We start from the raw sequence: 72,089 nt of genomic DNA on the forward strand, positions 1-72,089 counted from the left end.
CTTTTCCTTTTTCAAAACATCCAAATTTTTTTTTTCACAAAGTTTGTCTTTTTCTTTTCAAAACATCCAAACTGTTTTTCACCCTTTTCTAATCAACAATCTAGTCATGCATTTATTGTTTTGTCTTTTCTTTTTTTGCAAGGTGTCACAAAAGTGTCCATCACTTGCCACTTGTCTATGCATGATGACTCATTATTTCTTGTGGGCCCGCAGAGTGGGTCCACATGCTATGTCCAGTGGCAGCCTGGATTTTGGCGTTTTTACAAATTTCTGTCTTTGCGTAGAGCTCGTTGCCCTGGTCGTTCTGACAGTTCACTTGCTAAAATCGGAGTCCAGGTTTTAAAGATGTAAGCTTCGGAAGTTTGCTGCTTCTTTACACATGGTCTCGTTCTGCACTGGTTTTGTCCCTATGGAATCTTCGGCTCTAGTCAGGCTTTGTTGGGCTTCACTGGGCTGAGTGGGAAGACTTCAAGTATGCACAGTATTCTCATACTTTGATGCAGGTTTTATCATCATATTCACGTTAACTGCAAAAACCTGTAAAAGTGCGAAAATATAATTATTTCATGATTATTAAACACATAATTAACCAAAATACTATGTCTCTACGGGGTTTAGTATTACAGTTTTGGGTGTTTATCAATAAGCTAGATTAACTAGAGTTAGATGAACTTAGAGTGTTGATTACCAAGTTGATTCATAGTGTGTGAGCTATGATCCATAACTTGCCTCACACACTTGAACTTCCCAAGGCAATTAAAACTCTAATCCCTTGGTAAGTATATAACTTAAACCAAGTTTAACTCATGTTAGTTTATCCACGTAAATCAATCAAAAACCAACTTTTCCATATATTTTTTCATTTTTATTTTTATTTCTAATTATTACAAACAAGTTCCACTAATTTGTCCAACTCTATTACAAAATTCGGGCTCAGTGTTCAATTATTCATCAAAAACCAACTGAGCTACCAAAAAATTGGACCTTTGTGCCTGGAGGTGACTGGGCGGTCGCCCCCTAACTAGCTCGCGGTCGCCCGCTAGCTCCAGTGAAGTTTGGTCATCTTTCAGCTTTGTCTTCAGCTCCTCTACAGCTTGTTGGTCCCGAACCCTAATTGCAAGAAAGTAAATCAGTACTGAAAAACAACAAAATAAAATGATAAAAAATTAAAAAAAAATAGAAATAGAAAGATGAGAATGGTGCTTCCTCCTTAGATTCTCAACCAAACACTCTTACTCCTCCAATCCATGACGGCAGTGCCATTTGAAGTTTTAGTTAGTGGTGGTAACTTCAAAGAGTTTGTAAGAAGTGAGGTTCATCCTAAATTGTTTGGAGTTTAAGTGTGGGAGTTGTGAAGAAGAAAGGTAGACTCTTGGTATAGATTGTTTAGTTTAAGCTAATGAAAACATGAAAACTCAAGTTGTTAGTATTGAAATGACATAAAAACATTAAAATACGTATTTATTAAAGATTGAAATAAGAACAACAAGATAAGATTGAAGATTGAAATCAAACAAAGTAAAATAACAAGATATAAATAAAAGAAAATGAAGAACAATAAAGTAAATGACTTGAATTGAAAAACTAGACAAGAAATTAAAACAAACCAAATGGTTTGGACCTTAGAGCAATAGATACTTTCTCTCTCCCTAGCTTTTATATTACATACTCATACTTTTGCCTTTTACAGATTTGCCTTTCTCCATTACAAATGAGACACCTCACACTTCACTTTTGCTTTTGTTTTTTCTTTTGCTTTTTGATTTCTTCTTGACCAAGGTAGGTTTTGGGAGAATGTTATATTTTGAGATAAGGGCCTCCATCTCTGGTCTTCTGAGTTGAAGGCTTTGATATTTGACCTTGACTTTTGACTTTGACCATTGACTTTGACTTTTTTAACACTTTTCCATAGTAGTTTATTGTTTTCATAATAAGCGTGATTGAGGCTCGTTTTGGTGCTAAGACGTAGCTTTTATGATAAATGGTCTGAAATTGTCCATAACCTGAAAAAGGCAATAAAAGCTATGAGTTGTCATTTCGTTAAGCGTAAGACGGGTTATAATACAGTAATATAAGGGTAATAAAACACATATTTGGGAGTTGATTAATAAGTGATCAATATAATATTTATATATATCTCTTAGCTTTGTATAATTGCAACTATTTTTTACAATAATTTAATATTCATATCTCATAGGATGGGTTCGAAAGCTAATTATGTTACATGGATGAAGTATGAGTATACTGGGAGTGTTCAATAGATTGATGAGGTTCACCATATATTGTTTAGATATGGATTGGTGGGAGTTTATGAAGGTGGGAAGGTAGTAAATTACTTACAACTCATAACTTGTTTTTGAATGAAACAACTTGTATTGAAACTTGACTAACTTGAATGAAGAAAAAATTTATATTGAATGAACAAACTTGTGTTGAAGATTAAATGACAACTTGAATATGAACTTGTATTGAAATAACTTTGATTGAAGATTGAAGAACAAAAAGTAAATGAAAAAGAGTAGAATGTAAAATGACTTGAAAATAAAGATTACACTACTCCTACATGACACTAGATTAAGTCTAGGTGCCTTCTTTCCTCCTACTTTTTGGAATTTATACTACACCTTTTGCCAAAGACTGATTTGCTCTCTCCCTCTACAATCAAAACACCTCACTATGTTGCTTTATGCTTTTGCTTTTGCTTTTTCATATCTTCTTGAACAAGTTAGGTTTTTGAGCAAGTCTTCTCTTGTAGCAATGTCATCCATCTCTAGTCTTCTCGTTTAAGGACGTGACTTTCAGTTCTCTGGTTTTGAGTCATTAACCTTTGACCTTTGACTTTGATTTTTTCAGCACTTTTTCATAGCAGCTTTGAGCCTTCATATTAAGCGTTAATAAGACTCCTTTTGGTGCTAAAATACAGCTTTTATGATAAGTGATTTGAAATTCTCTGTCACCTGAAAAAGAAAATAAAAGCTATGAGTTGTCTTTTCAATATGCGTAAGAAGGGATGTAATGCAGTAATACATTAATGCAAGGGTAATAAAACGCACATTTGGGAGCTGATCAACCACCCCCAAATAGTATTTTTCTTGTCCTCAAGCAAAAATGAGAGAGAAAACTAAGATCACAAATGAGTGATTTATTATTTATTATATTAATCTTGTTTTACAGAGTGCGATTGCATTGACCATATGCAACAAGGTCTTAAACCACTAGGAATTCCCTAGTGGATGAGCTTAATCCCCACGAGAGTTCTAGAGAAGGTACTCACAAACTGCTTCTTCTATCTAGTACAAAGGGTCTTCTCTCCATATTTATTCTCAGAAGTCTATACATCTCATTTGCGGGGAATAAAATATTTACTACAAATTGCGAAAACCCACGCGCAGCAGTATAAGGGGTTCTCACGATTTGGTTTAGAATTATTACATGAAACCATAACGGTTCCTTCAATTGGTATCAGAGCATGTAGATCTGTTGGTAGATGTAAAACTGCTCTAACTTGGTTTTGCAGGCATCAAGACCAACTGTTATGGTCAGAATGATTTATGGAAAGAAAAGTGATCGATTTTGTTTTTATGAAAAGTGATCGGTTTTACAGTTTTTTTTATTGGTGGATGTAATTTAAATCACGGTATGTATCATGTTGTTTGTTTATTATCCATAATGTAATCTATTGTATGATCAAAGATCAAAAGATCAAAAGTTGGATTGGTCGAGATGCTCTTTTATTTTGGTAGAGCGCAGGTGGAGCGCAGGCAGCGCTTAAGCGCCTGGTAGTCGCCAAAGGCATGAGCACGGGTTGAGCGCGGTCTGCGCTTAAGCGTCTGGAAGTCATCAAAAGCATGAGCACGCCACGCGCCTTGTATAGGCATAAAAGGAGCGCGGGTTGCGCCCTCAACGACAGAAAGAGAGATTTTTTTTTTTCTCTACAAGGTGAAAATTGTTTGTTGTTCGGGGGTCTATGATGTGATTTCGTGAGGTTTCCAGTGAAGGAAATAGTCCACGATTTCTTAAAAAATAAAAATAAAAATAAAAATTGGGGCGCTGCCCCGAACCCCGCGACCTAACCGCCAGACTTTGCGAATGCAACTAAAAGAGTTCGGCAAACAGGATAGATCAATGAATATGGCCATAACAGTTGGGAATTTATTTTCCATTTTATTGTTCATATTTGCTTATTCTATATGCACGTTTTTATTTGTGGATGTTTGTGCTAAAAACTAAGCCCACATGAATAATAGATAACATGGACATAGGCCTGACCAGTAAACAGAAAGATCCTCAGTTCTAAATAACTAAGTGGGAGCGGGAATTTTGTTTGGTATAAATCCCACGGTCTCCATTACCGGTTTGTTGGTAATGTAATTATACTTGCGCGTCGGTTTTAGTGCCTTCCTCCATATCGGATGAGTCTAATTACGGATTACCAGAACAAACTTCTAAAGGACAACTATATGAAATTATTAATGAATGGATTCACTTCTCCATCTGAAGGGATTCATTACAAATAATGGACTTAGTGTTGAGTAATGGTATACACTTAGATGCAAGTAATGGTATCTTCCCCATCGGAATCACTGCTATTATTTGTAGGACCAAAGAAAGGTCAACATTTTAGTTTTACTTGTCTAGATGGCATGTGTCCACTCTAATAAGTGGTGTGTTGTTAAGTTGACGAGAAGTAGAACTAATAGGAAAAACCTCTCTACACGAATGTAGAATGGTAAACGTCCACACTATCGTGGCTTACTACTTCTCGGTGTGTAGGGTGCTGACGGGTTAATTAATTAATTTTTAAGTTAACTCCAAAAGTATTTCCATGAATGTAGAATGGCAAACGTTCACACTATCGTGGCTTACTACTTCTCGGTGTGTAGGGTGCTATGACGGGTTGAATAATTAATTAATTTTTGTTATTAACTCAAAAAAATTTTGCCCTACATAATAGTTAATTTTATGTGATTCTCAGGTTTTCAAAATGGTTACTTTCAACCCACTAGCAACTATTCTTAAGGAAAACAAACTCATTGTCCCTTATAACATAGACTGGAAGGGAGTTGGTCCTCTTCTCAAACCAGAGAATAATGGAGGTATGTCTCATGCACTAGTTGTTGAAACATGTTTAGCGGTGTTATCTACCAATACTTGGTGTGTAGATACAAGAGCCACTGACCATGTATGCATTTCGATGCAAGGGTTCCAGGAAACCAGAAAACTAAGTGCTGGAGAGATTACCATATCTTTGGGGGATGCTACGAAAGTAGTAGCTGTTGCAGTGGGAGATGTTTGTTTATCTTTTGGTAGAAATAAGACTATGGTGTTAAAGAATTGTCTTTATGTGCCTAATTTTAGAAAGAATTTAATTTCAGTTTCTATGGCAATTAAGGATGGATATTCTGTTTCTTTTAATGACAAGGTCGTCATTAAGAAAAGTAAACATTTTATCTGTTCTGGTGCATTAGAAGGCAATTTATATATCATTAATCATATTCCACCCACAATGCATCAAATGGAAATTAATAACACATCTTCTAATTCAAATAAGAGAAAGGAACCTTCTCAAATGAACCAAACACATATCTGGCATCTACGGTTAGGTCATATCAACTTGAGGAGGATTCAGAGATTGGTAGCCGATGGACATTTGGGTTCATTGAAAGTGGAAACTTTTCCTATCTATGAATCTTGCTTGGAAAGTAAGATGACAAAAAGGCCTTTCAAGGCCAAAGGGTATAGAGCCAAAGATGTGTTGGAACTGGTTCATTCTTATTTATGTGGACCCATGACTGTCCAGGCTAGAGGTGGTTTTGAATACTTTGTCACATTCATTGACGATTATTCAAGATATGGGTACATTTATTTGATGCTTCATAAGTCTGAGTGTTTTGAAAAATTCAAAATGTACAAGGCTGAGACGGAGAAACGTCATGGAAAATGTATCTAGTCACTACGATCAGATCGTGGTGGTGAATACCTCTTAGGAGAGTTTAGGGATTATTTATCAGAGGTTAGGATTACATCCCAAATGTCTGCACCTAGGACTCCCCAACAGAATGGTGTAGCAGAGAGGAGAAACAGGACTCTTATGGAAATGGTTAGATCGATGATGAGTTATTTGGATTTACCAATTTCGTTTTGGGGATATGCCTTGGAAACGGCAGCTTACATTCTGAACCTGGTACCTTCTAAATCAGTACCTAAGACTCTAACAGAATTGTGGACTGGGCGTGAGCCTAGTATAAAACACATTCGGATTAGGGGTACCCCGGCACATGTGTTGGGAGATGCTAATAAGTTGGGATCTCGTACAGAAGTACGCTTGTTTGTAGGCTATCCTAGAGGAACGAAGGGTGGTTTATTTTATAGTCCTAAGGATCAGAAGATCCTTGTTAGCACCAATGCTCGATTCTTAGAAGAAGACTATGTGATGAACCACAAGACCCCAAGTAGTATTATTCTAGAAGAATTAAAAGGAGAGACACCCACTACTTCAGTACCAATAGTACAAGAACAGGAACCACAACGTGTCACTAATGACGTACAAGAACAAGAGGTGCTTCATCATAGTGGGAGGGTTGTTAGACAACCTGATAGGTGGATTAGTTTGGGAATGTTTTCAGACATAACCACTGATAACCAAGATCCTGATCTCTGGACCTGCAATGAAGCACTCCAAGATAAAGATGTAGAATCTGGGCAAAAGGTAATGATTTCTGAGATAGAATCTATGGATTCTAATCAGGTCTGGGAGCATGTAGAGCCACCCAATGGTGTAAAAACCATTGAATGTAAGTGGGTCTATAAAAGAAAAAGAGGGGCAGACAGTAAGGTTGAAACCTTTAAAGCAAGGCTGGTGGCAAAGGGAATTACTCAGAGAGAGAGGGTATCGATTATGAGGATACCATTTCACCAGTAGCCATGCTTAAGTCTATCCAGATTCTTTTATCTATCGCAGCTCATTTCAATTATGAAATTTGGCAAATGGATGTCAAGACAGCTTTTCTTAATGGAAGTATTGAGGAAACCATCTATATGAAGCAACCAAAAGGATTCATTGAAAAGGGTCAAGAGCATCTTGTTTGTAAGCTTAAACGATCCATTTATGGACTTAAACAAGCTTCTAGATCTTGGAACATTTGTTTTGATGAGGTAATCCAATCTTATGTATTCGATCAAAGCCCAGACGAATCTTGTGTGTACAAGAAATTTGATTGAGACGTAGTGGTATTTCTTGTGCTTTATGTAGATGACATCTTACTCATTGAAAATAATGTGAAAGTGTTGTCGGACATAAGGGTATGGTTATCAAAGCAATTTGATATGAAGGACTTGGGAGAAACGGGTCACATCCTTGGGATCAAAATTATAAGAGATCGCAAGAAAAGGATGTTGTGCTTATCTCAGGCTACCTATATTGATATTGTGTTGACTCGTTTTAGAATGCAAAACTCCAAGAAAGGTTTCTTGCCTTTCAGGCATGGAGTTCCTCTATCAAAGGATATGTGTCCCAAGATACCAAAAGAGACAGAGGACATGAAAGCGGTTCTTTATGCTTCGGTTGTAGAAAACTTAATATACGCCATGCTATGCACGAGGCCAGACATCTGCTTTGCCGTTGGCATGGTTAGCAGATATCAGAAGAACCCAAGACAAGGGCACTGGACTGCGGTAAAACATATTCTGAAGTACTTGAAAAGAATTATGGATTATATGTTAGTATACCATGCAGATATTTTGGTTCCCTTAGGGTATACAGATTCTGATTTTCAGTCAGATAAGGACAAGAGTAAATCCACCTCAGGTTGTGTGTTTACCTTGTGAGGTGGAGCCATAGTATGGAGGAGTGTCAAGCAGAAATGCATGTCTGACTCCACTATGGAAGCTAAATATGTGGCTGCGACTAAGACAGTTTGGCTCCGGAACTTATTATTGGACTTGACAGTGGTACCTGGTTTACCTATGAGTATCACACTTTATTGTGATAACACTGGTGCGATATCTAACTCGAAGGAACCACGAGCCCATATAGCAAGTAAACACATTGAGCGCAAGTACCACCTGATACGATCCATCGTAAAAAGAGGAGATGTTATTGTTACCAGGATAACATCGGAAGATAACCTAGCTGACCCCTTTACAAAGAGCTTAACGGCTAAGTCTTTTGACTGGCATGTTGAGGGGATGGGAATCAGATGCTTGGCAGCATAGCTTTAAGTATAAGTAGGAGATTTGTTAGTAGTATACTATAAAGCAATGCTTTGAGTATAAGTGGGAGATTGATAGGGTTATATACTAAAAGCATTACTTTTGTAATAACTCTAATTCTTTATATTTTGAATGAGAATCATATGGGCAAATGTTATGCATATTATATATGTTAAGTTATTAGTTATATGCATGTGTCTAATACTTTATGTTGTAGATGATATGGTGTGTGGTGACACACAGAAGATCATATCATCAGTACCTTATAAAGTATAAGTAAACGTTCACAACCAAGATGGATTTGGACAAAGCATTGGTACGGTTGTAGTATAATCTGGTATTAGTCTATCTTAACTACTGGATTACACTAGTACACTTTGTGTGTATTGAACAGGACCAAGTGAGATTGTTTCTCTTTATACAGACTATATAAGAGAACAAACACCTCTGTTATTATGGATGTTTGTCCTCTTAAATCGGATATAATAACGGGCACTTACATGCATTGTACATTGCTTTAAATCATCAATGAGTAAGATTCATTTGTGAATCAACAAACTCGATGGATTGGGTAATGACATTGTATGTAAGGTGTGTTGTTGATTATAGAAGAAATTCGTGACCCGCAGGAAGTCGGGTTGATAATGTCCCCTTGAGGAGCTCATAAGGATTGTTATGTAAACCCTACAGGTGAATTTAATCCGACATGACAATAAGGTTGAATGGTACTACTCAAGAACATAAGAAGTTGATTAATGTAGTTGTCAGTAACTTGACTTAATCAACGGGCATTCGATATCTTAAATACGGGGAGATCAACGAGAATATAATATAGGGCCCATAAACGTAACACATAATTTGGGATTAGGACGGTAGTGCAACAATGACCTTCAGTGGAATAAGTTATTTGTTGACGGACTTAGGTCGTGTGTTCTGGGCGAACATGAAAAGTCCAAGCCCGTCAGGAAACCTAACCCTGATTTCTCCTCATGGTCCCTGCTGTAGCCTATAAATAGAAACCCTCTTTCTCTAGCCGAAATACCAAGGTTTATATAATAAGGAATGGACATAAACATCAATAAAATACGGGGAAACTGAAATACAAATCCACTATTCTTAAGTAATTATTTAATGGCAACAACATGGAGAATCCCTCATTTTAAATTAAATAACATAACCAACAGACAAAAAAGTCTAACCATTGGAATAACAAAATACGTAATATTTACAGACCTAATTAGGGTTTAAATATTCAAAATAATCATTGACATGCAAATTAAACATTAGGGTTTAAATATTCAAAATAATCATTGACATGCAAATTAAACATGCAAAAGAAGGAGCATTGACAACGTACCTAACCAAGTTTGCTTCTTTTTTTTATATATAAAACTCCAACTCCAACTCCAACTCTTAACTAACCAAGTTTGCAAGTTTGTTTTTTTCTTTAATATATAAAACTCCAACTCCTAACTAACCAAGTTTGCAATTTTCCTTCGAAGATCCAAACTACGTCAATGAGAGACTGTTAACACTTTCATTCTCTCTGTGTGGAAAATGACAGAACAGAGAAATGAGAAGGGAGAAACAGAAATGAGAGAGAGTGAAGGAAGGAAGAGAAATGGCGTGAGTTAGTAAGTTTATTCCCGCCAATTTTATCGAGATCCATAGTTAGCACGTGTTTTGATAACAACGGCCAAGATCTAGAAGATCTTACCCGTTAAAAAGTGACCACGTGTCTCATCACATACCGTTGAATTGGCATCAAATTACAAAATTAGAGATAGTCAACTTGGTCAATATTGACCTCATAAGGGTATTGTAGATAATAACAAAATATGTGAGTTGGGCGGACGTCCATCGTTGGTCAAAGTGGTCAACTCAGAGTTAGGAGGACCAAAACCTAATAATCGGTCATTGGTGGACCAAAGCCTAATTACCCTATTATTAGGAGGACCAAAACCTAAAAACCCCAGGGAGAACGATATTAGCATGGGATACAAAATCCTGATATTAGCATGGGATACAAAATCCTAAACTGCTGAGTTTTTTCACGACTCACTGGAAGGAAACAAAACATGGCATTAATCATTGACGGAAAACACAAAAAAAATAAGATGTTAAATCCTTAACACAGAAGATCCATGTACACAATATGAACAAAAATATAAATAACTATAGAAACCCCAACTTCAACGATGAACCAAAACATAAGCTCCATGAAACTGAAAAGAAAACAAAAAAGATGAGATGCGTACCTTTGACTTCCTTGCCAAATTCAGTGAAAAGCCTTGACCTTTCACCACCACCATTGTGAATAATATTAGTTTCCCAAAACAAGTGAGTGAAGAGGAAGAGAGAAACAGTACCACGTACTACTAGTCTTACTACTAGCTAGTAGCTACTACTGCTGCTGGTGGTGGTTTTCCAGTGCCCACGTTTGGGTTTTTATACGTTTCGCCTCAAGTCTTGCGCACGTGAGATGCACATTTCTTTGAAGTTTGAGTTGTTTTGTTACTCACGGTGGTGTCTTCAGGTAGCACAATGGTTCTCGAGCTTGTAATATAAAGATCATCGTGCTGTTGGTAAAATAGTCCTGTAGGTAACTTTAAACATTTGCTTCATTGCCTGCAGAGTCAAAATTGACCTTGGTTGATTACAGGGGATAACGATGTAAACAACTTCACGCCCATTTTCCCTGCTGTATGCTACCATTAGGATCCGAGCAACTTATGACCATCCAGCTTTCTTCGCTTTTGATTTGAACCCAATTAGCCCTTGCTTGGAGTTAAATTCAAATCAGATGTTAAACCATGAACAATGGCATAACTCTCAGCTACACAATTGGTATGTACTCGAGACGACATAATTAGCAATAGTGCCATCAAATTAGAAAAATGAAGTAGAAGCTGGTTTCGGAAGCATTAAATGGTATCGATAATCTGACTAACAATGGCGGTAATAGAATAATTTTATGTCCTATATAGATATATACAGTTACGGTAGAAGGGACTACTAAACTTACATGATTATCATCACGATTTCTATTTGATAACATGAGAATAAAATGCTTTTCATTTACTGCTCTCATCATCAAGAAGACTCAACAAAAACCCACTTACAATCCGTCTCACAACAGTATTGGGAATGCAACGACATAGTCGTCCATCAAGATATGCAACTACACCTGAAAAGATAAACTTACGAACTCCCCACTTTATGTTAACTTTTATCCTCTGTTTTCCACTTGTGGTCACCGGGACAATCCCCTTCTCAGAATCACCTCCTGAATTCTTCTTCCATTTAGCATTAGCCATAAGCTTTGTCACTTGCTTTCTCAACATCCGGATAGAAAAACTCACAAATAGGTGTTCCCATAAAGTCAGCACTGTTGGACCAATCTTCCATTCCTGCAAGAATTCTCGGGTAAACAAGTATTTCTTCTGATAACTACATCGGTGTTGCATTTTTAATATACATAATATAATTTGCCTAGACAGAAGAAGGTGAATTTTGTGCTTCAGATCCTTCACCTGGTAAACGCCATATACTGGACATTCAACTACACTTAATCAGACTTGTGGAAATTCGACTCTACCGTTTTTGATTTCTCTAATTCACATTTGGAATTGGTGAAACATACAAGTTAATTTTTCGGGACACGATCTCCTAACACATATATAACCGGAAACATAAAACCAATGCATTTAGAAAATTTTAAATTCAATGCCAAGTAGTTTACAAGATTATGATATCCGCACATCAACTCTAGCAACAGATTTTATGGAATTGGGAATGCCAAAATGGGATGTTATATTGAGGAAGATCTACATGTATCTAGAACCTCCTTATGACCATATTACATTATTATAAACACTATTTCTATTCCAAGACAGGGAAATGGATCAATCATTTATGAAAATGCTTACTTTTTCTCCTCGAAGATGGCGTAAAGGACGAGAAGCTGTTGATGGTTCTCCTTGCAGTAGTCCCCTGCTTAGGAGAAAGCTCCTCACTCGATCCAAGATTTCGTTCATGAGGGAGCTGTTAGGAGGTAGGTTTTTGAGGATAACCTGTTACAAATATGAAGCATCACTAGATAGGTGTAGACGTTTAGTAGTACCAATGAAAATGGGAAAATGAAGCATCACTAGATAGGTTTTTGAGGATACCATTCATCATAATGGGTGTAGACGTTTAGTAGTACCAATGAAAATGGGAAAAAACATCCATAAGGAATGATGGCATGCATTACTAATAAAACTACTTCAGAACTCTAGTGTGTGACAATTAATCTGTGTGATTCTTACTAGTGCTTTCAGTGCTCGTCCCTTGATCAATAAATGTTTAACTGACAGTCCCCCCTGGAGTCTGTGTTAAGCTGTGCATCTTCGACTAGTAAGTTCCAGAAGAGGTAGGACGCCTTTTTATTTTTTTCCTTTAGAAGTATAGACCCAGTCTAATCTTTGGCTGAATCTATGTACTTCTTTCAATAGGAGAGGTATATGAGCAAATCCTGCAGACTCATTCATATTCACATTCTCATCTCTGACTATCATCTATCAGCTAAGTCATATTGACACGGATATGCATGTCAGTGGATACGGAGTGTCCACCACTGCAATGTATATGAAGCAGGTCACGGGGAATGACTAATTAAAAGGAAATCTATTACCATTCTTTAGTTACACAACTAATTTTTGAGCTCAAGACCTTACAAAGCGCCTCCTTGCAAACAAATAACTATGAAAAAGGCATATCAAGGAGTTGTAACTATGTTAATAGATTATTTTTCTTAGTTCTTTAGGGTATACGGGAAATCCTAGTTTGAAATCATATGCACAACGTGCCCGTATGTCCACGGATTGTTTTAAGAATATGAAGTATCAATGTTACTTTGTCTACTAGATAGCATAGCTGCTTTGGTTAGAAATGCCACACAAGCTTTTATTTATCTCTTTATTATTGTTATTATTATTTATGAAAATCAACAACCAGAATAGATCATCCTCATCAAAAATCATTCCTCACATACTCATATTAGGGGTATAAATTAGTGAACAAAAGGTTTTCTATAAAAGGGTCAAAGAAAATAATTCTTAATGCCAGTAAGTATGGAAGGTCAAGACTCAGGATCTTCAACAAGGCACTAAAGGATTACAAGTCCCGGGGATTTTGGTTTTTTGAAGACACAGATCTTAATTACCATTATTGTTATTATTTTGATTGGCAAGCCTGTTTTAAATAAGACCAGTAACTTTTTGATGCTGGCATGGTTTAAGCCCCAGACCTCTGGTATCATCACCCAAAGGTTTTACCAACTTTGCTAGTTGGCACCTGCATTACCATTATTAACTTTATGGTACTCCAAGAAGCAAATAGCTAGAGGTAAGTCAAGAATTGCAGTCCTCCATCATACCTTTAAGGACGTTTCTTTGCAGAAGGCTACAACACAAACAATGCATTTCAAATATAATATGATAATAGTACACATGAAATGAAAGTATCTAAATGATGACAATTCAAGCTTTCGAAGTAATCAAAACCAGCCTTTGAGTCAGATCAACTAAGAGAGCAACATCTATCATTCTCTCAATGCAAGCAGATTGCGAAACAATGTTTTAAAATAATATGCAGAAGTTGATACATAGGTCCCCGCACATGCAAGTAAAATATCTAGTGAATTCTGATATGTAATGACTTAAATTCTATTTACCTGATCATCAACGACTCTAACTCTGAGATATTCTTGTTTATAAATTGTATCCAACATAGCTTGCAGGTATCCTTCAATATATAACTGCAATTAAATTTCCATGTGAATATGCGGTTGGATCAGAGACAAGAGTATGTACATGATAATCACACATTCCTCTTTTAATAATTTTTTATGTTGAAGGAAATAGTCAAGAACAAATACTTCAGAAAGCCTCTGGACATAGTTACCTCATCAACCCCGGGATTCCGATCAAGTTTAATTTTCCTATCTGGGCCACCTTCCATAACAGCAGTCCCTAACAGAGATGGCTCCATTGCTAATTTCAGTATTCCATGGTGGAAACCATTGACCTAACCACAATTCCAATTAGACGATGCTATTGTTTCTGCTATAAGTTCTACCATGCACTTATTAGTGTGAAAACAAGTGGGGTTCACAAAGAGAACCAGGAGGATGCAATACCATTCCGTTAAAGCCATTTGCTTCTGCTCCTTTCAAAACACAATCTGATATTTCAGTGACAGCAGCAAAAGCTACATTTGATCCTGCTGTTTTGATCTGCAGAATATATCATACAACATAAATTCCTTGAAAGTGTTGCTGCACAACAACTCCTAGTTCTGCCACTGTGAACTTAAGGAACTTACAGATTTCCCTAGATCACCAAAATACCGCTTTGTCCCAGAAAACCCCTTTTTATCAATGCACTTACTGACAAATTTGAACATACCTGCACTCAACATAGAAAGTAACAATCAAAGGCTAGGATAGAAAGGAGCTTAACTATCTACATTTCCTCCCAAACAAAAGGATACAAAAGTAAAATTATGAAGATATGTATGAGAAAAAAAGTGGCACACACAAATGCATTGCACATGTTTGAGTCAAATTTTGCTCGCGCTCCCAAAAATATACAATGTTACCTCCACACTAAATTTGTCCCTTTAGTCTTTGTAGTTTCATGCTTGGCTCTATCGTAGAAAATAAAAAACAACAAAGTAAGGGAAAAAATCAAAGTTGCGTGACCAGATATATCATATATTCCTTGATGCAGAGATTGAATGCAAAACCTGTAATGCTGCACTATAAGACAGGCATCCAATAGCAATTTTAATTACTAAAAAAAACCCTTGAACAGACGAGGTTATGTATGAAATTCAAGTGTTTGTCTTGTCAGGTAATAGAGAATGTATCAACTATTATTAGGGTGACTTTCAGAGTCCGTACAGATATAAGTGCTTCTTTACTCTTTTTTTCGATAGAAAAGGTACTTATTTACTGGAATAACCTGGTTCAATAGTTTAAATATGGGGATAGTTAGGTTGTGGTCCCTGTTTTGTAAGGAAACAGGCTGTGGGAAGAAAATAATTGAGATATCAGGTTTTGGTCCCTTAACCATGTATTTTCCATTTGTGTGTGTGCCACTTGTTACTCATAAAAATTGGGACATCAGTTGACCATACAAATCGCGACCAAACCCTAATATCCCCCAAAGATGAGATAAATTTCTGAAGCTTCCTTTTCAAGTTTTATCATAAAGTGCGTCAACAAATCACTGCATTCTGTACATGGTAGAATTCTTAGATGATATACACACGCACAATTGATGAAAACGAAAAAAAAAATAAAAAATGGAGCAAGTGCTCTGAAATAGGGCATCCTCCAAACAAATGAAAAGAAAAAGCTACTATTAGCAATCCGCATGAAACCATTTTTTTTTCCCTTTTAGGAATGCTCATTATGTATCTTCTCATCTTTTTTTTTATCTGTTGCTTACAACACCATCAACTAGGTGGTGTTACACAAATGAATCCCCTTCCCCCACCCTCGGCACTGGTGTAAGTGGGAAATGAACGCAAGACCTCCTCAGACCACCATCAGGGCCTTGACCAACCGAGCTGCTGGCACTGATTCAGTGAGTCAATTTACTACCAACGGCATAAAAAGAATAAAGACTACATACCTAAGGTGATCCCTGGTAGATTGACTGAGCCAGTGGAAGGGTCAAAAAAGATATCAAGAGATGATGAAGCCGAGTCATCAAAAAGAGAAGCAAAAGCTGGGGGAAGAAGTGGGCTTCCTTTAGCAATGTAAACGGCTCTCATGGCATACCTAAATAGTAAATTTATTTTATAATCAACTGTAGCTCAAAAGCAAAGTGAAGAACAATAAAAATGAAAAATAAACAAGGCTTACCAGGAATAATGTTGTGCAGATTTAATAAACAACTCACGCACTGTAACTAGGGCATGTGTGAGCAGGATACCATTGAGCTCTACTTTCTTATTCTTTACAGCAGGGATCTACAAAAATGTAGACACGCAAGCACGCGCGTGAACACAGACACACAGAGAATAAAATGTGATACGACAATAATTTGGAGGATTATCGAAGGTATATTAGCTCAGCAGTATTATAATTAAAAATCATTTAATATTATCACCATGGCATTGACTGATACCTTTATTACACTGTGCAAAAAAGATCTCACAGTCTCTTGGGCTGAGCTATAACTTGACTCTGAGTTTCCTGGAAGAAAGCTTGCCACAACCTTTGACAAGCAAATTGATGGTAAACACAACGGAAATAACTGAGAAGTGAAGAACTCAAAACTTTAAAACAGGGTTTTAACCCAGAATCAAACAATCAAGAGACAACTTCATTAGTTAATTCCTTTAGAACTGTTTTTTCTATTACAAAATCATCTTTGTACAGACTTGATTTTTTTGCTACTCAACAGACCAAAAAATAGAAAAGAGTAGACCGTGATAAAAACAATGTATGCATACTCATTGATGAACATTGCCGCTCATAAAATTAAAACAAAATAAAGAGACGCCGAGACCTAATACTTAGATGCACTACATCACAAATGAAATTCCAAGTTATTGGGGACAAATTTTAGTAAATCACTAAGAACAGGAGAAACATCAAACAATGGATGAACAAATACCAACCTTAATCGGATGAATCTCAAAGTGTTCAAAATAAAATTGTTGGCTCCGAGCATACGGGTCACTGAGGGATGTTCTCCAAAAAGGAACGAGTCTTATTAGTGTCTCCTCATCAAGGTTCAACTGAATGGGCTGCAAAAAATGAGATGCTTTAGCAAATAAAGAGGTATATGTAAAGTCAATGGTGTGCCAAGAACTCTAAAATTCTATATACACATACCCATAAATTTCAGTTTACAAATTTTCTGTGTATTAATCTTTCTTTTTCAGATATCGTTACATCTTAGAAAGGTAAATGTTTATAAGATAGCACAAGATCCCCAGATAGAAACACCATAAACTACCTGCAAAAGAATGGAAGAGTGTTTAACTTTTATGACACCAGAATCTGTTGAAAGTAGAACGAATACAAGTTGCAGTATGTTCTCATTCGTGTCCGAGTAATCTGATTCATTTCTTCGGAGCAATGCTGCAAAGGGAGCTCCAACCCATTTTTCATCCACATTTATTGACTGCAGTATCAAATTAAATCACAATCTCATTATCATCGACTGATCAAGTTCTTTCCCGACTAACTCAAAAGCATACTATAAGCAAGCACTTGTAAATTTTCAGTGACCTTACAAAAGCAGTGAGCAGTTATTACCTGAACTTTGATCTCATTATATTTATTCTGGTCCGTAAACATTGAATCCAGAATTATGTTTCCGAACCTTGCAACTACAACAGGAGAATGACTCGATGGCTCACTCACATCTTCCTCCTTCAGATATAAAAAAATATATATGTTATATGGAGCAATGTAGTCGTAGCCTATAAAACATAGAAAAGTAAAGTCGTAAGGAAAAACACATGAACATGGCAAATGCATACAGAATATCAGATTTGGGGAGATGAGTTGGATAGATTCTGTAATATGTGTAGAACTGTAGACTATAAAACTGAAAGAAACTCGATTTCACAATTTCAGACTTTTCAATATCTTTCTCCTTTTCTTTTCCGTATTATATTTTTTTGGTGGTTCAACAGCTAAGTTGGTGGTGCAAGTAGTGGCCCGAAGAAGTTAGTGGCAAAAGCTGTTTGTGGGTGGTTAAAAGCGCTGTAGTAGACGTCAAATGGCTGCACTAGAATGGACATATTCTGGGGCAATGCGTGACTGGAGGTGCCCTCTTTTTACTAGATTTTCAGATTCGTCGCTAAGGGCAGTGATTGTTAACTGAGATATTGGTTGCGGCAGCGTCCAATGTCTTCGACTATGAAGTGATGGAGAAGGCAGAAGTGTGGTTCCAAAAGGACAGGTAAAATCTACAGTTCTTTTAGCAAATTTGATGAAGAAAAGGTAAGATTTTGGAACCTACTTCTAGAATCTGCCAATTCTGGGATTCAACCTTGTTCTTCAACATAGAACACATTTCTTCATACGAAAATATCGGATAAAACCTTTGTCTTACATTAATCAACTTTATTAACTCTTTCCCTATGGGCGAAGGCCTAAAAATTAATTTATATCCTTGTAAGGCATTAAAGGCTTACAATTTAAATAATAATTTTAAAAACAAAATTGGAAAACATATAATACTTAATATTTGTAAATAAAAGTAGGCCTAAAATAATGAGCTAAGAAATCTGAAAATAATATATAAAGTAATTCTAGAAATTCTATAACCATGAAACAATAGTTTGGGTCTAAATTATCTGATTAATAGTTACTCATTTGGCTATTCATACACACAAATTGGCAATTTTGTGCATTGTTTTTTCTTATGATATCAATGTCTGCATACTCGTGTATGATTAGGTGCTCCTAATACAGAACTTTTCGCTGATGACTACCATTTGGACATACATAACTGGCACTGGATCAACTTGAATATCAAACCAGTATAGTAAATTTTGATAGACAGAGAAAGACACTGTAAAGCCGATTACATTTCCTCAAACCATTATGAGGTGAGAAGAACGTGTAATAGCATTCACAAGTGATATAAATTATCTTAAAGTTCAGGTGGATATTTAACATGATATTGTCATTTGGTAGACAAAGATAGAATAAAAGCAGACATTACTTATAGCCAGGCAGACACCGTCGCAACGACACTCTAGTTACTACTCAAATATAGGCAACTCAGTACACGTGACAAAGGAAAGTATAATTAAAATGACACTAAAATTTGATGAATAATGTCAGCTGACCTTCTTTATATTCTCCAATAAGTGAATCGCAATGAGTGAGACTCTAAACTGAATCTTTGCACATAAATGAAACATAGCATCTTCCTTGCCACGACCAGGAAACTCAGAAATTCGTAAAACCCGTGTAGGACCATCTGCATATACTTCATAACCCACCTTTAGCATCTCTAGGCCATGTGACTCATCTTTACTTTTTTTCTGGTCCCTTGGCTTCTTATCCAAAGGTAAATCTAAAGCAAGTCCTCTCTGTTGCCGTACTTTAAAGAAAGGCTTCCATTTACGTACCTTGTCGATGTTAATCTCGCGTGAGATATTCAAATCTATAAAAGAAAAATAACAGCATTAGGATTTGATCTAAATGTGCTGTAAATAATACAAATTCTTTGGAGGAACCCAACTTGATGATACAAAGTCAATAGATTTACAAGAAACATGTGAACATGCTTGAAGAATTTGGAAAAAGAATAGAATTATTTATTCTGCTCTACTGAGGTCCAAATAAGTAATACAACAAGTGTGGCTTGTCTCAAACATCTGGTATACATGTGACGTAAATACACCACTCAGTAATATAGTAACTAAAGGGACGGTTTGACACTCCTTTACAAAATTTGCACTCTTAGATGGACGAGTTTAGAGCACAGAAAATGAAAGTGATTCTTATGAAACCCATTAGGTAGAAAGAGTCGAACTTAATATGGCTTTAAATCATGGGCAGCAGTAAATGCAGCCAAAATATTAGGTTTGGCACCCCTTTGTGAGTTTCGTAGAGGAGGTGGCTCTCCATTTATTCCTATTAAAGATGACCATCCAACTTACAACCAATTGGTAATAAGTGGAGAGGCCCCAAGGATTATATATTTTTATGCATGGCTTAACATATTCCAAGTAGGACTAAACATCTCAGCACACCCCCTCACATTATTACTTGAGCATAACACATGGACGAACATACTTGAGTTATGTGGAGTAAACAATAGGCCATTTGGGCCAAACATGATAGCCCTGATACCATATTAAAGACGAGCATCCAACTTAAAACTTAAGGCGCCCATTCTTGTGGCAAATTTTTCTGTGGATACTAGTTATCCCCTGCAAAAGATTCCTATGCTTTTTTATTTATTTATTTCATGGCAAAAGATTTTCATGATTTTTTTATTTTCACCATTTCATGGAACTTTGTTTGCATGACACTAAAAACATTTCTCTTCCTCCCCGTGGCAAAGGAGTTCCTTTGAAATGATTTTTCACAAAAACAAATTTCTACAGCTCGTAATTTTCACAAAATATTTTTTCCACGACACTCTCAGTGCCTTCCACCCATTTTCATTAGGGCACAAGTGGAATAACCATTATATACACTAGCTGTCCTAAATCATTACTGCTGTCCTAAATCATTTCCTCAAAACTTGAAGATAATCTCTCTCCCTCCCCATGGACTATAGTTTCTTATCTCTCCCACTATAGGATATATTTATAAATCTCTTTTTTTCATGAAGCTATTCTCCAAGAATAAAATGCATCAACAATCAAAAAATTTACGTATTTTTGTCATGGAGGTACAAGATTTTCCATCATCCATTGAAAGCAACAGTTGCTTTCTTTTGGAACTTTAAGTTCTTGTGATTTTACAGTTTTAGACTAACAATATTTGTTGTTAAGTAATTGTTGAGATTATTCACCCCAATTTCTAGGTGCATTTCACATTTGTTCTATCCCAATCTTCCTCTCACATTCATGGAATTTCCCCTCCCCACAAGTTTGAGCTTATGAAGAAATTGGTGATTTGATATTGGTATCAAAGCTCATGTTATAATTTGGTTAAAAGGGCGGAGATGATGATCCGAGAGTTTAATTTGGCCTTAATGGGAAAATAACTATGGAGGTTTGGGGAGAAGCGTGATATGTTTGGTGAGTGGTCAAATCTAGGTTTGGTGAGACTAATCTAGGATAGTACAGTGGTCAAAGTTCAGGTCTATACGGGTGTTGGGTGTGGAAGAGTATTCGGAAAGGTCTCAAGGGGTCTTAGAGAGAGAGAGATCAGGTATGGTCTTAGAGATGGGTATAGCATTAGATTTTAGAGGATAAATGGGCAGCAGAGACGGCCATCTTAATTTTCAAAAAAATCACCTTATTTGCGAATTTAGACAGTTAAATAATGGTAATCTTGGTTGGGATTTAGGTACTTATGTTGGCATGACAGATTACGATAATTTGGGCTATAGGCAAAAATGGTAGATTCTCAACCAAGTCCTTATATTCTTCCCTCGTTTCTTATCTTCCTATTAATCCTCGAGGTAAAATTATTCTTGATTTTCCTAGTTAATCATTAAAACTACCTAGCCATGTCTCTTTCTCCATATAGTGTGTAACTCACAGTAACATCTTGACATAGATAACCTAATTATGAGAAAGAAAATAATTGTCAACTTTTGCCCTTTGTGTACGGCTGATGGCGAGTCAGTTAGTCACACTCGCATCCATTGTCACTTCTCATGGGAGATCTGGAGTCACTTTGTGAGACAATTTGGGGTGTACTGGGTGGTTCCTCGGTCAATGAAATATTTGTTGGTCACTTGGGTTCTAAGGATCCACTCTCCTGAAGGGTGTCGACTGTATAGCATTTTATTCTTTGTTGTCATGTGGGGCATTGTGGCTAGAAAGGAATAGGAGACGCTTTGATGGTTCAGTGAGTAAGGCTGTCAACGGGTTTCGATAACCTGTCAACAGTTTGGGTTTTGGTAATTTGGTTTGCCCTCCACCGACCTGAAACCGAACCAAACCGATAAGATATTGGCTTGGTTTCGGGTTTGCCCTCCACTGAACCGATTAAATGGTATTTTAGTAATATTTATGATTAATTTTGTATATGTTTATCAACTGGGTAGCTGAAATTAATCGATTTAATTTTGGATTTAATTGATTTTATAGTTTTTGGTTCGAGTCGGTTCGGTTTTTGGTTTGTAATATATCTTATTGGTTCAGTTCGGTTTCGGGTTCCCAATTTTCTTATCGGTTCGGGTTCAGATTTTCCATTATCTGACCCAAACCGATCTATTGACAGTTGTAAGGTATGACAATATTTTAAAACGCAAAGTCGCGACGCGTAGGCCTCAAGAGCGCACTACTTTTCTAAATTCCAAAAAAATTAAAGTACACAAGTACAAAGTTCTACATCCTACAAAATTAAGATTAAACAAGGAATATCAATGAAATCATGTAAAGTATGTGATACACAATTAGACGTAAATATTTATTGACAATACTTTGATATCTATTATCTAACTATCTATATGACTATATGCACATTCTCACAAACAAATTGACATGTCATTACTCATTAATAAGTGTTAACTAAACATTTTAGAGGTTTACATCTAATGAACCAAACTCCAGATGTGTTACAGTTCAAAAAAAGAAGAAGAAAAGGAAATATAGAGCGAGGCATAACCCAGAACTCATTCACCAAAGCTTGCAATCAAACTTCCAAAAGTAGAATCAGTCTAAAGTCTCCAAGACTTCATTAACATCACCACTAAAAGAAGTAGAAGCTCCCGTGACTTAAATGAGGGCTTAGAATGGTACATCGATACAACTTAAGGTGTTGATGTTTGCTTTATAATTAAAAAATGCTTTCAAGTATTATTATAATGTCGCAACAAAGGCTTATATGCCTCGATAGTGAAGGCCTCCAGTAAGCCTCAACACCTCGGACCTTGAAGCTCACGCTTCCATTACCCAACGCTTTATGAGAGTTTTAGGTATGCCTCGCCTCGAACACCTTTTAAAACACTAGCGTATGGAAAAGGTTATTATATCAATCAAAGGGTTCATTTCCTTTGGTCAAACTTTTGGGTGAAGTGGAGAGACACACAATTCGGAGACTTTATTTTCAGATAGGATTCCTTGCTCGGCCAAGCATGATAGAAGCTCCTAACTAGTTGTTTTATTGGATTACCATTTGTGTTTCTTTTATTTCATAGTTCCTCTTGTTGTCATTCCGAGGGGTATGTCATCTTACTATATTGATATTATGATTATATATATTTACCCACTTTACCGATAAAAAAACTAAGAATGAGCTCAACTTAAAAAAGGTTCCGGGTTTGGAGCTCTCCAAGTGCAGTTGCACAAAAAAAATATTGAAGCGCATACTTGTGTTTATTTCTAGCATTCCCCTTTGGGGGGGGTGTTGAGATTATTCCACTCAAATTTCTAGGTGTGCCCCACCTATGGTCTATCCCCGACCCCAAGCCTCCTCTCATATACATAGAATTTGCCCTTTCCACAAGTTCAAGCTTAAGAAGAAACTGGCAATTTGACAGTAATTATTATATCAAGATTTACTCCATAAAACTATTTTCACCTAGGTCGTAGTACATCAAAGATCATACTCCTTATCCTTTCCTTCTTCTTTTTTCACTCTATATTATAAGTAGTTATATCCTAATATCCCATTTAGATGTAAACCAAGGTAGAATCTAAAATATTTTCAACTTACCAAGCACAAATGAACAATGAATTAATAACTCATTATTACTATTACCACAAAAAATAAATAAAAAATAACTCGATATTACTGGGGTCGGACAACAATACGAATGTGGCTGTTGTCGCTCATTATATTTCTTCTGAGAGTAATACATAACACAGCATGTCTAACCGAAGGACGTGATTAATCCATAACAATCAAATTTTCTTTAACCAACATGGTATCACCTCTATAAGGGTTGTCAATACTACTTTTAACTTTTAGATTTCCTAGTCCAATGACCTCTAAGGAAGTGTTCAATCAAAACCTGGAAACCAAAAAGTGTCAACGTAGCAGCATTTACCAGTAATTTGGACAACCAGTTGATGCGGCAAGGTCAAATCATCCCAGACATAACTAACAGAACTTCCAGATCGCAGCACTTCTGGATCAACTGAATCCTGCCAGAAATTTAAAAAGAAAATAATGGTCAATATTGTCTTGTTTATTTCCCTAATCATACGCATCAAAATCGCCAAAAGAAGATGAGGCAACAAAGATTTACTGATGCAACCTTTTGATAGAATGTGATAGATGCATTCGGCAATGTATTTTCAATCCGATAAGGTAGCCTCAAATTAGTCGGTCTCTCAAAGCGCATAACCAGAGCAGAACCCTCTTCTACAACATGTACTACTGCAAACTCTGTTAATCTGCTTTCTGGCTCATTTGTTGGACTTGATTGATGCCCAAGAGAGTCTGATTGCCTCCTAAATTTCAAGAAAAAGCGCCCAAGTGAAGCAACACATATTGGCCCAGACCAACTCCATCTTACATCGTGTAGACGAAATTGCACGTATATCAAATAATCCTCACTGGCAATTCTATGTTTTCTGAACAAAGAATCGAAAAGGCTAGTTTCTCTTCTACTACTGCTCACAGTCTTCATTTGCAAAGCTTCTTTCCGTTTACCATCAACAGCAACAGTGTCATCTATATCACCCTTTTCAAAAACAAACAGAACAAATAAAATGTAATGACACCTAGAAAAGGTTAATGAGAATAAGTGTCAAGTATGCCGGGGTAAAAAGTAGATGATAAAGATGATTAAAAAGGATAACGAGCTTACCTCCAAGTAACATTGACGGACAAAGATGGTGTGTTCTGTTTCATTCAAAATCACATATCTTGGAACTATTATCACCATTTGTGATGGAATAGACATTTCAAAGTGCCATGGCTTTAGTGAAACCCCAAACTTTAATATGTGTGCCACCCCATCTTCCACATGCTTTTCCAAGCATACCTCTGTAAAGCCTGATAAGACATCCAAATCTAGCAGTGCTACAGAGGCCTTCTCTTCCAATAATTTAAGGCTTATCCTATTCGATCTGAGGACAAAATTTCTAAGAATTTCAGAGCATGATAAATGTAGATTCAGAACGTTAACAGATTTGAAAAGTCTGCATGAGTATAAAATCGTGTCCGATCAATCTCTTAAGACAAGTCCCCTCGATTTCCATTTTACATGAAATTTATACAATATATGGGCGACCTCATAAAAAATGAGGCCTGCATATATTAGTCTCATCATATGTATGTGTTAATGTAATTATGTGTGTTTTCTTTGTCAGCTTTAGAAGCCATGACTAATACGACAAACAACTCTCAGAAAGCATCAGCACCTAACTTAACTGACAAGCTTAATTGAAATTGTTTTTGCATGGTCTTTTCTAGACCATATGTAAGGAGAAGAAGTCAAGATTTGTAGCAGAAGTCAAATAAAATTGTGATATTGGGGTTGGGCATCACATGATATTAGGGTAAGAGAACACCAATTTGAAGACCTTATGTGTTGGGTGGTGTTGGAAAGTATAAGAGTATTAGAATAAATGTCATTATATTAGGGTTAAGTCTAAGTAGTTAAGCTTGATTAGGAGTTAAGTGGTCTATTTATCAGTCGTTTATATATACATAGATGTAACTCTTGTTAGGGAGCAACAATGCATTATGATAACAAACTCTAGTTTCTGGTTCCTCTACATTATTAACTTCTCCTCTTGAATAGTTAATAGTATGTGTTTCTCTAGATTTAATAGGTGGAAAACTGTAGTTTGCAATATTTGTGATTTCATGCGGTCAAATAATGGGTTACTTGGTTGGGATTTGGGAATTCATGTAGCCATAGCAGACAGGGATATTGCATGTGCTGCTGCCCTTTTGTCAAGGTTGGAATCCATCCCTTTTGTGAGACTAGGTAGAGATAATCGCCTTCGGTCAATTGACAAGAATGGAAGCTTCTCTTCCAGGTATTTCTATTTTGCCATGTGTTCACACTTTCCCATCACCCAGCGTGCTTGTCCCATTCCTAGTTTTCCTTCTAAGAGCATTCCCAATGCAAGCAACAACTTGTTACCTCTACATAAGACTATTTCCCCTCATAGCTACCTTGCTGGTGAAAAACAACCAGGGGTTGCGCAATGCAAAGGTGACTATAAACTTCGGACGGAATGTAAAAAACGGAAAAATATAATAAAAAACGCGCCAGACAGAATGAAACATCCCGTCCGAAAAAAAAAATGAAAAAACACGAGACGGAATAAAATGTTCCGTCCGAAGTTCACAACTCAATAACAATCTCGGTAGCAAGTGTTACCCTCATTGTTACCTAGTAAAGAGCTACCTCCATAGTCACCCTTGCATTGGGCTATTGTTTTTGGCTCATAAGGGTGACAAGTTGTTATTTCCCCTCAAAGTCACCTGCATTGGGAATGCTCTAATTTTATTTGGATATCTAAAGCTCCATCTCAAGTCTCTCTTTTCATGTGGTATGCAACCTTGAACAAAATCCTGACTATTGACAATCTTCATAAGAGGAAAAATATAATTGTCAATTGTTGTTTTATTGTTGTTTACTTTGCTTGTCCAACAGGGAGTCGGTCAATCACCTTCGCACTCACTGTGATTACTCTTGGAAAGTATGGTGTTACTTTGTCCATCAATCTAGAGTTAATTGGGTTGCTCCCCGGTCGGTGAAAGATCTCTTAGCGTATTGGGTTTTGAGGGCACATTTTTCAAAGGGGTGCAAATTATGGAACATACTACGCTTTGCGATTATGTGGGGTGTGGCTGGAGAGGGATAGAAGACAATTTGAGGATAAAGCCTTAACTATGGAGCAGATAGTCACTTAGATCAAAGGTTTGGTGGCTCACCAGGCTTTGATTTGGGAGGAGTGGAGGGATACTCCTTTTGGTAGTTTTGTGCTTAGATGGACTCTCTTTTGGGGTATTGTCAAGTGGAAACTTGATGTGTCTTGATCCTTTTTATGTTGTTTGTTTTTGTTTTTCTCTCTTCGCCTGCTGTAATTATAACAATTCATTTTGTTAATGAAGAGAGAGACACACAGTGATTTTTGGGCAATTTCTTTCAGGCTTAATTAATTTAAATAACTACAAAATGACAAAATCTTACTTCCCAAACCATGATCTTTTCGATTTTGGTGGCAAGAGCAAACCAAGATCGGGAGAAAGGCATGAGCCAAATTTATCAGTTTCCAACCTGCAGAAATTTAGAAGCAATCGTCTAAGTTGAAATCAGAAGATCCATAATATGGATTGAACTTGATGAATCAATTACCTAGACGGAGGCTTCTGATCGGATGCATAGCAAAGGAGGGCAAGGTCACTGTCATTCTGCAATATATATGATGTAGATATTGCAGCCTGCATTTGTTAAACAATCAGTCATCAAACATTTGACACCAATCATAATTACTAAAGAATGATGTTTGGCAAATGTGTCCCAACGAATAAGCGCACTTCTTATTGCATAGGTGTAAAAGTGTGTAAGAAAGATGGAATGAAAAACAAAAAGCAACCTCCAAAATGCCTCTTTCACCGCGTGACAATCTTAAGGAGGCAAAGTACTTCCCACCACCAAAATCCAAATGTATATCCAAATAGTTAACGCTTCCCTTCTTCTGCAACTTCTTGACCCAATCACCACTATTCACAGCTTTGCAACTTGAATGAAATTCAGTTAATGTAACAGTGAAGTATATCATAGCAGGATTTGCATACAAAAAAACACTTGATCCACATGCAATAGTTGCCTCCTTGCCAATGTTAGAACAGCCATCTGCAATGGATAGATCTGCAGAAAAAACAAGGTTATAAGCAAAACAGTATTTCACAAGTACAGTTCCAAAACAGTTACTACCATCACCTGGACGAGTTTCAGTCAGAAGCACATGTATCTCTGATTGCAAATGATTAGAGACCTGAACAGTAGGAAGGAAAAAGATTTCTCTTTGCTCTTGCAATGCAACTGGTGTTGTCCGAGTTTCAGGTGAACCTCTGAAATCATCTGATGGTACAACAGGAACATCTTTTCCAATGCTCTGAACTAGAAAATGTAAATCGGTATAATGTGCACCTTCAACATTTAGGGGGCAGTGTACGGTGCTGAAGGAATATTTCACAGATTCAACACTTAAAGCTCGCCTGAATCTGTAACTCAATTTATCAAATATTCCAGAGAGACAAACTGCTTTTCCACCTTTAAGATCTTCTGACCACTGTGCTGAAATTGGTTCTCCTAAGTTTCCAGAGTACTCTGTAATTTGTGGTCTACAAGACAATAAAAAATTACCTGCAAAAGGATGTCCAACCACAATAAACCATCAGAGCAACATAACAGAACGACCAGAACAATGAAAGTCTATTATTTCCACCATAACAAGAAGCACATGGCGCACATAAATGAGTGCCAGACTAAGTTTTAAATTTCATACTAAAGAAGCATCTCTAACAACTGAAAAACAAAGGGAAAAGTGTGATTCAATAGACAAAGTCAAAGAAATCACAAAGCAAGTGCTTGGATAAGTTTGTTTTAGAAGTGAAAGACATATAATAGGGCTACATTAAAATATATATATATATATATCTTACTAAAGAAGCAAAGTATTGCTAAATGAATCACAAAGCGGAGGCATGTAATGATCACGTAGATATCATCCCCACTTAGCCACCCAAGCCCAAAGTTTTAGGGGTGTGGTGGTTTCTCAAAAGGCATATACACAAGTGGTGGATAGTTTATATATATCCAGGAATTTATCAGCTTCCAATCCGATGTGGGAACAAACTCCCATGGTCCGTCACCACAATTGGAGCACGCCCTCCTCTACTCTGATACCAAACTTACCACATACTACCACGCCGATATTGTCCGCAGTAAGCCATCCAAAGAACCAGGCCTAAAGGTTGGTCTATCCATGCGTGCAGCTTTTTTCTCAAAAGGCCTCAACAGAAATAAGTGGTAGATAATCATTATTTATTTAGGACCCAAGCCTACTACCTATCCCGTAGTAAGACTAAACCTCCATAGGCTATCACAGCACTCCTACAAATTGGGATATCTGTAAGAGACTTGTAGACACAGTTTTCTTTCATAATGATAAAGCCTTTATAAATTTTAAAGCAATCTCAAAATTTTAAACATTCGTATTTGAATTCTTGCTCTAATAATATTAAAATCTCAAGTTTCAATCCTTAAGGGGTTATACCAACACTAGTATATGTACATCAAACAGCAAGAAGTAAAAACTAAAAATCATTATATGAGTTTAATTGAACTATACCCTTCACGCTACTTTTATTGATATCATTATTTTTGTTATTATCATTATTATTAGTATTGTTATTACAATTTAATTTTATTATTTATCAGTACCCTCCACGTAATATGGAACTCACACACGCTCACAAACATCCAAATCCATCCATTTCCTTTTTAAGGATTCTAGATTTCTTGATAAGAACACCATAAAACCACAAGCTTAATTGAGTAATTCTGTTCAGGACTTGAAACATAAAAGGTTGAAGCTTTTCATGTGCTTTGCGAGTATGGTCAAAGACAAGCTTCTTATGTCAAAGTTATCTTCGAAAATAATTTAACAGGTTTGGACGAGTTCCAGGCAGAATTGAGGGTTCCTGCCCGGTTGTGGTCCACCGTGGAACAAGCATCACCATAAAACATATCATGAGTCAGGCGCTAAAAAACGGTACTGTAAGATGCTTCCCCCGTGTGAAAAAGTTCAAGTAGAGACCAATCCGAGGTGCCACACGGGAGGGGAGAAATATTTTACAAGTCTAAATTCTCTTCAAAGGGATCACCTGTTTTTCCAATTAGAAACTGCCCATCAAGAAGATGATCACACATATTACAACATGTCTAAACTAGGCCCACATAAAAATTGGGGACGATAAACAAAAGTTACTCCTTGATGAGCCAACTGGTCCTACTCAAGTCTTAACCTAGGAAAGTGCAAGGTCAGAAGTAATGATGACCATAAGCAATAACAACCTAAAAGGCAAATAGTCAAGCTGGAGACTTAAAACAATTCAGTGTTTCATGCGTAAACTCTATCTCAATAAATATATATTAAAGTCTGAGATAGCATATTTTGGGGAATGGCATAGGCAGTAAACCCTAAGCATTTAGTATGAAAAGTATGGAGAAAAAATCAAATCAAACCCATCTAAGATTGACACTTACCAAGAATAAAAGACATCAATGCCTTCTTTGATCCTCCATATAAATTTATAGCATCCAGTGCTGCCATAGAATCATCAATTGTATCCCCACTCCTCAGCAAAACCGAAGCAGATTCAGCTTCCTTTCGTTGAGGGCGCCAAAAACGTATCTCCATAGAGAATCCAGTCTCATTGTGTATCCTCAACAAAGGAGAAACTACAACTGACAAACCATCCTACAATATACCAAATGAAGTATGTCAATAGTAGAAGCATCTGACAGGCATAAAAGGAGAGGGGCATTTGTTTTTTTGGATACCTCAGTTTTTCTTGACACATCAACCACAACAAATGGCCCAGGGGAGGTTCGTGAATCTGGTCAAGGATGATAAAGTAAATATAAGACTCGCTGAAAATCTAGTACCAAAGATCAACTTATCACGATGATCTTCTCCTTGCAACTTGACTACACTTAATTGGCAAAGCTAAGAATGCTACAAAATAGGATAAAAGTGTAGGAAAGCACATAAAACGGGGTGTGTGCAAAAAACCGAATGAGCCAACTAAACAATATAGCTCTCTTCAGTTCGGTTCTCGGTTTTTAAAATTTTAAACTGCTGTAATCTGAACCAGTATTAAGTTAAGTTTTTTTTATAATCTTTAATAATAACCATGGATTTCAAGATCTAATTCGATCTACAGAAAACAAAATAAACCCTACACTATGAGTTAAGTTTCCCACTCTCCTCTCATCTGGCCGTTTTCTCCTCTCTCCATCTCTATTCAACACTAGTATATTACTGACAATCCTTTTTCTCTCTATTTCTTCTATCCCTTTTCTTTTTTCTATCTCACATTCTCTCTGTTTTTATTCGGAATATGGAAAATGGAACGTGGGAAGGTTGAAAGGAGAAAGTCAAATTGTAGAGATCTATATCTCTTCTTCAGAAATCAGTAGTAAAATTTGATCTTTTTGCAAATTCCTTTGATGGATATACCTATCTTCTTGAAATCAATTTAAAATTCTACTATTTGCTGTTAATTCTTTTGATTTATATATACAATTGCATGGAACCGAAAACCGACACAACCAACCCGAAATATCAATTCACTGCTATGGTCTCGGTTTGGTTCGGTTCTTCGTTCTCTAAAACCGATTGCTTCCAATACAAACCATAATTTTGACCACCCAAATTAGGTTAGTGTTCCCCTACTTTTCCTTGGTTACCACTCCAATTTTGCAACCTCAAAAAGCAAAAGGCGAGAAATTTGATTCATGGCATCAATCATTCAATTATCAGAACTAGGTGTATGAACAAAGGAAAATTATGCAGTATCACTATGAATGGTGGTTCAACAAATCATTTAGTTGCCCAAGAGATGGTCGACAAATTGCAATTGACAACTAATCCGCATCCTAACCCGTTTACCATTCAATGGTTTAAATCTGGAAATCTAATACAGACAGATAGACAGTGTTAGGTGCCGTTTGATATAGGTCCTCATCATAAGGACAAAGTTTGGTGTGCCATCGTTGCAACCTATTTTGGCTTCTTATTCTGGTGTTTCCCACGAACCAGAAGATGGTGGTCTTCCTCCTCTCAAACATATTCAACACTCCATTAATTTCATTCATGGAGCTTCCATAACAAATCTCCCTCATTATAGAACGATCCCTAACATGCAAAGTTACAGTGTCAGGTTTCTAAGTTAAGTCAGAAAGGTTTGTTCCCCTTGTGCAGTCCCTGCATTGTTGACACCAAAGAATGATGGGTTTTGGCGAATGTGTGTAGAAAGTAGAGCATAAATAAGTTTACTATTAAGTATCGCTTTCCTATTCCGCGGTTAGAAGACTTATTGGATTCTTTACAGGTTCGACCTCAAGAGCGGGTATTATCAGGTAAGGATGTGGCAATGCTGTGAGTGGAAGATGGCAAACTAAAGATGGGTTGTACAGAATGGTTAGTGATGCCCTTTGATCTGTCTAATGCTCCCTTTACTTAATGCTCCCTTTACTTTAAGGTAATTCATAATTGATATCCTTCGTCCGTATCTTGGTAAGTTTGTTGTTGTCTATTTTGATGACATACTTATTTACAGTAATACAAATGAGCATTTGCAGCATATTCAGACTATTATGGAGGTTCTCCAAGTGCATAAATTATACTTGCAGTTAAAAAAATGTTCTCTCATGGTTTTGTCTGTTGATTTTCTTGGCTATGTTGTTTCTGATGATGGTATTCAAGTTGACGATTCCAAAATTCAGGCAATTGTTGATTAGCCTATTCCTTCTTCAATTTCTCATGTCTTACGCTTTCATGGGTTGGCCAGCTTTTATAGACACTTTATCCATGGCTTCAGTAGCGCCTATCACGGTGTTACTGAAAGACAATTTTTCAGTGGGCTGATGAAGCAGACACTGCTTTTCGACTTATTGAGAAATTGACTACTGCACCAGTTCTAGCTCTGCCGGATTTTTCCAAACTTTTCAAAGTGACTTGTGATGCTTGTAGATCAAGTGTTTGGGCAGCCCTTAGCCAGAATGGCCGACCCAGTGGTCTTTTACATTCAGAAGTTGTATGGACCTTCTAGCCACTGTTCCACTTATGATGTCGAGTCGTATGCTGTGGTACAGGCTTTACGCCATTGCCCATTGGTGACATTACCTTCTTTATAGGGAATTTGTTTGCAAGCCAGACCATAAGGCTTTGCGTTATTTGAACAATCAGGTCAAAATCAATGATCAACAAGCGAAGTGGTTTGCTTATCTCCAGGGTTAGAATTTTCTATTGAAGCATCAACCTGGTACTGATAATAAAATTCCTAATGCATTAAGCCGATGTGATCACATTCTCGTTTCTCTTCATACTATCATATTTGGCTTTGAGGAACTCAAAGGAGTATATTCCATAGATTATTTCTTTGGTCCTATTTTCCAGTCTTGTGGTGCTAATGCTGATATGTCTGGGGAGTATGTTTTACAGGACGACTTTCCCTTTAAGGATCCCAATTGTGTATTCCGGATTCATCATCTTTTCAAGACAAATTTATTGTAGAGTTCCATTCTGGAGATTATCTAGTCATGTGGGTGTATTGCGATCTCTACCTGCGAGAGATACTTTGGCCTTCAAAGATCCAAGGCATCATAAGCGAAGGCGATGTGGCATGATTCCAATTCTTTTATTTGTTACTACTATAGTTGTCAAACAGCAAAAGTTATGAAAACTAATGCCGGTTTGTATCATTACCTATTCCAAAGCGACCTTGTTTTGATGTTTCTATGGATTTTGTCCTGGGTTTGCCAAAAACATCCATGGGATTTGACTGTTTTCATGGTGGTTGATCGCTTTTCAAAGATGGCTCATTTTCTGCTTTGTAAAAAAAACTTCAGATGCTAGTGATGTCACCTCTTTGTATCTCAAGGATATTGTGTGCTTACATGGAATTCCACGTAGCATTACTTCTGACAGAGATGTCCACTTCACCAGTCACTTTTGGCAAACCCTTTGAAAATTATTGAAGTGTTCTTTGAAGTCTCCCACTGCCTTTCACCCCAGACAGATGGACAAATAAAAGTTGTTAACCGTAGCTTAGGTGATGTACTCCGTTGCAACATTGGAGGTGATGAACCAAAGACATGGGATTTTTCTCAGACTGAGTTCGCATATAACAACTCTATCAATAGGTCTACAGGCAAGTCGCTATTTCAGATTGTTCAGGGTATTTCTCCTAAAGGCTTGTCGATTTTGCACCTATACCGTCTACCACTCATATTAGCACTGAAGCTGATGACTTTGCTATTCGTATCAAGGCCATTTATGATATTGTTCGTCAACATTTAACTCAAGTATACAAGTACAAGGTTGATATCCGTTGAAGACAACAACTGTTTGAAGTAGGTGATTTTGGTTATGGTTTATCTTAGGAAGGAATGTCATGTTGACAACGACAACAACTGTTTGAAGTAGGTGATTTAGATATGGTTTATCTTAGGAAGGAACGTCATATTGACAAAGCCAATAAATTGCAGATGCGCCATTTTGGTCCTTTTTTTATCATTCGTAAATGTGGAGATAATGCATATCAAGTTGACCTTCCTCCTGAACTGTGTATGCATAATACTATCAATGTTAGTGAGCTCGACCCTTTTGTTGATGACCATGTCCCTCTCATTCCACTGCCTGTCCATCGTTATGGTCCTCCTATTGCTACAGATCGCATTGAAGCTGTTTTAGATATGACTAAGTCATCCCAAACTTTGACTTCTCTGAATCATTCTTTATTAAGTGGGCAAATCGTTCTTTTCTTCTTGATAATTCTTGGATTTCCAGTGCTATTCTTTAGCAGATAGATTCTACATTTTATTAGCATTATATTGATTATATCTCGAGGACGAACTTTTCAACCTAGATGATGCGGATTGCAGAGCATACAGAGCAAGATGTAAATCATGCCAACCCATAGCCTTTTTCTTATGGTCTCTTTCTTTAAAATGTTTGGAAGTTACTTTACTTATTTGCACTTTTTAGTTAGTACAAATAAAAGCTTGTAATTGGGGGTTTTCAGTTAGTTGATGTTTTTATGTAATTGAAAGATTAACCAAAAGAGAGACTTTTAGGGTTTTGATTGGTTATAATTGAAGTGTGGATTTTGATACCATTTTTGCTTCCGCCAATTGTTAATTTACATTAAAATGTCCCCAGGTTGCTTGCTATATATAGATGTGTAAGAGAAGGCCGAAACTAATTAAGGCCCTATATCCGTTTCTCTTCTTCTCCAGATTATCGCTTTCTTCTCTCTTATTAAATAATAAATAAATGAAAAGTACTTTGTTTTTACCTTGTAATCCTAAAAAGTAAGAATCTTAAACAGAAACATCAAGGAATCAACAGAGGTGACATAAATGCATCTCAAAATAAACAAAATGTACACTCAAAACTACTACAACTAAAAATGTCTATTACAAGTTGAAATGATCTCATCCTGAGTTGACACATCCACTAGCCATTCAGACACTAAGAATAAGTATTCAAACATCAGTATAGGCAACCCCAGGTCTGATGTCCATATTTTTCATGAATTGTTCACATTTTTTTAACATGATTACGAAGGAAAATGTTGCCATAGTAACTTTTTCTTACAAAACAAAGTCATATACTATCTAATTAACAGCGAAAGCACTGAAAACACCAATTGAAGACCACGTTGTGATCAGTTCTAGGAGTTTGGTGTTTGGGCAATATTTAACAGCTTTTTCTGCATGTGTTGATCAATCATTTAAAGACAACTCGATGTCAGCCTATAAGGCACAACTTAGAGAAAATATACAAATTCAGACTGTAAATATGATAAATAAATTCGTGACAATTAGTGGACCTGTTGAGGTGTTTAGATTAGTCCCACATGGGATGTTTAAAGTCGTGCAATATAGTTTAGATGTTCTTGGGCCTCTCCACTCATCACCAATTGGTTTTGAGTTGGATGCATAATGTTTAAGATGGTATCAGTGCAGGTTATTGTGTTTGGCCCAAAGGGCCCCTTTACTGCACGTAACCCAAGTATGTTGTCCCTGTGTTGGGCTCAAGTAGTGTCATACATGAGGGGGAATGTTGAGATGCTTAGCTTAGTACAACATGGGATGTTTAAAGTCTTGCAGTATAGTTTAAAACTTGTTCTTGAGCCTCTCTAGTCATCACCAATTGGTTAATTGGTTTTGAGTTGGATGCCCAGCTGTTTACGATAAGTAGAAAAGTTACCTAGTAATGATATCACACGTGTTCTCCATGCAAGTACTTGAGCATTCAAAAGAGAAATACGGATAGGAGAAGTTGTAAATTCTCCAAGTGCCACAAGCTGGACCGATAAAAATGGTGAATTTTCCAGGTGATTTGCAGATGGTACAGGGCTGCCACAAAAAATTCAAAGGTTAATAATTTCAAGCTTTAATCAACAGGAAATAAATCAAGGTAACTTACTCAAAATTGTCACAATTAGGAATGGATAGTATGACATGTGCCACTGTAACAGGTTAATGCAAACAATTATTTTTAGCTTTCACTGAAGACGTGTCGCACTCGAGTTTTGAAATGTTTTTGTTCCATGTATATTGTTGCATCTTTCTTCAAATAATTATTCTCTCTCGAGTCTCAACAGAAAAACGTAAGATATATATATATATATATATATATATATATATATATACCCCGGCTCTTAAACGGACGTCCGTTTAGGGACTTGTTATATAGTGTCTTGTGCAACTTATATAATGTCGTGCACAACTTATATAGTGTCATATATAAGCATAAATTAAAAAGTTAATAAGTGTAAATTAAAAAAGTTGTTCAAGACACTATATAAGTTGTTCACGACACTATATAAGCTGTTCAAGACATAAGTCCGTAAACAGACTAGTCCGTTTAAGAGCCAGGCTGTATGTATATATATATATATATATATATATATATATATATATATATATATATATATATATATATACTAGTGTCATGCACGTGCTTCGCACGTTTGAAATAACACCATATTAGTGGGACCCCCAGTTGGTGATGATTTATACTTTTTTTTAGTTCCATATTTATCCTTCTATTTCAACTATTATTACTATATATTATAGAGGCTACTATTGGTATTTAAAAAATACATGGGGGCAAAATAGTAAGGTTGAAGAGATTTAGAGTTACAAAAAAAAAAAAAAATTACTGTTGCGGGATTGTAGATAAGAGTCGTGATTTTTATAATAGTTTATATATATATATATATATAGTCCGGCTCTCTGAAGGACGTCCATAAACGAACTTCACATAAAAATTGAAATATCGCCGAAATATACTCTCACCAACATTAGTGCTCGGAACTCAAAACCCCAAACTATAATTCTCACTCTCTCTCCTACCACCCTCTTTCTCTTTCGCTCTCCTGTTTCCCTCTCTCTTTCTCATAACTTCTGTCGTGTTTCTCTTTCTCATCTCGTCGCTATATGTTAATTCCTTTTGAAATCGAAATCGGTACCCAAGTTTCCAATTCTTTTGATTTCTAAAACCTCAATTCATTTTTTCCTTTTATTAGTTTCTAACTTGACAAACCATATGGGGATACAAAAATAGATGTTAGTGCGACAACAAAAGACAAGAACTTTTAGGAAGTTTAATTTTAGAGGTGTTAATTTGGATGTGTTACTTTATGTTAAATTCATTTGTTAGTGCGATTGGATCGGAAATGCTATTTATAAGATTTTTTGTGCTTATTTTGAAGTCCCTATCCATATCTCTGACATCTGTGAATTTCAATTTAATGACTCTTGCTTGTTCAGCTTTTCGATTTTTAATATATTATTATAAGATGGCTTATAATGAAAAGTATTATCATTATTTGTTTTATGTCTTCAAACTTTATGATCTCTGAACGGTTTGTTCTACTCTAGTAATTTGATTTACACTTACTGTAGGTGAAATCTGTTTTCTTAGATGGTTTGCCAGCTAGCTAGGACGAAGTGCAAGTGCAGAAGCAGTTCCAGAAATATGGTGAAATTGAACATGTGCAACTTGCTCGCAATATGCCTTCTACCAAGCGGAGGGATTTTGGGTGTGTATATTTTAGAACTCAAGAGGGAACATAATGTGCACCTGTCGAGTTGTGGGAGTTTTGAAGTTGAAGTATGAAAATCAACTATACATCATTGGGATGCAAGCCTCGCCACCACTGAGACCTACAACTTCAACCTGGCTTTTCTCCAAGAGCTAAACTGCTTTCACGTTCAGCAAGGCAAAACGGAGTTCCATCTACTTAAAAACAGTTCACCATCAGTAGCTGGAAAATCTTAGCCTGATAGTCTCAAGCCTAGAAGCTAAGCCCTTGTTGGATAAAGATCAGTGAAGAGCAACTATTTGATTCACGGGCCTTTGTGTTATTTCTTGAAATTCGAAGGATAATAGATTCTCTATTGAAACTAATAATAGTCACTACTCACTAAATGTGAATCTAGTATTAACTTGAAACAACTTCATGCCTTTTCATGGTTCGTTCTTATATAAGATAAGTGATCATGTATTTTTTTTCTTCATTAGGATTACTTCTTGTTATTAGATATTAGATATTGATTCCATCTGAATGAGTTGACCCAACGCCAATACTCAATGCATCCTAAATGGCAGCATCAGAAACCTCTTTCAACCAGAAGTTTGTTCAATGATTCGTTGGTGAATAAAAAGCTGCTCACTCCCTCCATTCCTTTTCGTGTTTCTTTTTCCCCTTCAATCTCTCAGACTTACATTACCCTTTTTTTTCCAATGCTCATTGATCCTGGTAGTACTGTAGTAGACTTTCACACATTAAGTGCAGAGCTAAAATTGCTTCCTTTTTACCATTTTAAGTTCCTGAATCGACATAGACTCTTGTCCAAGAACAACAACTGTCTCTTTGTTCTAAAATTTCAGGGATAGTCATATGATCAGTATGGAGAAGGCTATTGTCTTCTCCCTTTCTACTCGAGAAAGTGATACATTATCACTTATCAGTAAAAATCATTGCTTTGTGTGGCACTGATTTCGAAAAAGAGAAAGAGGAAAACATGAGAGATAGAGAGAGAGAGTGGTAGGTAGGAGAGAGATCAGAAGAGTGCTCTCACGAAAAATGATAAGGGAGAAAAAATAGGAGCGAGGAGGTTTGGGGTTTTTTAAAACCTTCGTGAATATATTTCGTGATATTCCAATTTTTTAGTTGAGTCCGTATTACGGATGTCCGTCTGTGTGGAGCTGGTCATATATATATATATATATATATATATATATATATATATATATATAGAGAGAGAGAGAGAGAGAGTGGTAGGTAAGAGAGAGATCAGAAGAGTGCTCTCACGAAAGATGATAAGGGAGAGAAAATAGGAGCGAGGAGGTTTGGGGTTTTTTAAAACCTTCGTGAATATATATATATATATATATATATATATATATATATATATATATATTTTTTTTTTTTTTTTTTTTTTTTTTTTAGAAACGTAAAATAAGCAAGCATATTTATCTAAAAGGTACATATGTAATTCACATTGTAGTCACAAGCTACGAAGCTGAAAAAATTAAAGCTTAACAATATAACTCGTACCAAAACTAAAAGAAATGGACTTTGAGACCTTTATACAGGTTATACTGGGGCACATGTGGGCTATGGTCCTTTTAGGCTATAGCGTGTCTGGCGGTCAAACCATATAAAGGCACTTAGAGTAGGGAGTTGAGTAAATACATAGACACGATCCAGTGGGCCATGTCTTAATTACATATTTAAAACTATAAAGATATTATAGAGACATTAGTGGGTTAACAAGTATACCCATAAGGTATTGATGTCAAACCCAAAATCCAAGGAGCCTTAACCCAAACCCATTAATAATGGGTGGGTCTCGTGTCGGGTTGGCGGGCACCGAGTTAAATTGCCACCCCTACTTAAAAATAGATACCTATAACATACATAAAGAATCTCCTTTTTACCTATGTTACATGGTCACGCCATATTTAAAACAGATTTCTGCGCAGTTCGCTCAACAGCTCATGCTTTTGAAAATATATTGCAATCAACAAACGATGGCCAATACATGACATACTGTCTTCTAATAACCTTCCCTCGAACCCCAAAAAATTAAAAAAATGAGCACTTTGAGTTCATACATCTGCTGCCACAATTATTCCCTTCTACAATTCAATGAATCCTCAAAGAAACCCGTGATTTCATTAAGCAGCAAGTTTAGTGCACATTTGAATTGCTTGAGAAGGGAAGATGATATGAACCATTTAAATGTTCTTGTTTCTTTTATAGTCCAAAACAAAAGGAGTGCATAGGGAAGTAACAATACATACACCAGGAAGGACATACCTCATGAAAATTGAAGTTGATTGCTTTCCAGCTACTGTTGCATTTTGGTGATCAGAGAAACAACAGAGAAGGCTTAAGCTCGATTGGTTTTCAATCTGTTACCAGAATGATAAATTATATAACCCATATGTTAAAAGGAATATTTGTCAAGTTAAACTGACTTCAAAATATATTAGGAGAAAAAAGGCATGTCTAAAACAAAAACAAAAATAATATAATAAAATAAAAAATAAATAAATAACAGTGGATAACGATGAGTCGAAGCGGAAACAAACAATACTCTCGAGTCCAGGAGGAATAATGAACACCTTGCTAAACAGCAAGGGAAGATGCAACAGAAAATTATTGCCAATTCTAGAATACCAATAGTGAAAGCTAAGCAAAATTATTGGTCAAGCTAAACAAATGGTTTTTGTCATATGGAGTAAAAATATTTAATACCCCAAGGATTCTTCCTTGACAAAATGCTTGACAGGCGATCAGCTCAAAGGGGTGAAAGATGTGCCTGAAGTTAGGTTTCACCGGTTAGGAACTGCTCAAGAATTGGTTTCTGTGTGATTGACCAGAACTTACATAATATGGATGCCTTTTCAAGAAACTGCCACACCTCTCCTGGAGGTGATTAAGCGGGGATAGGAGGTATAAGAACCAAGGACAGTCATTCTAAAAATGGTACCAAATGAATCACCTAGGCTCACACGTTGTGTCTAGGGTAAGAGTAAAATGCCTAGGCTCGCATTCAGCCACTAGGCTCAACCCTGCTTTTTAAGTGTGCGTAGGACTGCATAGCACTCATGTGGTGTCTGTATCACAAAACATAACTTCAACTAAGCATAAAAGGGCTCATTTACATGGCAGAAAAAAATGATTATAAATTTATTAAATAAACAACATTGAAATGTAGAACCTTGCAACAATTAGTGAAGATTGATGAGCTTCTAATTGCAAAAGGACCGGCTATTCCCAATTTTCCAACCACAAAGAGAAGCACATCCAACGAAAGCTCGTTAAGAGAAACATCCACCTGTCAAAACGCCAAAAGAGTTCTTAAGGAATTGTGACTCTATAATTATCTTTTTTCTTTTTCTTTTTTTTTTGGGGGATAGGGGGCCCTACATCATTGTAGAAAGACAAAATTCAAACTAGGTTTTGACTCTTTCCATCCTACTCATTTGTTTGCACAACTCCCTATTACAAACTTAAAAGAAATGGAACCATGTACAGTTTTGGTTTGGATGCCAAAGTTCCAAGTGCTGAAACCTAGAATTGATATTCGGTTACAACTTCAAGATGAAGCTAGGTGCAAATGGGAGAAACCAGAAGAACACTTCTTTACTCTAAATACAGATGGCACTTTGCAAGGTAGGAATGGTGGATGGGCAGCAGTAATTCGAGACCATATGGGGAAAGTTATAGCAGCTGCAAATGGTAAATATGAGTTCAATTCAATAGCTAACATTGAATTGCATGGTTTAGAACAAGGTGTTAAGCTATCAACCAGCAAACAGATCAAGAAATTACATGCACAGACAGACTCATCAAATATGGTTTCATTTATGAATCTCCCAACCCTTTGTTCACTTTGCAAAAGGGTGGATGAAAGTATTGGTCACCTTCTTCTCAATTGTCCACTTGCGAGCGATGTTAACAAGAAGCCAATAAATTGGCTGATAGCTTAGCTTCTAATGTACCCAGCCCCACTTATGTGGAAATCACCCCTAGCTCTTTTTCTGAGGATGTTAGGAAAATTGTATTTGATGATGCCAATGGCAAGATGTACTTGAGAATGTAACAAGCTTTTTATTATTAATGAAAAGGAGTAAGGGATGTCTTTAACAACCCTGCTTGCCGATCAAAAAAAAACCTAGTACATACCAAGCTTTGCAAACGAAAAACATGTATTATGTCTGTACTTGTGTATTGATCTTCTTATGAAACGGTCTTCACCAAAAACCCTTATAAACAACTGTTAAGGAATGTTGTGAGGGCTATCAAAATAACTTAACCGCATACACATAACATGTGATCAGGTTATCGCAACACTAGTTCCACAGCCCTTCTTAAGAACCACATAGTAATCATAGAGCTGAGGTACATGAAGATGGTCTATCCCACCATGGAGAACATCCCACAAACACTAATTCCATAACCATATTAAAAGGTAAATAAATGAATAAATAAAAATAGAAGATACAGAAACAAACTCATTCCAACCCTTCTAAAGTTCAACTTCGACCTCATAAACAGAGGACTTTCAGCAACGAATTAATTAATCGACTGAGACATGATTCAGATCAAATGAACGAGTCAAAGCATGAGTTCTACAAATTTGATAACTCATAGGCATCCCATGTTTTACAAAGTTTAAAGGTATCATGCACAGTGCTTGAGAAGAAATATTGCAATAAGCCACAGCCAATAACAAATCTAAATACTACTGTATATTATATGCCAGCCTGCTATGGTGTGTTGTGATATGTGTCTCATCCTACACCTAAGCAGATCCCTCAAAATAGCTATCTTTTCACAAAACTATATGTATTTTGACAAATCAAGCCCTTACCTGTTTCACTCTGAAGTAAAGATGAACAGGGACTCCCTTTGAAACAGTTACTGAACTCGGGTATTCAAACCTAAAGTGGTAGAATATATACATTTCAACAGGATGAACAAGCTCTCTCCTGCAACCAACAGAGAAGAAGAACAAGAAGACATGTTTATTACTCGTTGTTCCATAGGAGTCTGAACAAATATAATGAAAAAAGGTTCAGAGAACAAAAAAAGGGAAAGAACAACCTAGACACTATGTAGAGTTTCAATAAGTTACTCACATAATGCTGTACAAGAAGAAGACATTAAGTAGATCTAATATGTATTTTGGCTTCCTTACAAAAAATCATCAAACTTTACGAGATTTTACAGTTAGTATAACGTCTTTTCGTTTGATTAATGTTAAGGCAGTAACAAAAGGCAGATACATTATTAACTATGACTGATTGCTCACCACAGACTTCCCTGAGCATCGTAGTAATACATTGCAGCAGCCAATGTGCTTATAAGCCTGGCTTTAGAGGATAAAACTTGTACAATAAGCTCGATATCATCAATACACGCCTGAAGGAGTGGGAACTTGTCATTTGAATCTGGGAGTTTATGAATGATCGTCAGAGTAACCTTCTCAAAACTAATGTTTACATAAGGGAGATTGCTAGCCTGCTCGGAGGTTAGGTCTACATCCTCTTGTACTGGATTTTGCACATCTGGGTAATAGCTTCCTTCCAAGCGGGTATCCAGTCTTAAAACATCATGTATGAATGAAAAATTTGGAAACAATTTCACCTTGAATGAATTTCCAGGCTTCTTGACAAACTCCGGAACCCCATCAATGAAAGCAACACCACAGTCACACTTTTTGTTCACGAGGTAAAATGTACTTTCAGATGAATGTCTATAACATTCAAAGTCATCATCAGCCCCATTACTTTCATGCTTACAAGCAAGTGTCCTCCAAAGGGCACAGCTATTATCACCTGTGCTGGAGATGTCAACAAAATCTGATCCTGAATGGTGGTTCAAACATAGTGGTGCCCCTGAGTCGCTCTTAGCATGTAATGATATTATGGTAAACCACGAAACAGATGAACCCCATCTTTTCTTTAAATATTTTACCTAAAGAACATACAGCATTTGGATTTTAAAAAGAAATGTCTATGTTAGTCATCAAAACAAATACCTTGGTAGACACTCAATAAGACGCTAGCACAAAGAAGAACAAACATATGTCAGAGAGAATTAAACAACCATCTAATAATAGAAATACATTTTGCACAATAATAGCTAGTTAATAATTGAATTTCAATCAGTATTCGGTAGTTAAAGAAGAACAAAGACATTCTAGAAAGATAATATCATCTTATGCTTTAAAAAAACTGATCAGTTGATGAGTTTAGACAATTGATAGATGAGTCACAATGAATGAAATAATCAATAACTACCAGTAAGCTATACACCGGTATGCATGCTAAAAAAAACTTCATAGTTTGAAAAAGCTTTAGAACCGAGTTGTCCCAAGACATGGTGATCTACTTGTGGACTTCACGAGTCGAGTTGCTGATAGCATTAACTTGGTTGAGAAGGTCAGTAGCTTGAAAGCCGACAAGGTAATTTACCAAGAGCAGAATGTGCTTAAAATGCATTTCAACTTGGGTGGACACAAGAGGTAGGCTAGTGTAAAACATCATGAGGTGGGTAAATGAAATAAATTTGTTGTGGATGTTCTTATTGTTATACAGGCTAAATAAATCTTGATGGATTGCATGATAGTTGCTTAAATAGATTCTTAACTTTACATTTTTTCGGAAAAAAATTAAAACTTCAATTATCAAAAAATCACCATACGACGCTAGTATGAAGATGGTACCCAGGCATCTGTATCGAAACTAATCCCAACTAGGTCGGCACCCCTTAACACACTTATTCTTGTCGTCTGACCTCATATATAGAGTTATAGACTACAAGCTCCAGCCTATCTAACTTATCATAAGAGAGCCCAACAAATACAAATACATATAGTTCACCCAGATAAACAAGTCATTTCTTATTGCCCAATCAAAAAATTACTTCTTGACACTGAGAATAATTCAACATAATTATCCTATTAAGATAAGCCCCAAAATACCAAAACTGAAACACTTAATATGATTGAAATTGTCTTTCTTGTCCTGCATCAACTATGTTTCATGAGAGAATACTCACCACTAAAAAAAAATAGTAGATCAGGACCACTAGATGCATTATAAGTGGGGAAAACCGAAGAGAGCAATCTATGCCATTGTAGGGGCTGCACCTTCACCAGAGCAGTTTGGGACTACTAATTGGCCAGCTTTAGATGCTGCAACACCTTCAACGATGAACTCTTTGACACATCTTTTTTGGTGTTGCAGCTTGTTTACTCGTATGGCAAAATTTATACATTTACTACGAGCCTTAGGCAGATCTCTATGGTTGGAGAGGAGCCATGGGATCTCTCAAGCTACTTTTTCCTCCATTAAGAAAGTCATATCTAATGTGCCTTTGGTTTGGAGACTGTAAGTCTGAGTTGGCCTCTTCTGTATGCTTATAATACATTTGTCTTTGAGTTCAACCTATCTTAGTGTCATGCCTGGAGGTTGGTACTGTTAAAATTTGTTTTACCATGATATATATACACGCAAAAATAAATTGATCTGTTATGTTTAGATAAAGCCATAAAGGGTAGCGATATCTGTCTTTTCAACTAGATATTTTTACAGAAAGTTCCACCTAAGAAGTATCGGCTGAATGAAATTCGAAGCAATAAGCCATACCCTGAAAAGAGCCCTTTCTCCAACAAGAGAATAGTGATTTGCACCAATAACGGTGTACTTATTTGCTACACCTTCAACTGCAAAATACGTATGTTGGTGAATATCTTGGATGGCAACGACCGCTCCTGCCAAGTCAAGTAATTGTTCAGTCAAGAGCTCTTTACTGTAAAAACTAAAAAAAAAAACTTGTAAATCAATTAGCAAGGAATTACAAGATCCAATTACCATCGGGAATTGTATCTTCAAAAACATTGCCCTGTCCTTGGTCCCTTAACCAATGTCTTTGTTCTGAAGGGCGAGAAGTTTCCCCACTCAAATTACCAGACAAGGGTTGAATAAGAGACAGAAGCATCTGAGACATAAGGGAAAAACAGCATCACATAAAATACTCTCTAAAGATAGATATTAACTCTTTTAAGAAGTACAAAATGCAAAACAGAATAACGTTTTACAAAGAGAAGAGACATAAATTAGACAAAGAAAAGTAGGACGGCAAGTCAAAATTAGAACAAAATCCCAAGCGAGAACTGCGACTCATAATGAAAACATAACAATCCCATATATGTAACTTAATCATAGTGGCATAGTAACAGTATCCAACAAGACCCAAATATTCTTCTTCCCATGATGTAAAAGGTCATACTACAAAACACAAGTACAAAGAAATATACTAAGTCAGTATGCTACTCTACCATCTAACCATAACGTCCACAAAACTTAGACCCCTCACAGCTAGCACATGAGAAACCCGAGCCAAAACATAGTCTTGCATAATGATCAAAGCTTGCAAATTATTCTTCCAAACTACGACTATTCCAAATCCAGCCATATCTTCATAATAAGAATATGAAAAAATGGGAACTCTCTCTCTCTCTCTCTCTCTTATATAATGATGGTTATCATTTACCGGGAGCTGAAGTATTTTACGATTGTGTTTATATGATATCAAACTAGTAGAGTCACTCCCCAAAATGTTTTCTTAACATACAATTTTAAGTGATCAACATTCTAACAAAACAGATTGCAACACCGAAATGTGAACCCATTTTGAGTGTCCTACAAGCACCATATACTACCAAGCCAACCACTATCATACTAGCTCCATATGATAAAGATGAAACAAGACAGTGCAGGTGAGTCAGCTAAATGTAGTATTTTATGAGTGTATGTGACAAACAGCTGTATGAAGTAAAGCACCACTCCAACAAGAAGAATCAAACAGAAGTCATGGAAATTATGCTCAAGGAATGAAATGTGATCATTACATACCTGTATTTCAGACAAAGAAATCGTTAAATCAAGGCCAGAAACAGAACCACTGCCAATCCAATCAATATTCATCCACAGACGACGAACATCATTCGTTGACGCAGCCTTTTCAACTAGAATGGACGCAGCAGCATGTTTCAAAATATAATTTTCCTGGCTGAAATGAGAATGTCCAGTAACATCATTCTCTTCCTTACATTCTTTTTGGGGAACTGGAGAGCTTGAAGAACATGCGTCATTAAGTACTCTTTCTGCGAGCTGGAGTCCAAGAAAAGTATCTCCAGATATAGTGCTCGATGACAATTCATTGTCCAAAACAGGAGAAAAATGGGAAACCTGAATTTCCTTCATATGATCGGGACAGCTTTCATGAAGGTGTTGGGAAAGGATTGTTAGCCGGTTAAGATCAAATAACAACTTTCTTCTTAAACTCATCAACTCAAAGTTTAACTGGAGGTCAGCTTCGAACATAAATTCCCAGACTCCACCTGCAAAAGATGGTAAGTATGATCAGAAGGTTGACTTTATCACATGACGAGAACCATCAAAAGTTATAAAAGTACCACATCCATCGGCAACGACAAGTATAAGAGAAAGCTGAGACAGTGTAAGCCTGAGGGCCTCCAATAGTTGCCATTTGGACGGAGATTGAGTATTGCATGTCCCTATATGTGACAAGGAGGGGGTTGACCATAGAAGGCAGTCGTTACTAGGATGATTACTCCGTCTAACCATATTCTTGAAAGGATCAACTGCTTCAGAATGTCTGCCAGATGAAACGTATTCCCCTGTCGGTAAAATGGAGGAGGCGTTTCTGATCCACAGAATATATGCACTAAAATGATGTATAAACTTAGCTACGGCTGCCATTTCCAGAATAATGAGACCACCCTGATAAAAAAAACAAATTGAGTCGCATTACCGTTAAAGGAAGAGGACTTGAACAAAACCCTTCTCAAGTTGACTAGTTTTCAAAAGAGAGCCTATTCTGATGTGAATGTACTGATTAATTTCCCAGTGATGTTCAAACAAGAAAGATTGATGAAAAAAAATTATAAAACAAACAAAATGAGTGACATTAGCACCTGAATTGTCCATGAGATACTATGATGTTCCCTGCCGATACAAAGTGAAGACAGGAGCTTTGTTTCTTGGTGTGCTCTGATCAGAACATTCTTCAAGGAGTAGTCTGCCATAAGAAGATTACCAAGAGCAACGTTTATTAAAAGTTGATGACCAGAGGGTGGTGGTGGAATATTTGAGGCCACCGATCTCACTTTTTCATTAGAATCACAAGAGTGAATATCAGAACCTTCACGAAAAATAGTTAAAGGACCTTCCGTTCCATCGGAAGTATTACTACCAGAGGTAGAACTATTAATTGCATCACTGGAGCTGGCTGATATAGTGATTGAGCAATTAGAGAGATAAAATTCATCTAAACAACTTGGAGGCTGATGAAGCACATTTATAAGTTCATAAATGTCATGATGTTCTCCCATCTCATTTTGATAATGCGAGATACAAAACTGCAATCCCGACAAACTAATGGATGCTTTTAAATGCCCTTCTTTCCAGAAAATTTGACCTCGTGGATTTTGAACAGCGACCACAATACCATTTTCAGGAACATCGTGTCCAATAAGCATATTAGTACTGGAAGTTCCCTTTCCTTTCTTATAAAGTTCCACTACATTGGCTTTTCTGGAATTATCCATTATGATATCAAGTGGACCAAACTCAAAAGAAGCATCAATGACAAACCGGGTGCACTTAAGAATCAAGAATGCGATCTTTTCATAATCTTGTCTGAGCACATCAGGATCTTTTCCACTAGATGATACAATTTCCCCAGTAGCATATTCAGGATATACATCAGTTATTAGATGATCAATACTCGTAAAAGCATGTGAAAGTGCAGACAATATACATTCAACCACCTGGGAAAAACTTTAAGAAATCAACAAACAGTACGAGATTATAGAGTTGCAGAACTCCAGATATACTATAGAAAATTGACACTTTTTTTTTTTCTTTTCTTTTTAATAAATAAATTATTTGAAAATCGACTCTTTAACACATGAAAACGTGTCTTAAATGTGAAAGACCATATAAATAATTAATGGATAGAACACGGTGGTATCTAAATTAAACTATCTTTTATGGGAAAATGTTGTGAAGTTTCCTATTTCTTCAGACTTACTATAGAACCTCACTTGGCCAGTGCCACATCAGCCTGGGTGACACAGAAACCCTCATGTTGTTTTAGGTGTCCTCGAAGCTGATGGAGGGGAATAAAAGGAAGAGGAGCATATGTTCCTAATGAAGATACTGGTCCTGAGTAAAGGACTCGAAAAACATTACTTAAACTAACAGTCTAACAATTAGGGCAGGGAATGTGTCGGATATGCCAATATCCGAATCTGAAACCCGATCGGGCAACACTAAAATTTGAAAATTTACCCAAAACCTGAACCCGACTGACCGCCGTATCCGACCCAAATATAAAACCGTTATAGAAATGTATCCAAACCCAGCATATTCGGGTCGGGTCATACCCGACCTGATTCCCTGCCCTACTAACAATGAAATCATCCTAGTAAGAGATAAAGATAAAACAAAATCAGTGAGGAATTTTTTTTTTTTTTTTTGCTAAGTAAGTTAAGAATTCTATTAAAGAAAAGGATTATACAAGTACATTAACAGGACATCACTCCCCCTAATCTACTTGGTTCAAGCAAATCGCGTAAAGGTTTGGTAAGGCACCTCCCATTTATGAATCCATGGGGGTTTCTCATTACAAACAATTAACTGATCTTTCTCTAGGTTTGAGGCTTTTTTGGCTATGGCATCCGCCACGGTATTCCCTTCCCTCCATATGTGAGGAATTAGAAATAGAACAGAACATAGAAAATTCTACATATTTCAAATCCTAGAGACGTAGTATATAATGTATAAGGAGCGAAGAAACACACTAGGAAGAAAAAAGACTATCAACAACCTTGTTCTTTGTAAAGCGCATAGTGAAATTAAGCCGGACTAGATAATATCTCAATCCTAACTGAAACATTACGAGTAAAATAGGAAAACCTAAAATCCATCCAAGTTTTTCTTTGCCAGTAAAATTCGTCCATATCAAGATAGCAAAAAAAGTATTAAAATATTTTTGTTTGTAACTGCATCGCCAAGTTAAACCAAACCAGATAATCCTGAATGAAAATTTAATCTAAACACAAATATAACCGACACAATCACCTGAATGAAAATTTGCAATTCGTCCAGATAAGATAAGACAACTGCCCCTGTAGCCATCCCACGGACAGATGTTGACAAATGAGTGAAACTAGTGGTAAATGAATGAGTGTATTCCCTGCAACAGATTCACAATTACTGACGTATTAAGTAAAGAGGGAGGGGGGATGATAGCTTTTTACAGTCAACGGTTCTGTAAACTTCCAAAAAAGTCTTGGAGAAGCTAAAACATATTGCTCGGGTATCTTATAACACCCTAAGACAAGCAACAATAGCTAGCAATTATTTCACCTCAAATATGATAAAACAGCTGAATTATCAAGAAACGAATTGAGCTTTAACCTTATTTCATGCTGCTACTATGAAGAATCAATTATCTGCTTCCTTTGGAAATCCTAGTGAAATGTGGTTGTGTGTGTGTGTGTGTGTGTGTACACCATAAGTATAACTGGTCGTCCAGCTCCTGAAATAACCTATATCTAGAAAATTAAATTAAATAATTAATTAAAAAAAAATTAAATAGAATTCACGTACATCTCAGTTTGACCGGGAATGGGTAATTACTATCTCAAAAAAGACATCGAAACATAAGTCGTAACTTAAAACAATGCCAAAACATATGCAGCGTACAGTGACATGGATGTATGATCACCTAGTAGCATAAATGCATAACTAAGGTCACATTTGAAGATGTGGGTAGGATAGTACAGTAGGGTATGAGAGTCCGTGATAAGACGTCTAATATCCCCTCTTGATAAAGAAAGTACGAAGTCAGCTTCGGTGTAAGAGGTGCAATTCATGGCAAGGATTTGGCATCTTATCCTATGACATGGATTTCACAATACACATTATTACTGAACAATTGTTTGTGATATTCACACCATGACAGACGCTATCGATGAAACCTATGGAGCAAATTTTTGTACTCTGTTACACACGGATTACGATGCGCTAACCCCATTATCAAACACAGTCTAACAAAGAAAAGAACTATATTATTGGTAAACATAAAAAAAGATACCAAAGCTAAGAATGCATACCTGCAAGCCATTGAATGGATCAATACTGACTTTAACCCAATAAGTTGGTACTGCTGATTTTCTTCTAAATCCTCTAAGAAAACAGTTAATCCATTAATTAATACGGAAGAATCAAGAGCCATGCACCCTTGATAAATGTAATTTTCATTCACACCTTTTCCCATATTATTTAGCAACTGAGGCTCATTCGACCCAAAGAGTTTTTTTCCTACCTCGTCTATATCCTCAGAAGGTGATGCCAAACATGCTTTTGAAGTGGGCCAAACAGAAAGTTCAATGTTGTCCAAGTTAAAAACAACGTAAAAGTCCCCATGGCCTTGTGCAACAATATGATTGACATGTTGTTCCTTCGTGTGATGTGACCCATTTTGCAGTGATAATCGAATCTGAGGACCAACAATGGCTATTCCAATTTGCACTTCCCTTTCGGGTATCATTCTAAGCAGAGCCATCTTAACTGCAGATTCATATGACTTCTGGCAAACTTCCCATTTGATTTCTTCAGGTTCCTTGATAAAAGTTGAAGATTCTGAGAGACCCGGCATCCTCTCATAGCTAGCAACCCCATGTGAAAAATGTTGTATCTGCCTAAGCAACAAAACTATTGATACTATAGATGAATGTCCAAGATCAGCATATAATCTTCCCATGGACAAATTACATTTCCAGAGACCTACATCTGCCCTGCCGAGGCATTGATCCATAAGAAAACTTTTAAGCTCAAATAAAAGGAAGGGATTTTCCAAATATTGATCACTATTTCTTTCAAGCCTTTTGCGAATGCTTTTCCAGTTCAACCACAGTTCTTCTAAACAACTTCCTAAACACAAGAAACAAGTATTTCTAACTGAATTATCAGAATCAGTTACAGCTTTCTTCACTGGAAGAGACTTTAAAGCGGGCTCAGCCCATACAATTACCTTCGAATCAACATGCCTTTCTTTGCTCTTTCTTGTAAAAGACTGTTTCGTCTCTTTCCTCAGACTTCTCTCCAAGAATGGAACTATCAAAGAGGAGTTAACTTTGAAATCCCCACAAGACAGAGATAGAGTGTGCCCAATCCTGCCTGCTGTGTAAATCAAGAAGAAAGCATCAAGTGTCACACAAAACGAGATCAAATTCAAGTGAGACATGTCAAAAGGTGACTCAGATGTTTGACCAATACGACGGCAAAGGGCACTTACTGGGTTAACAGTGATGAACACCTTTCTGAAATTGACGCAACAATGGAAATAGTCTTCAGAGACGACTCTTGAGATTCCATCAACTTCCTCATGCCGATTCAAACTAGCCCAGACAACAAGAAATTGAATAACCGAATGATATATGAAACAAAAGGTTCTTGCAATATATGAGAGAATCTTCGAGAAAATGAATTTGTCAAATTTTACATGTCGTTGAGTACTACTCGGAGTACTACTTTGAAATGATGCTCTTTCGCGTGCTACTCGCCGTCCACGGGCAAGAACCTCTACTGGCATATCTTTCTCAATTTCAGAAACCACCTTCCAATGATTTCTAACATCATTTGACAGCTTCTTGTTCATCGACATTCTACTTGAAGATTTTTCAAACATCGTTTCTCCAGGATATCCAAGCAATGATAGCAAAGACTCGTAAGTATGTACATAACGCAGCCATATCCTGGCAATGCCAACTAGCTTACGCAAGGACAACTTGGCGGTCATAGTCAAAGAATCCACTCGGTTTGCAGCTATATTCCATAGCTCCCTACCATTTCTAACATGCTTTGCTTCTTTAGCTATTAATATATCAAATGCTATGACAATCTGAAGATCACTAGGACAAAATGCAATATCAAACTGTGGAACACAAACATCTAGATCAAGAACCCGAAGATCCTTCAATTTAACACAAGTGGAAATCTCTTCCAGATATAAAACACGGTTCGCATACTCTTCCTTCCTCAGCCCAATCTCCAAACCACGAACACTAAAATCCAAAGAACAAAATCTTCTAGGCATCAAAACAGCTCCAACAAAACCTTTCAACAAACAACTGCATTCATCCACAGCATTCAAACTAAGTTCCTTTATCTTCAAAGAAGACGACACATCATCATCGTGCAATTGAAGTTCCAAATTCACATCATGTATTAATAAGTTACAATGTACAAGTAGAAGATTCAACAAAGATGTCATGACCCAACTTCTTGCTGACGTAATACTATTAGTAATAATCTTTTCAATAGCATCATGCAGTAACACACCCTGAAAATAATTATATCCACGTCAAGTCAATAATTTAGTAAGTTAGTGAAATGAATATAAATTTTACCTCTGGATCAAGCACAGAAAGAATCTCCTTCCTCTTCTCACTCTTCTTAATAACTTTATTTGCTCTCAATTTGACATAAACGCCACTAAATTCAAGTGTAAAAGCAGGGAAAGACCAAGGACTGAATCGAAACTTCACATCTGAAATACTAACTTGTTCAAAACAAATACATGAAGAGTTGTTGAGAAGAGAAACATTGAGTTTGAGATTCTTTGTAGTTCCATGTGAACGGAGGAATCCTAGTTTTAGTTCTAAGTCTGCTTCTGATTCTAACCATGGTTGTATTAGTGTAACTAATTTTGATCGAATCATCGAGGACATTTTTTTATTATCAAGGTTTGAGGATTAGTATTGGTTTCATTTGAGATAGGGAGAGACAAATTTTCGAGAGTTTATAAAGATTGTAGAAAACCGGGAACCGCGGGTCGCGGTATTTACACCCGACTTTATTGGCGCCCCTTAATATCTCGCGACATATTCAGGCATAGTTAGTATCTCGCGACAAATTTGTTTATAAGCTCTCAGAAAATATAAGGGCAAAGACTCCTTTCTGGTGAAAACAACCCTCTCGTCATAACTGACTTTTTTTTTTTGCAAATAAAAAAAAAAAAAATATTTGTTACTGTCGGATCCCAATTTGTGTTGGGCAGACTCCCAAAAAAAATAATTATTACAAGTGTGCCATTAGTTTCAAAAAATCAAAAATAATAATAATTATTACAAATATGTCATTGATTCCCAAAAAATTGAATTCGAAACCCCAAACTTAAACAACCCGGCTAGGTCGTTTGGACTAAGTCCCAAACGGTGCCCATGTCGTTTGGGATTTGAACTTTGAAAAAAAAAATTAAAGTTCTGTTTTTTGGGCTCTTAACCGGTGTGGCCGGGTCGTTTAGACTAAGTCCCAAACGGTGTGGCCAAGTCGTTTGGGACTTAGTCCAAAACGACTCTAAATTGCGTCGTTTAAGTTTGGGGTTTCGAATTCAATTTTTTGGGAATCAATGGCATACTTGTAATAATTGTTTTTTTTATTATTTTTTGAAACCAATGACATACTTGTAATAATTGTTTTTTTTGTGAAAGTCCGCCCAACACAAATTGGGGTCCGGCAGTAATAGGACCCAATAAAAAAAGGCGCAAGGCCAACAACCTTCCATGGATTTGTAGTGGCAACTCCTTATTGTAAGTATTATCTTTTCGCGGCAACTTTTTGTTGTGGGTAATTTTTTATATGATTAATGGAGGAGATGCCGATACTTTCGAATTAGTCAAAGAGGTGTCAATCCCATAAAGTGGGGTGTAAATACCGCAACCTATAAAGTCGTGACTTTTATGAGTTTAAGTGAATAACGACTTACATAAAAGTTTTCCAATTCAACGTATTCTATGCCACTCTCTATAACCGATTTTTTGGGTTTTGCTTCATCTTTGTCCTTATACATCACATTCTCATTAAACACAACATTCCTATTACGAATGATTTCCCAATTTTAATCGTCTCAAAAATAATATCCAAAATCATCACCGTCATAGTCGATAAAGGTACACTTTAATGCATCAAGCTTGCTTCTAGCTTGGTCACTAATATGGACATATGATACATAACCAAACACCTTCAAATGGGAAAGGTTCACATCCCTTCTCGCTCCACACTTCCTCTGAAATCTTAAAATCCAAAGGTACTGACGGTCCTCTATTTATTAGTTTTCATATCAAAATATTCCAAATGTGCTTAGGTTGTCAGAAACATTGTGGAACCAGCTATGCAATCTGGTGGAAATATTGATAGAGAGTGCCCCGTCACTCGGGAGTCGGGAGATGTTCTTGGAAGAGTTCAAGAAGGTAGCATAGAGGTTGGTTCAACGTCTGAAAGAACATCCAGTTATTGTTTCCCATAGTGAGCAGATATTTGATGGAAGTGGTATCAGGAGACTGCTATCAAACAAATTTGAACTCAACAAGGTAAGTCTTCAACCGATTTATTTTTTACCAATCATTTGGTGTGGCTTGTGGCCAAACCAGTAAAGTTCCTGCCATGAAGCATAATGAATAAGTCCCACTAGGCCAAATCTGATCATTCTGTGTTTGGTATTTCTAGACCTTGGAAGGAGTAGTGGAAATTTAGGCCAGAGATCAAGATGGTAAAGTGCCCAAGGAGTATATTTATGTTGCCCTTGACTCGGTAGGTTCATCAGCTGGTCTAGCTCCATTTGGAACCATTGATCAGGATAATGCAACATCTTACTCTCATAGCACTTTCCGATCTACTACCAAATTTTTGTCTTACATAATTTGTTTTCTTATCATTTTATGTTCGTCATGAACCACTCCTGACGTGATAAACATGTACATATATATTTGGGGAGCATACGTGATAAACATGTAAATGATTTGATGTGAAATATCTACTCCTTGAATCTCATATAACGTATTATATTTAAATTCCTGATATTTCCAACTCATGTAAAATTAAGTGTAAGGCATTACTATCATATTCTACGTGATTTGTCAAGTGAACAAACGAGAAAAAACGACAGTGCCATTACCACTATTATCAAAAACTTAATCACTTGGCTTTTCGTAAGAAGGCAATATTCTAGTTAATTATTTTATGGAGAGATTTGCAGATGGACAACATAGTGAAGGAGGCAATCCACGTACATATGATTGAGGCGGATGATGAGGAAAAGGATGAATGAAGAAGAGGAGTTGAAGAAGCTGATGGCGGGTATACTAGAGTGTATTATATATGTTGCAATTAGAGGGAAACTCCATAACAGTTTCATATAATTCAGTTGTACACGACCCTCTTTCTTCCTCCACATCCACTCTCACGACACCATCCATGTCATAACTTATGAGAGCTACATGCTCGTCACTCCATGATTTCCACATCTGAAAGGTATCAGACTCATGAGATTCTCGACTAATATCATGGTTTTAGTGAAGTTAATATGAGATGTTTAAATCTTACATAAAGGAGATATTGGCGGTTTTTCCTTGTGCAGTGGAAGTCATTCAATTTGTTCAGGGAGATATCAAGTGAGTTTAGTTTTGAGTCAATTAATCATTTATGTTTTAGGAACTTTTCCGAAGGACGTTCTACTTATGATACTTTTTATGTGTTGAGTTTAAATGTAATAGCTATAGTTTTTCTTCAAGGATCTCTTAAACTTTTGGTGGACTAAATGTTCCTACAGTTTGACAACGGCTATAAAGCTTTACAATTAACTAGGGCGGTTGTGTGAGTGATTGTTAGGGCAAGGGTACTTTAGTCTTTTTACTATTTTTATCTTCTTTTATCTTCTTTTAACCTTCTTTTGGTTTGAAAGTAGATCTTGGAAGGAACTTTGCCTTTTAGGCAACTTTGACTGATGATCTCTGGTGACTGAAAGGCGTTGGCTAGTGGCTTAAAGAAACATGGAATGAAGGGACAACCCCCAACCACAAATTTCTCCACCGTCTGAGGTTGTGTTAGTAGACTGAGCTTCTCTAGCCCCAAATCAAGTGAGCTTGCAATCATGAAGTTCTCTTTTTAACGAAAGTAAAAACTCTATAATTCAACCTAATGTTACAAAAGTCTACCCCATTTTTAAAAATGGTATTGCTGAGGTTCCTAAAGATTTGCTAGAATAGGGTACTGAAATATGGAAGGAGTATATTGTGGATTACTTTGTAGAAAAAATGTTGTCTTATCCTTTTGTCAAGGAAGTTGCTAAGAAGTAATGGAAACTTAAAGGAGACTTCAATATGATAGCAGATAAAGATCTATTTTATTTCAAGTTTATGAATGAAGATGATGCAAAAATGGTTCTTGAGCATGGACCTTTATTTATGGCAGGAATAATATTTGTAGTAAGACCTTGGTCACCAACAGTTGAACAATGTAGAAATGGAATCAAAGGCCTACCTATTTGGGTAGAGATTGATTTGCCAAAGCAACTCTGGACAAAAAAAATGGTATTGACTTCATCTCTAGTATTATAGGTGAACCTATTTGCATGGATGATGCTACGACTCGGCGAAGTCGAATTTCTTATGCTCGAGTATGTGTTGTTGTAGACACATAATTCAAATTTCCTTCTCGTATAATTGTGGAGCTTAAGGAAGGAAACAATGTTGATATAGGGCTGGAATATGATTGGATCCCTGAGCAATGTTTGAACAGTGGCATCTTTGGCCATACAGATGAAGCTTGCCCCAAAAAAACAGGAAGAACTCTGCAAACTTCAAAGGCTATAATTTAGACAAATGCTATGACAAAAGTCCAAAGGTATCGTAAGCCCCAACGTATGAGATGGACACCTAAGAAGAATGTTTTCCGCGGTGAAACTAGTTGTGCTAGAGATGAAACAGGAGCTCCCATCGAAGGACTCAAGGATTCACTTGTTATCATTGAAGAAGAGTCTCAACCTATTGAATAGAATGCACAACAAGCTATAAACTCATCAAATGAGATTGTCATCGTTGTAGACAAGTCAATTGGTGGCATTGCTCAAGATGCCAATCCTTTTAGTGTCATAGCTGATAATAATGAAGACTATGGCAGTCTTAATGAGTACCATAATGCTCTTTAAGACCCCTATGCAAGTGAAAAGCATGAAAATATTGATATGGTAGAAGGTACAACCTCTGAGACTCACAATGCCATAACTACGGTTCAAACTTCTATTGTAGTATCACATGTAGTCACTGATGATACAAATGTTATACAACCTCATGAAGTTAGTACAAGTATCAATGAAGGCATACTATCTGAGGTTCATATAGGCAGTTCTAAACTGGTTTTGTATGAGAACCCTCATGGGGTCATGGAGGGTATTCCAGCGCAAGGAACATCAGAAGACAATTAATCCTCTTGATTCCCAAACATTTTTTACGACTAAACTCGTACATGATGACCTCTCTGGTGGTGACTCTACTGCTAGTGAGAAGGATTATTTCTCTGACCATACTTATGAAGACAGACCAGTCAAATCCTCTAAAGAAGCAAGTTTACCTCGTCACAAGCCCGGTTAATACACGATATCAGAGGAAACAAAAACAGGTCAGTCATGGCAGAAAACAACAAGATGCTTCATCTAAGCAGTGTAGTACAAGCCCTAAGGGCCCAAGAAAGGTAAAAAACATCAATCAGATATGACGATGAAGCATATAGGAGCCTGGAATGTCAGAGGTATAAATGACCCTTTTAAAGCCAAGGAGGTTAGTAAAATAAGGGTTGAGAATAAATATTGCATCATGGGCTTACTTGAAACTAAAGTAAGGGAGTTTTATTTTGATTACATTAGAAATTTTGTTTGCCACAGCTGGTCTATTACTCACAATTATTCTAGTGATCCTAGTGGCAAGATTTGGGTCTGCTGGGACTCGAGTTATGTTCATGTAGACAGGCTCTTTGAATCCAACCAATGCATCCATACTGTGTCACTAATTTTGCAGATAACAAAATGTTTTTTCTTACTGTGGTGTATGCTAGTAATGATAGCAATGAAATAAGTCTTCTCTGGAATTCTATGAAGAACTTCAACTCTTGTTTCTCTGAGCCATGGACTGTCATATGTGATTTCAATAATGTTTTGTTCTCTCATGAAAGAAGTGGATGCTCTTTAGTTCATCCAAGGGAAACCATGGGCTTCTCAGATTGCTTAAGTTTCACTGGACTCTCAGACTTGAAGTTTATAGGAAGTTTTTTTACTTGGTCAAATAATGTCGATGTAATCCATAGAAAGATGTCCAATATTGATAGATGTCTTGTGAATGCTACATGGACATCTTCCTTCCTATCTGAAGTTATCTTCTCACCTCCAGGTGTATTCGATCACTCTCCTATTTCTATTGTTTGGCATGTATCCAATAAATCTCATATGCCTTTTAAATTCTGCAATATATGGTTCATGCATCCGGAATTTCAATCTCTCTTGCAACATACTTTGAGTGTGAACATTGTTGGTAATCCTGTATATGTTCTTAATGCTAAGCTCATAATGCTTAAGAATTTCATTAGAGGATGGTCAAGAGGCAAATTTTCAAATTTTGCAGCTAAGGTCTTAGCTGCAGAGGAGGAGTTACACAAGATTCAAAATCTTTTACATTATTCTCCATCAGACTATTCCCTTTCTCTGAAGGAAAAGACAACAAGACTATCTTATATACAACTTGCAAAAATTGAACAAATGGACTTAAGACAGAAGGCAGAATGTGAATGGCTCCAATTCAATGACAAGTGTAATGCTTATTTCTTCAATGCTATTAAGGAAAAAAAGGGTAGAAATCTTATATGGGTTGTGTAAAATAATGATGGTGTCTTGATTAATGATCCTGACCTAATCTCTGATGCATTCTTGAGTTTTTATCAGAGCATGTTGGGGGTGGACTCTGCTATTGCATATGATTATGATTTCTTTACGAACATGCAAGTATCAGGTACTATCTTTCCTCTAGATGTTGTTGAACTAGAAAAAGAAATCACACAAGATGAAAATCAAAAGTGTTCTTTTTAGTATGAAGGATAATAAGGCTCCGGGCCCTGATGGGTAAAATGCTTTCTTTTTCAAGAAGTGTTGGGATGTAGTTGGTACTGATTTTGTAAACTCTGTACATTACATACTTCAACACAACTATATTCCCTAAGGTATTAACTCCACTTTTATTGTTTTGATTCCCAAGATTCAGATTCTAGTGAAACTGAGTGATTTCAGACCTATAGCATGCACTAATGTTTTATACAAATGTGTTTCTAAGATCCTAACTCTAAGAATGCAGCCTCTCATGGATAAACTCATTGTTCCAACATAGTCTGCCTTCATTCCTGGAAGATCCATTCAAGAGAATATCCTCATCTCTCATGAACTTCTTCGAAGCTATACAAGAAAACATAGCTCTCCAAGGTGTACCATCAAGATAGATCTCCAAAAAGCATATGATATTGTCTCTTGGTCCACTATCTCACACATGTTAGATGCTCTATGTTTCCCTCTAAAATTCAAATGTTGGCTCAAGAGTTGCTATTATTCTCCTTACTTCTCAGTCATTGTAAATGGATCTCCGATCCAAAATGATATTTCCCAGGCAGGAGGGGACTGAGACAGGGTGATCCTTTGTCACCTTATATCTTTGTCATTGTCATGAAAGTGTTGAACTCTATCATTTCTCAAAGAGTTATGGAAAGGTATATCCATTTCCACCCTAAATGTTCAAGAACGAAGATCACACATCTTTGTTTTGCAGATGATATACTATTAGTCTCTAAAGGTAATTTTGAATCTATCAACTCTTTTAAGAGTGTTTTGTCCATCTTCTCTGCAGCCACTGGCCTTCATGTTAACTTAAACAAATCTTCTATGCTCATTGGAAACATGTCACACGATGAAGGAGTTCTACTTGTTGATGTTCTTGGTGTCCACATTTCAGAACCTTTTCTTAATACTTAGGCCTACTGTAACGCCCGTATTTAAAATACGTATTTTATTTATTAATTTATTAATTTAATTATTTATTTAAAAATCGGCTGGATTGGATTTGGGATACGCGGGCCTGATTTTTGGGCCCGAGTATGTGTTGGGCTTGGGTTTCAGACCCAAGTATATAAACACATTGTTATAGAGAATAGGGTTTTGGAGAATAAAAATATATTAAAAATTGAGGCTCGAGCGTTGGAGCGACTCGGACTCGGAGAAATTCGTAGGAGCTGTGAATACAGGTGAGTAGAGTTTATCTCTCACCACTACTAAAACTGTAATTTTTGGTCTGTTAGAATTTACGAATTTACTGTCGAGTGTTTCGACCAGTTTTCACAGTTATTTAGTTCTGTCGATATCTGTTAGTTTTATTTTGAACTGTGGAAGCTATGAACAGGCGTTCATGGAGGCGCTGGCCCATGAATGGTACTGCCATTAGATTATGTTGATTTCTTTTGATGTAAGTTTAGAATCGCCTGTTGAAGATCTGTTCAAGCTCTTGAACGAGACGTTAATGGCGTCGTCGCGATTTGGTGGATGGTTTGAATTGTGGTTGGGGAAAAGGTGTTTTGGGTCGTGTGTGGTGCTGTTGGGAGCTTGGAGAAGGTTGTTAAGGGAGGCACGAGCCCCCAAACCTCCTCCTCTGTAGATTTGCATTACTGTGATACTGAGGGTTGGGTTTTTTTGGATTTTCGTTGTTGTGAACTGTTTTGTTCGTGTTATGGGTTGGTGGTTGTAGGATTGAGTGGTGTAGTGAGGTGTGGGCTGTTGAAGCTCCGGAGGAGCATCAATGGCGCCTTGATTTGCGAATTCGCTACCGCTTTTTGAGGGAGGGAGATGAGATCGAGTTTTGTGTATTAAAGATGTTGGGTTTTTCTTTAGGAGTCCAACCGCTTGGTTGGAATGGGTAGGCGATTGGAACTTGTGGTGGCCGGATTTTGGTGCTGGTGGTGGAAGAGAATGGGTGAAGAAGATGAACTGTTGGGGCTTGGGCCTTGGGCCTTAGCAAGGTTAAGTTGGTTGGGCCAGTTCTAATTTTTGTTGTGGTTGGGGCCGATTTTAGTTTAAGTTGTTATGGGCCGGACCACATTAGTTATGTTGGGTCAGTTCTCTTTGTTTCTTTGGGCTGACCCAATTAAAGTGTTGGGCCAGTTCCAAATTAAGTTGTGGACCAGTTTTGGTTTTGATTGGGCCGATTTCAGGTCAAATTTTCGGGCGAACTTCGGTTGTGTTTTTGGCGATTCGATCCTAAAAGTTTTGGGCGGTTTCTAATATTGCTTGGGGCAGTCCATAGGACTTAAAATAGATCTAAATGGGTCTTTCAACATTTAAACTTTCAGGTTCTAAGGTTTGGGCTTGGCCAGTTAGGTCCGAACCATTACCTTAGTCATGAGCCCATGAGCCATGCACATTGACCTTAGCCGTGAACCATGGCTATGACCCTAAACTAGTCGAACATGGAAACGACAGTTTGACTTTGACCATGACATGCCGACTTTGACTTTGACTACTGACGGTTGATGATATATGCTTGGAGAACACTACTTAGAGTTTTGAACTCTCTAAATTAATGTAAAAGCAATCAAGATTCCTTACTCACGATCTTCGTTTCGTAGAGTTTGAATAAGGATTCGAACTAACCTAAAGCTTAGAACAACTAAAAATTAGATGTTACAATAAAGGGAAATTAAGGAGTAAGGATATAACATAAATGTTAGATTTTTCCTTCCTATACAAACATTAATAAAAACATTAACAATGAAAACATGCACTTAATACCGAAATGGAAATTTGAAAGAGAAATTGGAGAGTTAATCCTCCTCATGTGAAACTATCATTAGTGTTGATTTGAAATAGGTTTTGATTCTTCCTAGACTCATAGACAACTCCCTAACGGAAAAATTGATTTGATCCCTAGCATGCATGGCTCACTAAAGAGCTCATACATGCTAGCAAGTGAAACCAAACAATGACTTATCTCTAAGCTCATTGCTTGATTTCTAACTAAACTCTACACCAACTACCATTTTGGGGTAGGATGTAGAGTTAGTTGTTCTTCCTAAACCTACCAAACCAACAATTGGTTTACCCTCACATGAGTTAGACCAACTCCCCAAAAGGGAAGTTAGCTCATGATCCTTGGGACAAAGACTTATGAACTAATAAAACACCAAAGAAAAGAGAGAGAGAGAGAAGAAATATCCACAACCAAACTCACTTCTATATTTTCTAGAAGAACAAGTGTTCCTCCATTAAAACTATTACAAGCTTTTTAATAAAAACCAAAACTAACTTCTCATTTTCACTAATGAACTAAAATAATGTCATGTGAGGAAAATAAGTCAAGGGAGTAAATGGAGTGTCCCCACATTTGTCTAATTTCTTCTCCATTTGAGAGAAATCTCATTTCCTCCCACGTGAATTATCAAACCACATTGATTTATTTTTATCTACCACATTAAAACAAAGTGACACCTTGCCTTTTTTTCACTATTAACACCTAATCTAATTTATTACAAGCAAGGTGTCAACTTTGCACCAATAATTTGTTATCTTTGTCTTGACATGCTCCATGATTGATGACTCATCCAATCTTGTGGCCCCGCATAGTGGGTCCATGCGATCGATGGCAATCCGGTATTTTGGCGGTTTACAACTTCCGCCTATCGCGTAGAGTTCATCACCCGATTATCCGAAAGCAGCTCTCTTGTCGATTCGAGTCCCGGTTCGAGAGGTAGGAGCTTTGGAAGTTTGATGCTTCTACATGGATTTGGGAGAATTCATATATCTACCGTTCCTCTCGTGCTTTATTGCGAGTTTAACCAATATTTCCATGTTTACTGCAAAATACCCCAAAAGTAGGAAAACATATTTATTTCATGATTATTAAACACATAATGAACCAAATTTATATGTCTCAATGGGGTTTCATAATACACTTTTAGGTGCTTATCACACTACCCCAAACAAAGACTTTGCTTGTCCTCAAGCAAAGAAGAGACACTAAATTAGATAAGTGGCCAAAATGTGTAGTCCTAAACTAATTCTCGTTTAGCAGAGTCGCGATTGCATTGACCATATGCAACAAGGCCTTAAACCACTAGGAATTCCCTAGTGGACGAGTTATAGCCTCGTGAGAGTTTTCCGAAAAGATACTCACAAACTTCATTTATACTACAACGACTCGGTGATGTAAACTTGTTTCCTAAATTAATCTCGGATATCCATACATCTCCTTAGCAGGAATGAGGATTTATTTCTTTGAAACTCAAGTTAATATGTATTCAATAATTAAAACATCTACATATGATTATTCATGCAGTGAACTTTTCATTGAAATATACTAGCGGGGGTTGTTTCGATCCTTGGAGAGCATACCTAAATGGGTTCTCACGGTATGTGTGTTGAAACACATATTCACTCAAAATTTTTTATACTCAAGTTTTGTTAACTCCAGTTGTCAAGTGGGCACACGTTTCCTTACATCTCAATGACAGTCAGAGGAGCCGATGTCGATCAATCACGTCTACTACTTATTATCACACCACCCTACTCCTAATTGAGTTAGAGGTCTTTATTAGGTATTGTGGGGCTTAGGTGATAGTGTACAAGAAAATGGAAATGGATAATCAAAATTTACGAGTATGAGAGAATAGGGTCTTCATATATTTACACTAGAGAAATCCTTGTTTCCTTTCCTTCTTCTAACTGAGTTTTTCCAACCTTGTTCTTAAGCCTCTGGCTACTAAGGATTTGTTTTTTTTTTAATATATATATATATATATATATATGGCTTAAGAACATGATTCTATTTTCCTTTCTTGAAGCAAGTAACTGACTTATATTTAGGACAAGTCTTTCTCTTTATTCTTCCACATTTCATCCTATTTCTCATACTCATCACTTAGGTAGGTTCTTTTATTTGGTTTAATAGATGGGTAAGGAATTTTTGTGGTGAAAGTGAAAGGTTTGATGAAAGGTTCAGTTGAGTGACTAGCGGTAATATTTGTAACAGGTAAGAATTTTTAGCTATGTCGATCCAAAGAAGGCCTAAATTCTCAGCCTTTAGGGTTGGGGGTGATCAAGTAAGTAGATCGTAATTTCCTCTAATCGGAAAAACTACTCCTCTGTGTCATCACACACAAATCACTCATATCAAGGCTTTTGGTTAGATTCTCACAGGATTTATAGTTTAAGTAACTAACCGTTGGTTCCAGAAACTTACTGCTATGTACCATCAATGATACTCAGTACATGAATATTCATGAAAAGATGTATAAACTATTGCATACGTATTATCTAAAGTTTCTTAAAAACAAATCCTAATTCGGATACTAATGTGAGATTTCTAGACAATTTTCATCATTGAAAAGGAAACAAGACTTTGTCACTAAGTACAATTATTAATAAAAACTATATATAGGCTACAAGATGCCTAATTTTTGCTACAGGTTTAAAGCACCCCCAAACAGAATGATGCTTAGTCCTCGAAGGATCAATAATTAAAGAGAGAAAGTACCTGAGAACCGTGAGCAAAATTAGGGCTAGATTTCTGGAACAGAGAGGTTGGAGATCATAATATATTATTCAGAAAGAACAAGAAATTGTTCAATAGCACACTGAACATAGCACACGAAATAATGAACCATAGCATACGAAACATGAAAAACAATAGCACACCAAATAGAAGGTTTAGCTAGATATATGTACAATGGCAAACTCAAGTTTACCATCCAGCAGGACGTGAAGGTATGGCGTCCTCTTTAAGGAAATGCATTTCCTTAGCATCGCGCCAATAGATAATAGTCTGCCAAATTTCTGCCCATTCTTTGTCTCCGGATTCCCTCAAATTTGTCTTCATCTTTTCGTCCTTTGGGTAACATCGAACATGCTTGGTATCGAAATGGGGCGCTTCCATTGATGAAAACCTCAATGAGCGAATGATTCTGTTTTGTTTGGGCACATGGAATCTACCTTGACCCGATCATGAAAAGTGCCGCAAACCGTGGGAAATGTGTCTTCATGATTCGCAAGCGGTGGATCGGTAAAAGTATATCTTATCCCGAAAAGTCGCGAGCTCGTTTGGTGGAGATAACACAACCTAAAATGTTAAATAATGCATGACCCTCGAAGCTAGTGCACTTTGAATCAATACAACGCGCAGCCTCATTGGCGATAGAAAAATGCCAATCTCCCATAATGTTTAGGAGTACAAATAACATGGCAGTCCCCATGTTCATGGTCATGCTTGCTAATGGAATGGTGATGTTAAGCCATGGCACATGGCCATCTCCTTCTCGTTTGATCTCAAGACCATCACCATAAGAGTCAAAAAACGCTTGCCACCGAAAGGAACGGTAAGAATTATGAAAGATGTAATGCCAAGATGCGGCCGAGGTTAAGTGATATGGAAGGTCCAAAGATAGAGCAAGTTGTTGTTCGAGAAAAGATATGAGGTGTGTCACCAACTCGGATTGTGAACCTGTCTAAGTAGAAACCATGCACATGGTTGAATCTTTGGTGTGTCATCCATATTAGCATAAAAGTATGCAGCCAAACTAGGAGAATAAGTTTGGTCGGGTTGAAGAATTAGGGAAGACCACCCAATGTTTGTGATGTAATCATGGAAGAGATGGCCATAGGCATTGGAATCCATCATAGATCGAAAGGATTGCTTTCGGGAATGAGTTTGGGAGGTACCATGGATGATGAAGATGCAATGTTTGATGAAGATGCCATGGTGGATGAAGTAAAGAAATAGGTAACGCAAACCGGATGGAAAAATGAGTATGTAAGAAAATAGACCCTCCCCCAGAAGCACATGTTAAAATTATATTAGTCACAATGGAAATGATGACAATTCTACTAAGCATTTCATACAAAATAAAACAAAAGGATAAGATAAAATACATAGTACGACGGAAAAACGTAATAACATATATGATTATATACTTATTGACTTAGTAATATCATGGATTCTGATATTGATCTAGGAGATGCATATTTTGCACCAGACTGTTTAGGTCATCTATTTGTTGGCCGAGCTGCATCTGAATGTCCCCTTGGCTGGCAGAGAGTACAGTTTGATTTTCCATTAGGAGAGCATGATTTTTCAAGAATTGAGAATGATTTTCCAAGATCTCTTCCCTGTTTCGACATCATGCGCGTTGCTTGGACGATCTTGGAAATCCCGGGGTTGTGATGATGATATTCCGACGACGAAATGTAGTTCCCTCAAACCCCGATGAAGAAGTTTAATGCCTTCCATGGGATTAATAATATTCAAAGATGACATTTTCATCAAATAAATGGTCAATTTGAGCTTGAGGTGTTCTCGCTTCATCTATCGAGTATCGTGGGTCCAAAACCAACGGAGTAAATCTGTTTGAAGTACCTTTATATATGCTTTTTGAAGGGGTGTCTCGAGATATTATTGATAACCCCAACGCATCATAATCTGCGTAACCAAAGTGGGTAGAACTGCGACCTTCTTGTTTTCTTGGTGATTACGTTCCGAGGTGTTGGATCGGACAAAAGTCATCTCTTTGAGTTTGCAAAATCCAAAGTAGGTGAAGTTGAGGCTTTGTGACTTCAGATTGGTGTGATGAACCTACCACATTATGTCCCAACCCGGTGGAGCACAACACGCTGATTCCGTTTCAAAGAGCGTTGAAGAACCATGTGATGTGTATGTTCGACGCCGCCATGAGATACCGGTAGCTTCGCAATAAAGTTTTTTTTGAATCGAATGATGACTCTGAACAAGGGACTCCCCGGTTTTAGTGGGATTTGAAGTATGTCGGAGATCATTTCCTTATTCAATTCTAATCGTCGTTGTCCATAGGCATTGAAGTAGAATTTTCCATCTTCATATCCGCTAAATTGGTAGAACATCAAAACCAATTCAAGGGAATAACTAGTCTTGAATGATATAGAAGAGGCCCATCCTCGACGATGATTTCAGTGTCAAAATAAAGAGAAAACCGCCTTCTTCGAAAAGTTTTAGGTAGTCTTTCTCTGCCGTTATTTTTCTTGGTTGAGCCATTCGAGGGGGAAGGATAGCGAAAATTGTATGAATAAGAATGGCTTAAAAAAAGAGATTTATAGGCAATCTATGAGGCTATACCAATCTGAGTCCAAGTGTATTTAATGACCCATGTGATTATGAAACAAAGATCATAGGGGATCCACAAAAGTCTTTGTCATGTCAGATATCCAAATACAATTAATGAGATGGTTTAATGTTTAGAAAATACGGAGGAAAGTTTCACAGGGTAGTTAAACTTACACGTAATTTCAGAAATGATGATCATAACTCAGTAATAGAATATGGATAGAATAATCGAGCTGCATGTGTGACAAGTGTTATGTGTACCTTGTAGCGTGCGCGATTTTCTCTGAACACGATGTGTATCCATTAATTATTTCGGTGAGTTTTGGATGGCCTTTCTTTGTTACTTATTATTATTATTATTATTATTATTTTTTTATTTTTTTTTTTATTAGAGAGGAAAAGACGACTAATATACACAACTAATTAATACGGAACTTCTCCATTTAATACGTAACCCGTACAAATGTGTGAGAATTATTTAACACACCATACTAATATACAAAATGAAAATCAGAAAAAGAGACGGTTACATAGATCTAGATGTTCTGGATCATGTTATGCATGAGTGACAAGAGAATAATGATAAACACTGTTATCACGACTAATGTGATAGCCCATTCGCGTTGCTCCTTTTCCCATCGCTCTAGTTTATTCATTATTGGCAAAAAATTGAAAATTTGTGATTGAGAGAAGGGAATGAGTGAAAGAGGAAAAGAGAGTTGTATTTATAACTTGGTTTCTGACCGTTGGGCATGTGACCGTTTGGATCAGTCCGTTGGGTTCTGACCGTTGGGCTTTGTACCCGGATCTTTGGTTTTTGGGTCGGGTCAAAATTTTGGCCCAAGTACAAATGAATTACAGAAATTCCTCTTATGTCCCGAAATGTTCTGAAATTTCAAACGTGGAAATTCGATTCGTTTCAACTCCGAATTTAACGGATGAGATATCGAAACGATCAGTATTAAAAATGCCATCCACTAGAATATGAAACATCACATTCAAACATCAATTTTTATTTTTTATTTTTTATTTTTTTAACAATCTTTGGTTTTTATTTATTTATCCTTTATTTACAAATGTACAAGTCGAGAAGAACGTGTCAACAACATCGGAAATCCAAATAAAACAACACATCACAACAGCTTAACTCAGGCAACTTTCATGTCGGCTCTGGGTGAACCCAATCCAAACCCCGGTGTGGCTTATCCTTTATGTTTTGGGGGCCTAGGGTTTAGGACGGTACCATCCTTGACCAATGTGCAATGGTCTAATAATAATATTACCCTTAGTACATATGGTATAGCCTCAAACCGCCCCGAAACAGTCATTTAGAAAACTGAACGGGGTTGGCCTGGGGGAATCCATTGCCCGTACGAACTAGGAAATGTCCGATGGTGCATATAACGACTCTCTTTGGGCACCATGCTGGGTGCTAATAAAACAAAACGAGTATATACATGTTGAGTCTTTTAACGTCAGATCCTCAAGACGAAAGTGAGTCTTTTAACGTCAGATCCTCAAGACGAATGTGAGTCTTTTAACGTCAGATCCTCAAGACGAATGTGAGTCTTTTAACGCCGATCCTCAAGACGAATGTGAGTCTTTTAACGCCGATCCTCAAGACGAATCCCAACCTGTGGGAGAGCAACGGACGACGACGGTTTATCCCGTTGAGCTGGTGTCGCACAATAATATACCTTATACCGCTCATCTCGATAAAAGATCAAGACCGACGAAAGGAGTTTGACAGGTTCATACACCACCCCATCCTTTTCGCCGCCGCTTTTTTCGAAGCAAAAGTACTACGACCATTACCAATTCGAGATGGGTGAGATTTGGACCAAATGATGAGTTGGAGTTCGCGAGGAAGAGAATAGAAAATGGAGGAGAAAGAAGGAGTTGAAATTTTTGGTACCCATTGTTTTCCGAGGCACGCTTTGCTCGATTATCGAAGACATTTATACTCGGTTCCAAGTAGAGTTTTTAAGTGGACTAAGGTTCCGCTTTTGCAACCACACACTCTAGGGAATTTTAGAAAAGAAAATAGAAGAGGGCCCGGCCACCCTAATGGCATACTTTTCTTGTTTAAATACATGGAAAGAAGTACACCAAATAATCTATTAGTCCGGTAGACCGGATCATTGAGAAGAGTCTCTTCGACATCCGAGAGCGCAACTCATGATAATGTTTAAGGCGCTGGCCATTTACTTGGAATTCGCTACCATCATTTTCGTTTTTCACGAGATATAGCCCATAAGGGGTGACAGCAGAGAGACAAAGAAAAGGACCGCACCATCGAAGTTTTTAATTTTCCCGAAAAATGTGTAATCTTAAGTTGTACATCAAAACTTTTTTGACCGACTTTGAACTCTTTTCGCAATATGTGCTTGTCATGCACTCTTTTCATGTTGGCTTTATAGGATTTCGAGAGATCATAGGCATCAATCGAATTTCCTCAAGATCATTTAACCGCAATTTTCTCTTTTAACCGCCACGCGTTAGTGTTATAATTGAGGCTTTTGATGGCCCATAGAGCACGGTGCTCAAGTTCAACCGCAGATGACAAGGTTTTACCAAAAACGAGGCGATACGGAGACATCCCTATAGGTGTCTTAAAAGTCGCTCAGATGCCCACAAGACATCGATAATCGTAGAGACCGATCTTTCTAGATGGATTGACAGCTTTTTCCAAAATGGATTTTATTTCTCGATTAGAGACTTCTACTTGACCACTGGTTTGAGGATGATACGGAGTTGCCACTTTGTGCGTGACTCAATATTTCTTAACTAATGATTCAAAAATTTTATTGCAGAAATGTTTTCCCCCGTCACTAATTATAGCTTTTGGAACACCAAATCGAGAGAAAATATTTTCTTTTATAAACAAAACGACCGTTTTATGATCGTTAGCTTGACATGCCAATGTCTCAATCCATTTTGACACATAGTCAACTGCTACAAGTATTTATAGGAAGCCATGAGAATTTGGAAATGGACCCATGAAGTCGATTCCCCATACATCAAAGATTTCCACAATTAGAATGGGATTTAAGGGCATCATATCGCGTTGAGTAATGCGACCTAATCGCTGGGCAAATATTGCATGCTTTGCAATGCTCATGTGCATCTCTAAACAAAGGTTGGCCAATAAAACCACATTGTAGAACCTTGGCCGCAGTTTTCTTACCACTAAAATGACCACCACAAGATTGTTCATGGCGGATGATAACACATCGTTGTGTTCCCACCGGAATGCAACGACGGATTAGTTGGTCCGAACAATACTTGAAGAGGTAGGGATCATCCCGAAATAGAATTTCACATGGATAAAAACTTTTTCGGTCATTACGAGACCAAGATAAAGGAACTTCCTCGGTAACTAAGTAATTTACTATGTCACAAGTACCAAGGGGACGAAAAAATAGAGTACAAGTGTTCATCCGAAAAGAATCACGATAGGTTCAAGATCGCGATATCAACATCACCGACAAGTCTTGATAAATGGTCTGCAACCACATTTTCGCTACCTTTTTATCTCTAATTTCGAGAGTAAACTCTTGCAAAAGGAGAATCCATCGGATCAACCTTTGTTTTGCATCTTTTTTCGCCAAATAGATAACGGCGTCGCATGGTCGATGTAGACAATAGTTGGAGAACCCACTAGGTAAGGATCGAAACTTATCTAACGATATACAACGGCGCGAAACTCTTTCTCGGGTGGTATAGTTACGCTTGAGCTTCATTAAGGGTTTTACTCGCATAATAAATGACAACCGGCTTATGTTCTCGGCGTTGCCCTAGTACAGCAGCCAATAGCATAGTCGCGTGGTCACACATTAATTCAAAAGGTTTAGACCAATCGTGGTTGAATTATGGGAGCGTAGTTTAAGCGGTTTTAATACCTCAAAGGCTTGTTTGCAAACCGAACTCAAATCAAAAGCATCTTTAAGCGGAGATTGGTTAAAGGTCTAGCAACCTTTGAGAAATCTTGAATAAATCTCCTATAGAAACCTCAAGCGGTCCTAAGAATCTTGCGAATGTCTCGAACTGTTTTTGGTATAGGAAGTGAAGCAATTTTTTCTATCTTAGCTTTGTCGACTTCGATTCCGTCCTTTGAAACGATATGTCCTAAAACTATTCCTTTAGTAACCATGAAATGGCATTTTTCCCAATTAAGAACAAGGTTTTTCTTCTTCAACAACGTGTAAAGACTTTTTCAAGATTTGATAGACAAATTATCGAAAGAATCTCCATAAATTGAGAAGTCGCCCATGAATACCTCCATAAACCGCTTAACCATATCACTCGAAAATATGAAGTATGCAGCGTTGAAAGTACCAGTGCATT

General features: G+C 37.0%; 1 protein-coding gene and 2 long non-coding RNA genes across 6 annotated transcripts; 1 reads left to right on the top strand and 2 right to left on the bottom strand.

Annotated features, from left to right (window-relative positions):
* Positions 1–2,396: 2,396 nt before the first annotated feature.
* LOC147496785 (uncharacterized) lies at positions 2,397–10,745 on the bottom strand. Its single transcript, XR_015194889.1, has 2 exons — positions 10,470–10,745; positions 2,397–2,957 (listed from the first exon to the last, which is right to left on the bottom strand). It is a non-coding gene; the product is annotated as an uncharacterized LOC147496785 (long non-coding RNA).
* Positions 10,746–11,124: 379 nt separating this feature from the next.
* Positions 11,125–53,559, bottom strand: LOC147496786 (vacuolar protein sorting-associated protein, putative (DUF1162)). 4 transcript variants are annotated; one of them, XR_015194888.1, is made up of 36 exons: positions 53,169–53,559; positions 50,871–53,101; positions 49,834–49,948; positions 47,664–48,518; positions 47,142–47,469; positions 46,579–47,066; positions 45,535–45,661; positions 45,310–45,434; positions 42,969–43,633; positions 42,528–42,645; positions 40,872–40,988; positions 39,965–40,059; positions 35,839–35,987; positions 30,402–30,457; positions 30,105–30,318; positions 27,774–28,199; positions 27,427–27,701; positions 27,186–27,271; positions 27,021–27,107; positions 24,678–24,939; positions 24,123–24,551; positions 23,913–24,009; positions 19,363–19,397; positions 19,078–19,211; positions 17,531–17,647; positions 17,105–17,396; positions 16,888–17,016; positions 16,392–16,481; positions 16,127–16,233; positions 15,894–16,042; positions 14,578–14,660; positions 14,393–14,488; positions 14,158–14,280; positions 13,928–14,011; positions 12,141–12,284; positions 11,125–11,621 (listed from the first exon to the last, which is right to left on the bottom strand). XR_015194888.1 is itself a non-coding variant. In XM_086559665.1 (35 exons), the coding sequence occupies exons 1-35, from the start codon at positions 53,487–53,489 to the stop codon at positions 11,286–11,288; spliced, it is 9,612 nt and encodes a 3,203-aa protein (XP_086415791.1). In that variant the 5' UTR covers positions 53,490–53,552; the 3' UTR covers positions 11,125–11,285. The 4 variants fall into 4 exon arrangements, 2 of the variants coding, with proteins under 2 accessions (XP_086415791.1, XP_086415792.1); XR_015194887.1 differs by having other exon boundaries at positions 19,078–19,397; positions 53,169–53,557; XM_086559665.1 differs by having other exon boundaries at positions 17,229–17,396; positions 19,078–19,397; positions 53,169–53,552.
* LOC147496787 (uncharacterized) lies at positions 37,126–37,621 on the top strand. Its single transcript, XR_015194890.1, has 2 exons — positions 37,126–37,252; positions 37,542–37,621. It is a non-coding gene; the product is annotated as an uncharacterized LOC147496787 (long non-coding RNA).
* Positions 53,560–72,089: the final 18,530 nt, after the last annotated feature.

This window comes from Coptis chinensis, chromosome 5 (assembly GCF_015680905.1).
Source record: "Coptis chinensis isolate HL-2020 chromosome 5, ASM1568090v1, whole genome shotgun sequence".
Classification (NCBI taxonomy): Eukaryota; Viridiplantae; Streptophyta; class Magnoliopsida; order Ranunculales; family Ranunculaceae; genus Coptis; species Coptis chinensis.

Bases quoted from the DNA above. Each gene is read 5' to 3' on its own strand.
- LOC147496786 (XM_086559665.1), bottom strand. From the start codon at position 53,489: ATGTCCTCGATGATTCGATCAAAATTAGTTACACTAATACAACCATGG. The intron at 30,458-35,838 runs GTAACTTTTCTA...ATCCTTGACCAG, and splicing joins ACGTGTGATATCATTACTAG to ATTCACGAACCTCCCCTGGG. The intron at 17,397-17,530 runs GTAATAACTGCT...TTGATACTGCAG, and splicing joins ATAATGAGATCAAAGTTCAG to TCAATAAATGTGGATGAAAA.